Source organism: Podarcis melisellensis (genome assembly GCF_964234715.1).
Source record: "Podarcis melisellensis genome assembly, chromosome: 18".
NCBI classification, from domain to species: Eukaryota; Metazoa; Chordata; class Lepidosauria; order Squamata; family Lacertidae; genus Podarcis; species Podarcis melisellensis.
In genome coordinates, this window is record NC_138536.1 from 12,282,585 (window position 1) to 12,353,132 (window position 70,548).

The 70,548-nt window shown below is 48.8% G+C and overlaps 2 protein-coding genes and 1 long non-coding RNA gene across 4 annotated transcripts in view; 2 read left to right on the forward strand and 1 right to left on the reverse strand.

The window, feature by feature from the left end:
- S1PR4 (sphingosine-1-phosphate receptor 4) overlaps positions 1-3,783 on the forward strand; it is a 5,402-nt gene extending 1,619 nt beyond the window's left edge. Inside the window, exon 2 of the mRNA XM_081895735.1 lies at positions 1,432-3,783. Within this exon, the coding sequence (XP_081751861.1) occupies positions 1,799-3,031 (1,233 nt within the window). The 5' untranslated portion in view covers positions 1,432-1,798 and the 3' untranslated portion in view covers positions 3,032-3,783. The remainder of the gene's footprint in view (positions 1-1,431) is intronic.
- Positions 3,784-10,441: 6,658 nt separating this feature from the next.
- On the forward strand, positions 10,442-15,252 carry LOC309361036. Its single transcript, XR_014164320.1, has 3 exons — positions 10,442-10,473; positions 12,135-12,217; positions 15,158-15,252. It is a non-coding gene; the product is annotated as an uncharacterized lncRNA (long non-coding RNA).
- Positions 15,253-24,768: 9,516 nt separating this feature from the next.
- On the reverse strand, positions 24,769-58,498 carry SHD (Src homology 2 domain containing transforming protein D). Of its 2 annotated transcripts, XM_081895720.1 has the most exons (8): positions 57,914-58,498; positions 55,803-56,326; positions 45,167-45,299; positions 41,533-41,760; positions 39,466-39,549; positions 36,632-36,809; positions 31,506-31,625; positions 24,769-27,970 (listed from the first exon to the last, which is right to left on the reverse strand). In XM_081895720.1, exons 2-8 carry the CDS (start codon positions 56,166-56,168, stop codon positions 27,784-27,786), a joined length of 1,296 nt encoding a protein of 431 aa, XP_081751846.1. In that variant the 5' UTR covers positions 56,169-56,326; positions 57,914-58,498; the 3' UTR covers positions 24,769-27,783. The 2 variants fall into 2 exon arrangements, with proteins under 2 accessions (XP_081751846.1, XP_081751847.1); XM_081895721.1 differs by lacking the exon at positions 39,466-39,549 and having other exon boundaries at positions 57,914-58,495.
- Between the last annotated feature and the right edge of the window lie 12,050 nt (positions 58,499-70,548).

Consider the following 70,548-nt stretch of genomic DNA (forward strand, 5'->3'; position numbering starts at 1 on the left):
CACATCCACCTGCGATGCGTTACTTTGCTTAATGCCTTTTCTTCTTCATTTCAACACTTTGATCCGAGAACTGGGGTGACGCACGGGGTTTTTTTTCCTTCCCGGCACCTAGAGCCTCAATTAAGACTTGCAAAAGTTGCAATGCGCAAATCGTAAAAGAACATTGCAACGCAAGCCTCTGCAGATGTTGAGAAACAGGACATGACTTCTTTTTTAACAAATAAAATCCTGCAATTTCTCCAAGGAGCTTAGGCCGGCGTATAGAACATGCACGTGCCGGGATTCCTTCCCTTTGCTTTTATCTTCACAACAACCCTGTGGGGCAGGCCAGGCCAAGGGTGCTACTGGCCCACGGTCACCCAGCAAGCTTTGAGCCCATGGCCCCCTCCAATTATTCTGAAATGAATAATACTATTCACCGTGAAGAATACGGTGCCTAGACATTCCTCTGTGGCGACCGGAACCCAGGAGCGGAAAGAGGCACGTGCCTCCACAGTTCTCTGTTCTGGGTGTTTGTGAGGGCAGGTTAAGGACGCAGGAAGCTGCCTCCTTCCGTCTGGTCTCTCATGCACACTCAATCACACTCTCTATCCGTGGGTGGGGCTTTCTTTTAATTAAACAATTTGGACATTAAAAAAATAGACCAGGCTGCCTTTCAGTCTGAATTTACCATTTAAGCAACTGCATTTAGCAAATAACTGCAGCACCAAGAGAACAATGTAAGGCAGGAACAATAATGCGAGTGGCATCTGCAGAGAAATGTTGCAGCGCGTGGCATCTGCTTACACACCACAGGTGGTACTTGACCGCCTTTCACTTAGTCTGCCCATTAATGAATATGACCATGTTAGTTCTATTCATTTCAATAGGTATACTCTGAGCAAGACTTAGCTGAACGGATCTACTTAAAGCAACAAAAGCCATGTAAGCCTACATCAAGGAAATAAGTAAAAAAAATGAATATTGTATACCGTTTTATGCAAGCCACTTTGAGATTTATTTGATTAATAGATAGATCTTGCTCCATAAATCAATAAAATATCAAAATGCATGGGGAACTAAAGGTCAGGTGAGCAGTTGTTGCTTCTCCACAGCTGTTTTTTTTTTTTTGGTATGCACTCCTTTCAGCAAAGCAATATCCTTTCTCCCACACCCCTTCTGCAGCAGCAAAGGAACTTGCGGTTCCTCAATACTTATTCCTCTTCATCCAGTGTCATGCACTGATTGACGGATGAGTAAGAACAGAAAACGTGTTGTGCTCTGCTCTGAAATGATGCCACCGGAACACCCCCCCCAAAAAAAGGCAATACCAGGAACTGCTGAAAAGAGGGAGCACATCCTTAAAAAACAGGAAACATGCCCTCAGGTGACCTCTTTCTCTTTTCAACAACCTCTCCTAATTGACTCTCCTTTCTTCTCTTAATTTTGCAGAAATTTGGCCAAGATGTTACTCTGGACCGGCCACGGACCACGGGTGGGGCTCTGGTGAAATTCTGGCAGCCATAGTGAGGTCACCCCTGCTTGCTTCCCAACTGGGTGCAGAGACTGAGTGAGCTGCTGGTTCTTCTCATGTTTGAGATCTTGTTTGGCAACCATCAGCTCAAGAAGACGCACAGACTTCTGCCTTTCACCAGCACCACACCTTGTGTCCATTATTGTGAGATCCTAAGCAGTGGACATCGCTTTGCCTCCATCAAAGGCCAAGAGTGCTCCTGTGTTGTCTCAAACAAGTCTTCCCAAGAACAGGCCCAGTTTTGTTTCTGTACTGATCCATCAAGCAATCTAGAAGATCACTGACATGGAGCTCTTCAACTCCACCTCCTCGCCCTCTTTTTGGACAGCCCTCCCCACGTCTGTCCCAGACCCCCGACTTGCTTCAGCCCATCGCCCAGAACTCTGTTACCCAACAACGGACACAAACCACATCAACATCATCCTGTACCATTACAACTTCACAGGGAGGATGCAGAATCGCCGTCCCCAGGAAGACCAGATGAGCGTCCTGAAGATGGTCATTATTGCTGCCAGCTGCCTCATCATTCTGGAGAACCTGGTGGTGCTGCTGGCCATCATCCGCAAAGTGCGCACCCGCCGGTGGGTCTACTCTTGCCTGGCCAGCATCACCCTCAGCGACCTCTTAGCCGGCACGGCCTACTTGATCAACCTCTGGTTGTCGGGGAGCCGGACCTTCCAGCTGTCGCCCACCATGTGGTTCCTCCGCGAGGGGGTCCTCTTTGTTGCCCTGGCAGCCTCCACCTTCAGCCTGCTGGTGACAGCTGTGGAGCGCTACAGCGCCATGGTGAAGCCCATCGCCGAGAAGGCGTCCAGCAAGACCACCCGCCTGAGGGCCCTCTTCGCCTTCTGCTGGAGCCTGGCCATCCTCATTGGCCTCCTCCCCTTGCTGGGCTGGAACTGCATCTGCCATGTCTCCCGCTGCTCCACGCTCCTGCCTCTCTATGACAAGAACTACATCCTCTTCACTGTGATCGTCTTCAGCATCATCCTGGTGGGCGTCGTGGGCCTCTACGCCTCCATCTACTGCTGGGTGCAGAAAAGCGCCCAGCAGACCTTTTCTCGGGGCAGCCGGAAGAGGTCTCTGCGGCTGCTGAAGACGGTGCTGGTGATCCTCTGCACCTTCCTCATCTGCTGGACCCCTCTCTTCATCCTCCTCCTGATAGATACCTTTTGGGGGAACACAGCCTGGGCTCCCCCTAAACTCTTTGGCTGGATCTTGACCTTGGCAGTCACCAACTCATTCATCAATCCCATCGTCTACGCCTTGGGGAGCAAGGAGGTGAGGAGGGCTGTCGTGGAGCTTCTCTGCTGCTGCTGCATCTGGGCTGGGGTGCGCGGCCCCCAAAACTGTCTCGTTGCCAGCGATATCCATGCCAGCTCTTCCACAGGCTCCTTGAGAGGGCGTGGCAGCTTCCGTAGCCCAGTAGCCTTCAGCAGGAGAACCAGGGAACCTCTCTCCAGCAATTCAAGTGTGCTGAGCAATGACACTTCAGGGCTGCACCACACCCAGGACTAGACTCTCCACTCTTCCAGACCATGAGGAGGAGAACCCTCAGAACTTGTCTAAAAGATTCTGTTGTGCATGTCTTCAGGTGGCTCAGAGGAAGACCAGAAACCTCAAAGACGACTGTAGCAATATCAGGGACTATCCCCCCCCCCACACCAATCTTCCTAACCCCAGCAGGACCTGGCAGGAAGAGGGAGAGGTCGCTAGGTGTTGCAAGTCACAAGCCAACCGGTAAAGCTGCCACCACCTCCTTTCCTGGGCCACCCTCAAATGGGGCTCCAGGAGGAGAACCCTCCTTCGATATTTACCAGGTTGCCCAGCCCTGTGTCACTATACCGTGACGCAGACAGAAATTCATCAGGTAGGTGTCCTAAATGGCCAGGCACCAGTTTAGCTTCTCCGGGCAAAAGTCCTTTTCCAAGTTTATTGAAAAGGCCACTCAAAAAGTTGGCACAGTTCTTGAAAGTTTATAAACAGAAAATAAAATGTTATAAAATATAGCTAACTAAAAACCATTCTCATGCCATAACAGCTCAGAGCACAGCAAATAGTCAAAGTCCCTTTACTGGTCAAAACACCAGGGCAAGATGTTCTGCAATTTGCATCTGAATTCCCCAAACCCTTTATCCTTGAAAATCCCACGAGGAGGATCATTTCTTTAGGTTAATTACCAATTTGCCAGTGGCTGTATGATGAGACTATATCTCCTGATTGTCAAGAGACCAGCACAGCTGAACTTTGTTTATGCTCAGGGACCTTGAGATCAAGGTCCTCCTTCCAAGTACCAGCCTCTTGAGTTGCAAATTACTGGCTAGCCTCCTGCACCTTTTCACCCCCAATCCACATTCAAGCCCCAGCTGCCCGGATCTGCAAATCAGATAACATCTCAACCTGCCCAGAGTCAGGATGCAATTTAACTCACACTTCTAGAGACAGGGAGTTTTATACTTAAAAAGACCAGACATCCATTCCCCACAAGGCCACAGTTTTAACTCTCCCACAATGCCTCACTCCGGCACAAACCAGTGTTTAACATACCAAGCTTTCCCAACTTCACTACAACGACAGTGCCATTCCTGTTGCTGCAATGTATCCCCTGGATGTGTATTTTGTCTCACTGTTGTATATTTTTTAAAATACATATATGGAAGTCTGAACAAGAAAACTATTTGATTCAGATTTTTCCACCAAGGGTGGAATTTTTAACACCTTTGGATTGATGTGTGAATTGCTAATTCTTCTTTGCAATCAGCCAATCAGAAATGGGCTATTTCCATTTTTACCCTACCCATTGAAATTAAAGGACTTAGTATACTTATACTTTACTTGTTGTTGCTTAGTCGTTTAGTCGTGTCCGACTCTTCGTGACCCCCTGGACCAGAGCATGCCAGGCACTCCTGTCTTCCACTGCCTCCCGCAGTTTGGTCAAACATACTTTACTTAAAGGTAAAGGTAAAGGTACCCCTGCCCGTACGGGCCAGTCTTGACAGACTCTGGGGTTGTGCGCCCATCTCACTTAAGAGGCCAGGGGCCAGCGCTGTCCGGAGACACTTCCGGGTCACATGGCCAGTGTGACATCGCTGCTCTGGCGAGCCAGAGCCGCACACGGAAACGCCGTTTACCTTCCCGCTGGTAAGCGGTCCCTATTTATCTACTTGCACCCAGAGGTGCTTTCGAACTGCTAGGTTGGCAGGCGCTGGGACCGAGCAGCGGGAGCGCACCCCGCCGAGGGGATTCGAACCGCCGACCTTTCGATCTGCAAGCCCTAGGCGCTGAGGCTTTTACCCACAGCGCCACCCGCGTCCCTATACTTTACTTACTTATACTTAATTTAAATGGGTCTACTCTGAGTATACCTTGGTAGCATACAAACCCTATGATATGATGGGGTTTGTGGGGTGGACTGACAGGGCCCCTTGAATATTATTGCAATCGGCCACCAGGCAGCATGAACCTCCTGAGCTATTTTATAGACAAGCTTAGCCAACACAGAAGATAGTTAAACTGCAGGGGCAAGAAACCCCTCTAGGGCCCTCTAGGGGGCACTGCTGAGCTGCATTGGAATGCAGAGGTTGTTAGCCACTGATTGTGCCCACTGTGGGCAAACCATGGTGGTCAGCAATGCTGCAGCTGCTGAGGCCCCTCACCCTCCGGACAGGGGGGCTGAACAAGGGGGGAACAAAAGCAGCCTTAAAAGCATGATTTGTCTCTATGCTTGGTTGCTTAAACCATCTCTTGGGTTCTGAATTACGACTAACATTACATTTTAGGGCTGTAGCTCCGTGGCAAAGTTCCTCTTTTCCAATAAACAGATCCCAGGTTCAACCCCAGACAGGCAGAGTTGGAAGGGATCCTGAGTATCATCTAGTCCAAGCTCCTGCAATGTAGGAACAGGCAGCTGCCCTATACAGGTGCCAGACCTTGGCATTCTCAGCACCAGCTCTAACCGACTGAGCTACTCAGGCCAGGGCTGGGGAAGACCCTCACCTGAAACCTGGGAGAGGAGGAGGCCAGAAGGAGCACGCTGGCTGGGTTTGTTATAAGGCAGCTTTCTAAGGCTTGGCGGGGTGCTTTGCACTGAGCCCCAGAATTTAGGATGAAGACTTCCCCACCACCCAAAAAATAAATGAACTGGATAAAGATCTAACACGATGCTGCTCACATCTAATGGAGGCTGGAGCACCCAAACTGTGCAACGTGACGCTTTGCTCTCCAACTCAAGGAAGGCAACAGGCATTGCAGCACAGGAGCTTAGCATGACAGTTCCTACTCACGTGTAGCATTTACACACATACCAGCAGCACACCCAAAGAGGGCTCCGATCCAGGATTCTTTTTCTGCAGGCAAGGAGGAATCCTCCCCTTCGAAGAAATGCCATTGATCGGGGGGGGGGGATTCTGCGAGTGGATGGGGGGGCAATTTTCACAGGTCCCCACAGACTTGGAAGGACCCTGGAGGGTCAATCTAACCCCCTGCAATGCACATGTGGTCCCTGGTCCAATGTGAAACCATACCATACCTGCTTAGCTTTGCAAATGTGTGAGTAGTTTAATTGCTGCACCAGTGTCAGAGCTGGAATCAGACACAGGTCAGCAGGAAAGATGCAAGGCTCAGTTGTCAGTGAAGTTCAAGGAAACAGCGCACAACTCTTGCCCCATGGAGCTGTTGCCAGGAGTGAAGGTCCCTCTCTAAGGCTTCTCCTCTCCCAGATGTTTCCCAAGCAGTCTCAAACTGCACCTGCGCACCTCTGGCCTCTGTTTTGCCCTCCACATTATTCTGAGCATTCTAGGAGACCAGGGCAGAGGGGAGCTTGGCGCACCAAGACGGGGAGACACCCTGGTTCTTCAGCAGCCTCTTGACCCCTCCCTCCTCTGCGTCAGCCTCAGAGTCTGAACTGCTCCCTGTCACAGACTCCTCCTGCTCACTAAACCCTGTTGCTCCTCCCCTCTGACCTCTCCTTGGTGTCCCACTGCCAGTCCTCTGGGTCTGAGCCTTCTTCTGGGGTTTTCCGGGGGGGGGATGGGTGCACCTCCTACCACTCCTCTCTGTCCAGCCGGTCCATGGCATTAGAGTTCCTCATATCTGGAGCAGATATGAGTGGGGAGCTGCAAGAGGAAGGGGGCGTTTGACAAAATTCACTTCTCCCGGCTCTCCTTTAAGACTCAGAAAATGGAGACAGGCTCCCTGTAAGGAAGGAACAGGGAGCAATTACAACCCCGGGGGGGGGGGCAAGTGCATGCTTGGGCTTTGGGTGAGACCCAGAGGCAGCAAGTTTGGCTGCAGGGGTGCCAATTTGAATAAAATATTGGGCCAACCCAGGTAAGCCCTGTCCCACATAATGGATCACAAGATAAGGCGTATACACACCATTGGAATGGCACGGAATCAGCCTGTGTGCATCTTTGCTTACTTGCAAGCCCCCCTTTGGCCACAGGGGGCGCTTTACACTCGCCCATGCAGGAAAGCATCCTGCGCTCACACTTGGCTCATGCTCAGAATCACCTGGGCACAGAAAAGGCACTTCTCTCGTTTGCGGGGAGAGCTGGCTGCCCACTTCCCAGGTCTGTCTTGCGAAGCAGGCAAATCCATCTTTCCAAACAAACTAGAGCAGACAGAGTTAAATAATTGTAGAGCTGGAAGGGACCACGAGGGTCATCTAGCCCAACCCCCTGGGATGCAGGGATCGTTTGCCCCACGTGGGGCTCAGACCCATGAATCTCATGCTCTACTGATGAATGCAACTGCCAGGCTCAAGCTAACAGGCTGATTATAGTCAGCTGAGGCGGAGGAGTCATCATGGCTAACACGGCTGTCCCATTCCCAGATGAGGCATGGAGGCAGTGTGGTGTAGTGGTTAGAGTGTTGGAAAGACTAGGTTCAAATTCCCACTCAGCCCTGAAGTTCCCTGGGTGACCTTGGACCAGTCACCAGCTCTCAGCCTGACCCACCTCACAGGGTTGTTGTGGGGACTGAATTGGGAGCAGGGAGGGCCATGAGCTCCTTGGAGGAAAAGGTGGGATATACATGCATTATATAATAAACAGGGAGATCCTGGGAGGGTGTCAGGGATGGACTGCAGGCAGCTGTGGGGAGTGGGGAGGGCAATAGCTCAACAGCAGAACATCTGTCTTGCATGCAGGAGGTCCCAGTTCCATTCCTGACATCCATGGATAGGGCAGGGCGGGATCCTGTTTGTAAATCCTGAAAAGCTGCTGCCAGTCCATGTTGACAACACTGAACTTGATGGGCCAATGGTCGCCAGTTGTCTAGCTCAGTAGAAAGCAGCCTCCTATGTCAGGCCAGGAAGTGCCAATTGGGTCAGAATTTGCAAAAACTGAATTTTTTAAGCTCTTTCAAATGACACTATTTTCAAAGGGCTTTCGTGATGATTTTGACGCCTCCTAAGTCAGCCTGGGGGTTCCTGGGTGTCGTATAAATACCACGGGCAAACCATCAGCCAGCAGTGTGATGCAGCAGCAGACAAGCCAATGCCATTCTAGGCTGCATCCACAGAAGAAGAAGAAGAGGAAGAGTTTGGATTTGATATCCCGCCTTTCACTCCCCTTCAGGAGTCTCAAAGCGGCTGACATTCTCCTTTCCCTTCCTCCCCCACAACAAACACTCTGTGAGGTGAGTGAGGCTGAGAGACCTCAGAGAAGTGTGACTGGCCCAAGGTCACCCAGCAGCTGCATGTGGAGGAGCGGAGACGCGAACCCGGTTACCCAGATTACAAGACTGCCGCTCTTAACCACTACACCACACAGAATTAGTTTCCTGCTGTAATAGTACTTCTGCCTTGGTCAGACCACACCTGGAATACCATGTCCAGTGCTGGGTGCCACAATTTAAGGTGGATATTGACAAACTGGAACAAGGTGACCAGGACGGTCAAGGGTGTGGAAAGCAAGCCTTATGAGGAATGGTTGAAGGAGTTGGGTATGTTTAGCCTGGAAAAGAGGAGGCTGAGGGGAAATATGATAGCCATCTTCAGATATCAAAAGTGCTGCCACAAGCAAGCATGTTTTCTCCTGCTCTGGAGGGCAGGACCTGCATCAATGGCTTCAAGTTAAAGAAAATTCCGATTAAACATCAGGAAAAACTTTCTGGCAGGGAGAGCTGTTAGACTGTGGAACAGACTCCCACAAGAGGTGGCAGAATCTCCTTCCTTGGAGGTTTTTACGCAGAGGTTGGATGGTGTCTGTCAGGAATGCTTTAGCTGAAATTCCTGCATTGCAGGGGGTTGGACTAGATGACCCTGGGGGTCCCCCTACAATTCTATGATTAATAAACAAACCTGGGTCTCCAGGTCTCTGTGGTTCAGATGCCATTTCCGCAGTGCCTGTCTGTGTTTCCATTGCCTGTGGTGCAGGGGTTTTTCATGCCAAAGGACGTTCCACGCCAAGGTCGCCCAAGTCTCCTTCTGCAAGCCAGAGGGGAGCTCTTGCTTCTCTGTGTAACCAGAAGAGACAGGGGCTGCCTTCAGGCTTCATTTATCTTGATTAGAGGACCATTTGGCGTTCATTTTTCAAACCTCTCGAATCGATTGCAGAGCTGGTTGAGGGGCTGGCGAGAGGACCGGCATCTGAGCTGCAGAGAAAGCTGTTGGCCGAGTGTAGTGCTTGGAGCAAATCAGTTCAGTTTTTCAGTGAATTGCTTCAAAAATAAGATTTAGGGCAACAGATTATGCTAGTAGGACTGCAAGAAGTTCTGTAAGGAGGACTATTTGAAATACTGCAAGAAAAACTATGAGGAGAATTATTAGTTAATGATAATTAAGAGTAATAGAGAAATGCAGAATAAGTGATAAAGAACGGAAAATCATCAGAGGTGTTGACGGAAGTCTAAAATATTGTAAAAGATAAGAAGTTATATGATTGTTGGAAATGATATGTTTAAAAAACTAATAAAAATGTATATATAAAAAAGATTTAGGGCAGAAAAATGAAAGGACTTATTCAAGCAGTGCATAGTTAAACTACGGAACTCACTCCTACAAGAGGCAGAGATGGCTTTAAAAGAGGATTAGACAAATTCAGAGAAGGCTGTCAATGGCTCCCAGCCTCCACAATTGGAGGCAGCGATGCTGGAAACCACAGGAGGGGAGAGTGTTGCTCTTTAGGACCTGCTTGTCGGTTTCTCACTGGGCCATCTGGGGTGATGGGTATGGGATGATGGCTCATGTTAGAGCATGAGATTCTTCATCTCAGGATTGTGGGTTCGAGCAAAAGACGCCTGCATTGCAGGGGGTTGGACTAGATGACCCTGGGGGTCCCTTCCAGTTCTATGATTCTATGACTACATTGATTGATTCCATTTCTATGCTGCTTTTCATTCAGAGGAACCTCAAGCATCTTACAAGCAGTGAATAACAGTAGCATCATAAAACATACCAGAACAATGCAATGCAGCATAACTTATATAAAATAATTAACAAATCATCAATAAAACTATCACAACCTATAAATCACTATTAACAAAACGACAACCAAAACTAAGCTGAATGTCACAATTACAGCAAAAGTCATATTAACATTAAGAAAATAACAGCTTTTTAAAAAGCCCTGTTAAGGTCATGCGCACTGTCTCCATGCCCCCGTGACTCACAATCTGCACAATCTGATCAAGAGTCATGGGCCTAATAAGTCATTAAGCGTCTTTTCCTGCCTTGTCTTCATGTCTCAAAGGCTTCTGAATCCCAGTTGCTTGAGGCTCTGGGGCTTGGATCCTGTTTTTAGGGCTTCCCATTGGGGTATCTGGTTGGCTGGGCTAGAGGGGCCCCAGCCCGGATCCAGCAGCCTGGCTCTTCTGAACTACACCTGAATGTAGCTCCCAGGGTTGCCCAATTAACTGAACATGAATTAAGTTGGTTTCAGTTTGAGCTTTGAACAATTCCAAGTTTGACTTCAGGCTCACTCTCTTGAAGGGGTCTCCTAAACCCAGACGAGTCGGAGGTTTGTGGCAATTCTCGAGTGGCCATATGCAAGAGGCGGCACTCTGCACATGCTCAGGGTGCACTGCTTTTAATTTGCTGCCGCTGCTCCAGGGGAGAGCCTGGGAAGAAAAGTTCTCCAGCCAGCCACAGGAGGTCCACAGCAGTCCTGCTTCCGTCTCCTTGTATTTCAATCAATTTCTGATTCCTTGTGCTGAAAACCCGCCAGCTGCGTTTGGGGGCTGGTGGGATGAGCGGTATGACAAGCTGGTGCTTTGAGCTGCAGAATGAAAGAAGCTTTTTTCCGTGGTGCCCCCCTCCCCTTTTCTGTGCCAACTCCCCCCCCCCCATTTCTCTTGCCTGCCAGTGGTTCTAAAACACTAATTGGATGCTTAATGGTGGTAATTAATGGGGAAACTTCATTATGAGCTTGTGTGACATCTAGCTTCAGGGTTTGGGGGGAGGGCTGTGAGGTCAGAGGAGCGGAGGTTTGCAGGCAGGGAGACAGACAAGGAGAGAAACTGAAACTCAAATGACAAAGGGATTTGCAGACTTTGCTGTTATCTCTGATGAACAGGGAATGCAGTGTTCCCTGCACTGGGGGTCTTCTGGCTTTTCATAAATGCCATTTGTTACATCTGGGCTGCAACACTCCGACTCCAGAGAGAGGGTCTCACGGGCGCCGGGGGAGAGTAAGTAGCAGCTTACCCTCTCTGCTGTCAGAGATAGAGAGAGATCCGGTGCTGTCTTGCTGCAGAGATCCCACCGCCCTGGCCCAAGTGAAGTTGGCAAACCCAGAAAAGGACTGAGAAGTGATAGGGATCAGAGCATCTGTTTGTGTGCAGAAGGTCACAGGTTCAATCTCCAGCATGAGCCCTCTTCTGAAACCCTGGAGAGATGCTGCCAGTCCGTGTAGACAGTACTGAGCTAGATGGAACAATGATCTGATGGGATATATGGCAACTTCCTATTTTTTATTATTATTATTATTATTATTATTATTATTATTATTATTATCCCGCCCATCTGGCTGGGTTCCCTAGCCACTCTGGGCGGCTTCCCACAAAACATTAAAATACAATAGTCTGTTAAACATTAAATGCTTTCCTAAACAGGTCTGCCTTCAGATGTCTTCTAAAAGTCTGGTACTTGTTGTTCTCTTTGACATCTGATGGGAGGGCGTTCCACAGGGCGGGCGCCACCACTGAGAAGGCCCTCTGCCTGGTTCCCTGTAGCTTTGCTTCTCACAGGGAGGGAACCGCCAGAAGGCCCTTGGAGCTGGACCTCCATGTCCGGGCAGAACGATGGGGGTGGAGACGCTCCTTCAGGTATTAGCAATTCACCCCTTCCCCAACCTCACTGAGGTGGTCCAAGCTTGGCTGCAGGAGTTGCTGGAAGGAGGTGTGCAAGGCACCACCCAAGTGCCTCAGAGACTTGTGGGTCTGTGTAGGGGTCACTCCTGAGCCTTTCCTTGTCCTGCAAGGCAGTGGAGGTTGAGGACCAGAGTTTTCCTCCTGGCTGATGGGTTCCCTTCCCAGGTGGATGAGCCTCACCTACCCCTCATTGCCCTCCACGGCACATGCAGAAACCCCCTTCTTGACTCTTGGACCCCCTCTTGGTCTCCCTTTAAATAGGTTGTTTAATTCACAGCTATAAGGACTAGAATCTTACTATATTTTTAAGGGAGCAGCCAGACCTCCAGGGTTGACCTGAAGTCTCTAGGTTTGCCTGGCTCCCCCCGGGTGATGGTGGACTTGAATCTCCAGGTGGGTGAGAGAGTGCCTTCAAAAAAATTTCTTATTCATCTTTGCAGGATCCAGCTGCAAATTATTTCACAGACTCTCAGGGGCCCTCCTCCCCTCTGGCCTTCAGTGGCAGAGGAAGGGGTGTGCGGTAGGGGGCAGGGCGCCTCGGGTGTCACCACTGGGGGGTTACAAAATGCCAGGCGGCACTCACCGTGGGGCCTGCAGGGCACCTGAGCCACATGTCTCTCCTGGGAGAGGACTTCCGGGTCGGCGCCATCGCCGAATGGCGGGCTCCCTCCGAGCTCCGGAGGGAGCCTGCTCGGCAGGGGCTGGGTCCTACCGCACCGGCGATGCGGGGACCCTTAAAAACCACGGCCACGGAGGCCGTGGACATGGAGACTCGGCTGGCACCGTCAGCGCCCTCTCGATTCGTGAAGGAGCCTTTTTAAAGGCTACGGATCGGGTGCCGGGGAGGAGCGTGGTGCTTTGAGTCCTCTGCTATCCCTGCCGAGCGCAGCCGCATGCCATCCGGCGGAGAGCGCTGACTTCTTCTATTGAAAATTTGGACCCAAAAGAAGAACCCGTGAGTAATTGGAATATGGACGAAAAAGAGGGATAAATTTTTAGAATTTGGAGCGAACGGGGGAGGTGGAAAAAAGGAAGTCAGCCCCCCCCCAAATTGTAGAAGAGCCAAAACAAAGGACTGGATAACTAAGATCGAGAGGAACCTTATCTTGCCGAACTAGCAACTTCGCGAGGGAAATTTATAAGATTGAGCTGGAGGAGAAAAGTGGAATTCGTAATTAAAAAGCAACCCCCCCGGAATCCCTGGAGCGATTCGTGAAAATGCCTGGAGAAGAATAACGGAGGTTTTGGCAGCTGTCAAAGAGCTGTCAAAACGGAAGAATGAAATTGAGACTTTGTTATGAGGGCTTTGCCGGTTACATTTGTTATAAATTGGAGATAAATTGTTTCAAATAAGGATTTATAAGTTATTTGGACTGGCGGATGTGATCTGGAAGGGAACTTTGTTATTGTAATCCACCTAGAGGAGCTGAGGGACATTGCATGTGTTTTCGACGGGAAACTTGAACAGTTGGATAGAACTTTTAATCTCCTGGGAAACTGCAGAAATGGAACATTATTTTGTCTACAGAGGCCTACACTTCACTGGAAACAATGGATTATGTTTTGCTCCTGAATAACAAGCCTCTGTAGAGACACTAGAAGCCTTTGGAAAAAGAACATTTCTGTGAGGGAACAGGGAAGTAAAAAGGAGGAGAGTGATTGACAAGAACAAGGAAACAACAAGAACTGGACAGAGCTGGAGTGGGAACATTTGGGATATCCAGATTTGACAAGCTTATGGATATAAAATTGGAGTTTATACTCCTGGATATAAAAATCTGGATAGAAGAAATGGGCCCCCTTTGATAGACTCCTTCTATGATTGGACATCTGTAATTTAAAAAAAAAAAAAGACCGGTAAAGAACCAGAGGGATGTGGGTTTAGTGAAATGTGGGTTCATCAGGAAGACATTAGAAGTGGAGGGATAGGAGGAACGCAACAGGGAAAGAGGGGAGGGAAATTTGGAATCCAAAGGTTGTAAAATTATTGTTTGTTTTTATTCTATTTTCATCTGTACTATATTTGAAAGGGGGGAACTCGTGGAAGGGAAGAGGTCGACCTTAGGGGATGGAAATTTGGATAAATTGAGTTATTGATGATGAGTGTATTTTGGGAATAAGAATTTGTTGAATATTATTGCTTTTTTGGAAGATTTGGAACACAAGAGGGGGTGGGGAGGGGAAGTCCTGGATATTGGAAAAAGTTTATGAATTGGATTTTATTTGTTTTAATTTGGAAAACCTTAATAAAAATTATTTAAAAAAAACAAAAAACATGTCTCTCCTGGGAGAGAGGCGGTGGCTTAGGTGCATGCAGGCTCTGCGCTGTCCAAATGGTCCCCCTGCTGTCTCCCCCTCAGCTGTAGGGCGGCTGAGGAGGAGGAGAAGGCAGGCAGACTCCTCAGAGGCCCCACGGAGTGTCCTGCCCCGGCTGGCCCCGCCCCACGGGTGGCTGGCCCCACCCACCACCCCAGGCACCCAATTGGCTTGCTCTGCCGCAGCTTTCCTCCTCCCAATTAACCTCCATCTCTCGGGCTTTGTGGCAGGAGGGAGTGCAGAGGAAGAAAAAGATTTGGGATGGGCTCAGGAGGAGGAGAGGGTTGCAAGCGCCCATCTCTGGTGGAGCACCCTCCAGTGACATCACCAGGGGCCACATCTAGGTCTCAGGTTTGGGCCCTAAAACTTCAAAGTCTGAGGTGCTCCTGACTTGGCAGCCCTAGAGCTTGAGAACATGTTATCCATGCAGAAAATCCCACGTTCAAGTCCCGACAGCATCTCCTGTCAGAGCTGGCAGAGAGAATGGCCTGAAACCCCAGATACCTGCCGCCAGTCAGTGTGGGCAATACTAAGCCCGATGGCCCAATGGCCTGGCTTGGCACAAGGGAGCTCCTGTCTTTCTCAAGGTCTTGGTTTGGGAGGGCGCTCAGCTGTCAGAGCCGACTGAGGCCCAACTAAGCCTGGAAGTAAAATGGCGGTGGTTTTTTGCTTTAAGAAAGCACCTTGCAGAACAAAGGCAAGTATGGTGAAGTTCTGCCCTGCTGGGCTCAAGGCGTTTAGAGGGCAGCGCAATCCGCAGCTCCACCAGGCTCTGCCTCCACTGCTATTCCATCAGGCTGTGCAGTGGGAGAAATGAGAAGGAGGCGGCTCATGCCACCAGATCTGCCAAAAGACCAGCTCCATCAGGCACCTCCTGACCCCAAACTGTTTCTAAGACAGCTGGTCGTTGTTAGAACTATTTAGGAATTGTGGTCTGAATTTGCTTTTTTCCTCTTCCCTCCCCGTCTCCTTTTCCTTGAGTCTCTCTCTCTCTCTCTCTCTCTCTCTCTCTCTCAGATTGTAAGCCTGAAAGTAGGGATACAATTGACATAAACTGCTGAAGAGGAAAGTGCAAATGCTCTAAATAAAACGAGGCATCTCTCTCCAAAGAATACCCCCCCATAGATATGCATAGTCTCAGGATTTCCAGCTCCCAAACTTCCAGAATGGTTCTCCCAAGCTGAGTGCCCCTGCTGTGCACCTGTGAGCTGCCCCTGCCTTCTTGCTGCTTTTGCCCTTTTGGAGCCACCTGAGCTTCTGGTTCCCACCACACCTTGTGGCCGTAAGTTTCATATGTTAATCTGAGGTTGTGTAAAGGAGGTCATTTGGGGACGGGGCGCTGCAGTCATCGCCAGAACCAACTGCTGATTAATATCAATGGGTGAACCTCCTCCTTGAGTTCAAGGGTTGCGTAAGTACATAGAAAAAGCTGTGCTGGATCCGGCCAATGGCCCATCTAGTCCAGCATCCTGTTCTCACAAGGGCAAACCAGATGCTTCATTGGGAGCCCCCAAGCAGGATTTGAGCCCCAGAGCAGGACTCTCCCCTCCCCCCCCCCCGCTAGCAGCCAAGAGGACCAAAGATTGAGCCAATCCTCTTTTTAAGCCATCCAAGTTGGGGCCATCACACTGTCTATGCACTGTGGGAAGAAGGGTTTTATTTTATCTGCCTTGAGCCTTCCAACATTCAGGTCCTTGGATGCCCAAGAAACCCCTTTCTATGTTCATTTTCCCCATGCTGTGCATAGTTTTATAAACTTGTATCGTGTTGCCTCTGTTGTAAACAAAAATATGCCCCTTTCCCCCTTATGGGGTATCCAAGAGCCCATATAGAGTCCTTACATAGGTTCCCTGTTGGTAGGAGAAAATAACAGAGGCCAACCAGAGAATATTGAGAAGCAAAGCAGCTAGTAAGCCTGTTCTCTATTGATCTGTTGCAACAGGGTGCTCCCCTCACACGCAGGAGAGGAAGAGGACCTCCAAAATGGTGTGCAAGGCCTTATAAAGACTTTTGAAATTCCCATCCTGTAGATCTAGACCACCCCCAGAAACATTATGCATTCATCACAGAAGGGGTGTAACCTAAGACCACCCCTCAGATACATCACAGAAAAGGTGGTCTTAAAACAGAAATTTCAATATTGTTTTTCTCCTCTCCTTGTTTATATCCCGTCTGGCAGGTTCCTTGATTGGATTTCTTGGGGAGCCTGGCCAGTCCTCTGTAGTGATAAATACTTAGTCAAACACAGACATACCCTTAATACAGGATTTGTGAAGGAAAAGACAATGGGGAGGCTTTTCCAGTTTGACCTTGCAGAGAAAACATTTGCTCAGTTTAGGAATAAAAAAATGGTTCCAGGTTGGCCTTCCTGTGATGATCTATGTACCTGTGGTTATGAATATTACCATATATCTAAGACCATAAAATTCCTATCACACCTCTTTCACACCATTTCCATAAAGTCCCAACTGCTGCAACCTTTCCTCCTAAGGGAGTGGCTCCCCGCCCCCCCCGTCACCCTTTCCTGACCCCTTTCCAGCATGAAATATCCCTTTTGAGGTGAGGCCACCAGAACTTTCCATTCCTTTCCTAATTGTATGGAATTTGCCTTTTCCACAGCTGCCACGAGAGAAGGTGGTCAGGCTCCTCCTTCTGCACCTTTGCGGAGCATCTTGCTCTCCCACAATTTATCTGCATAAATGCACACTCTCCCCGCCTGGGTTCTGTAAAGGGTTCCCTCTCAGAGGCTTGATGAGCTTTGGAACAAATTAAGCAGCGCACACTCAGTTGCAAAAATTGTTTCCAGACCCGACCAGCCATCAAAGACTCTAAAGGGCCGTTTCCTTCAGAACGAAACGTATATATCTGCTTCAAACGCCACTTTCATGACAATTTTGATTAGACCAGCTGCTCAATAGCAGATTGAGTCCCAGGAGGGGTCGGGTGGCGTTTTGTGTTTCTGACAATGCCAACCCCCCCCCCTCCTGCATCAGATATTACAGCCCCACCCCTTTGATTTGCTAACAGATCGGAATGGAAAAGTTGGGGCGGTGGAGGAGGGGTCCCTTCTCCCCCCCCCTTAAAAAATGAAATCTGAACAAAAGGGGACTTTGGCTTCCCAGTTAATGAATTGCTTTCAAAGGCCCCCTGCAGAGACATTTCCGCAGTCTCCCCCAGAGGCTCCAAACAGATGCCAGTTTTTGCATGATTAATTCTTTTCGCTCTTCTCTCTCTCCAACAAATCTCTCTGCCATCCCATCCTCCTTCCCCCCACCTCCTGCTGGGCTCTGGCACCATCTTCTCCACCGAAGGAGGTGGCACTTTTAAGGCGGGCCTGAGCAGAACCCTCCGCGATGGGAATTGGCAAGCCGAGAGCAGGCTCTCACCAGCCCAGTCGGCTCACATCACATCCTTTTCTCTTTTGAAAAGCAATGAAGAAGTGTTGGAGGGGGCAGAGAAGTCTCCGCTTCCATTCCAGGGGTCCTTTGCACTGAACTCCCAAACACCTTATGAAGAAACAAAAAAATTTCCTTCCAGTAGCACCTTAAAGACCAACTGAAGAAGTGATCTGAAGAAGTGTGCATGCACACGAAAGCTCATACCAAGAACTAACTTAGTTGGTCTTTAAGGTGCTACTGGAAGGAATTTTTTTTGTTTTGACTATGGCAGACCAACACGGCTACCTATCTGTAACCTTATGAAGAATTCACCTTGGGATTGCTGAGGTTTGCACATTGTCAGAGGCAAGAGTGCTTCTGAACAGGAGGGCAGAGTTCCTTCATGCCCTCACAGGCACACCCCCTGCTCAGCTTAAGTATTCAAAGTACTAAACTTCTAAGATTATACTGTGTCCAGTTTTGGGTGCCACAATAAAAGGATGTTGAGGTTTATAAGCAGAGTTTGGATGGCTGTCTGCCGTGGATACTTTAGTTGAGATTCTTGCATTGCAGGGGGTTGTGGTCCCTTCCAACTCTCTGATTCTACGATCCTATGATGCTAAGAATCCTTGGACCCACGTACTTACGGGACCGCCCAGAGGGATGATGGGAGTTGGAGTCCATCGGTATCTTCTGTTATGCCCCGCGGAGGACCTTAAGGTCCACAAATAACAACACTTTGGAGGTCTCAAGCCTCAAGGAGGTTAGATTGGACTCAACTAGGGCCAGGGCCTTTTTAGCACTGGCCCCGACTTGGTGGAACGCTCTGTCCCAAGAGACCAGGGCCCTGCGGGACTTGACATCTTTCCACAGGGCCTGCAAGACAGAGCTGTTCCACCAGGCCTTTGGCCAGGGCACAGCCTGACCCTTATTTTTCCCTCCCCTTATTGTTTTGATCTATGGGCTAATTTTAAAATGAGGCTGCATTTTAAATTGCATTTTAACCTGTATTTTAAATTTGTTTTGTTTTTCCCCTCCCCCCATTATGTTTTTACTGTGATTTTATTGGTGTTAGGCGCCCTGAGTCTGGCTCTGGCCGGCGAGGGCAGGGTATAAATAAATTGTTGTTGTTATAGAGCTATAATAATCAGGGGTGCATTTCAACAATCAGTGTAGATCTCCCTGGTTTTTTCCCCTTTTGATTTGATCTACTATTTTCTGTGTACACAGACGGGCAAATTATTTGGTCAGCAAATTATTTGGACCATTGTGAGGAGGCCTTCCGTCTCCACAAGTGCCAAAAAGCGTTCCTGTGCTCACTGGGCCTCACACTTGTGGGCATACCATTTCTTCTAGTAAAGAGTTAACTTAACTTACTCCGTGTGATTTATTGCTGTCCCGCTGCTGACATCCAGCCTCTCTTTCTGTTCTTACATGCTCAGAGGCACTTTTCACTAGCAGCACAGGACTCTCTCCAGGCTGCAACACACCCCAAATATTTTCACCTGGGTGAAATGTGTCCTTGGTGGAGGACAGAGCTGTGGGTGGGTGCAGAAACTAGGCTGCGGCAGAAATGAAACCACACAGTCATTTTTCTGCCCCCTTTTGCTTCTGATCCTGCCCATTTGTCCCCCGGAAGACCATTCATATTTTGCTTTAAAAAAAATTACCCCCCCAAACAAACCTCTCTTTAACTTTGTCTTTTATCGCCGGTTGTAGTATTGTTTGCATTTTCTATCCGGACCCCATAAACCACTGAGAGGTTTTTAACGATCAAGCAGGATATTTAAAAATAAGAAAATGCACAGCAAAAATATATATATATATATATAAATCTCAGAGCTGGCCTCGTTGCAACACTGTGATTGGTTTGAACGGTAAATCTACATCTGACCATAATTGCTATTTTAAAAAAAACCAAGTGACACAGATTTGGCCCCACGTGCAAAGGGATTTTAAAAAGGCCAGATGGTGTTCTTGGGTTGCTTGCTGGTTAACTTGCTTTTTGGATCAGAAATTTAGGCGCCATTGTTTTCCACCTTTCCGTTTTCATCGCTTATTATAATTGTTCCCTCTGCTCCGTATGCGATTGCTGGGTGAAATAAGCAAATAAATAAATTTGCAAAGATGAGAAGAAATTCTAGGTACCCGAATGAGAGAGAGAGAGAGAGAGAGAGAGAGAGAGAGAGAGAGAGAGAGAGCGCAGAGAAAGTAGGAGGTGATTGGAGAGGATTCTGCGAAGGATGGGAGGAAAGGGAGGGGAGGGGGAAGAGCCCTAGGAGACCCCCCTGCAAGGCTTGTGAGCCGAAAAAGGCTAATTGTTACAGACAGATGAGCCCCCCCAGCCTATCAATAATTCAGCCCAGAGAAGTGCTGGAGCATGTTGGATTAATAATGGATCAGGCAGCTGGGCCCCTCGGCCGCCTCCTCGCAGGCCGGGCGCTGGGCCTGAGCCCCCTGTCCTGGCACTGGGGCCTGCGGGTGCCTTTTCAGCTCCAATTAGCCGACCTGAGGCGACCGGATGGAGGTCACGGGGGGGGCACCTTGGGGGGGCTGAGGGAGGTGAGCAGGTGTGGGGGGGCGCAGGGGGCTAACAGATGCCTCCTTGATGGCAGCAGCAGGAGGAGGAAGAGGTGGTGGTTGTTCTGCAGCCCCCGCTTCCCTGCCTCCTGAATTGGGCAGGGGGGAAATCTTTGTGGGAAGCCCTTCACCCCAAAGCCCACCATAACGAGGGAAGGGAAAGGATGCAGGACACTCGCTGCATCCCTGTCCTCAGGCTTAGATCCGAAAAGGCACAGCGCTAAAGGAAAACGGAGGAGGAGGGAAGAGGAAATAAGCAAACTTGGGGGCCGGTTCTTAGCTCAGAGTGCTGCTAGGGAACTCAGGAGTCAAGCAGCACTAGATTTAGGGCAGGGGGGTTTCTTCTGCACGGGGCACCAAGCTGAGGGGGTGCAAAATAACACCACCACCTATATTTATACTCAAAGATAGGTCCTTGTCAGGAAAAAAGGTGACTGCACCAAAAGGAATTAATGTGAAAATAATAAATATTGAGGGGCGGGGGCACCAAATTTTGTCCTCGCTCAGGGCACCATATTACCAAGGTCTGCCCCCCCCCCGAGTCAAAAACCTGCTGCCCAAGTTTAATTATTTTCTCCTCCCTCCTCCTCTGCCCTCCTTTTGTGCCATGTCTTTTTAAAGATTTAAATCGGAGGGCCAGGACCATCTTCCTTTCGCTCTCACCAAGGCTTAAAGTAAATAAAATTGGCTTTTGCAACGCTGCTCCTTGCCGCCTTCACCTGCCTTGCAGGGTATTGTGGGGAATAAATGAGGCGGATGGGGGCAAACCCTGCCCCCTCCCCGCCCAGGAGCTCCTTGGAGAGGAAAAGGCCGGAAAATCAATATGATTGATTGATTGATTGATTGATTGATCGATCAGCAATATCATGGAGGAGAGTATTTGATCACGTGGGGTTTAGCTCTCTGCAAGAAACCTGGCACAATGGGTAAAAGTAGGTTTGTGCGTCTTCAGGTCTCACCCAATTCCTGTGAGTGTTCTTTGTCTTAACTGTTTTTAATTCTGAATTTTAAATCAACACAACCTGCCCTGGGACCTGCTACTAGTAAGTAATTATTCAATTAATCATTACTGTTATGATTACTATTTGGTGTTCTTGTCGATACTATTATTTTTATTTAAGATATACAATACAACCAAGCACGTTCCTCTTCCTCCAGCTAGAATTTTGGGCTTTACCTCTTTGGTTTATTATTGCGTTTGTAACTCATCTTTTTCTCCAGGGAGCTCAAAGGTTCTTGCTCTCTCGTAATCCTCACAGTACCAACAACCGCAATTTTATGTTGTGCACCGCCCTGAGATCTACAGGTGCAGGGCAGTGTACTAATTTAATAATAATAATAATAATAATAATAATAATAATAATAATAATAGCAACAGTAGTAACTACGAGAGTAACAACAACAACAGCCCTATGGTGTATGTTTGGCTGAGCTTCACCCATGAGCTTCATTGCGGCCAAGTGGGGCTCTGAACCTCGGTCTCCCAGGTCCCAGTCCAACGCTCCACCCACTGCACCACGCTGCCTCTCCCCTGGGTTTCCTCCCGCAGCCCCGACCTGCACACCCACCCACAGTTCTGCCTTACAGTCCAGGCATCCAGACCAGGAAAAGGCCTGAGTCAGGCTGCCTGGACTTATGGAAAGTGTATTTCTTGCCCTAGCAGATCAATGGGGCTGCCTCTGGCGCTTCTCCCTCGCTGCCCCTCACTTAGCCAAGTCTCAAGAGAGACGTAAACTTGGCCTGCCCTTTTCTTCTGCTGACTCTCCCCGTCTCCGTCTGATGCCTGCAGCTGGTTACCGTTTATTTCATATTTTAAGAGGCATTTCTTCTTACCCTCCGTTCTAGGGCAGAGAGCTGTGTTTAGTGCTGGGGGTGGGCAGAATGCACTCTGCACATGCCTAATGGCCCTCTCGCCAGTGTGACTAGGACCTGGGAGGGAACAGGGTTCAAATCCTGCCCAGCTTGCAGGGTTGTTGTGGGGATTAAGTGAGGAGGGAGAATGAATGTATGTTTAGTATGATGGCTAAACAGCCAACATAGTAAAATTCAGCATAATTTTTACAAAAACATTAAAACGGTGAAGTTTAACAATCAATATACTAACTATAGATTTAAAATATGTATCCGAGGAAATATAAAGTCCATTAAAAGTTTTTTAAAAATAGAAGAATTTGACTGTGAGCTGTGTCGGAGTATGACTCTTTGGGGATGAGCAGGGTCACATTTTCTTTCTTTGACATTTCTGGTGGCCTGGGGATTCCGGTCAGACAGGAGGTCACTTAAACACTATTCCTCCGTCCTCTCGGGAACTTTTCGTACAAGCGGTGTCATGAGAGGGGCTCTGGTATCTGGTGAGGAGGGAGAGAACCCTGAACACCACCTTGAGCTTCACGGTGAAAAAATTGGGATATAAAGATATATAAAATACAGTCCTAATACAGAGCCATTGTGGGACTGACCCTGCCTCTCAGCCTCACCTCCCTCGCAGGGTTGTTGTGAGGGTTAAAGGAGAACCAGCGTATCCCACCTTGAGACAAAGATGGGGAATAAATGCAATAAATAAAATAAACAATACCGCACTATTGTATGTTGCGAATGCTGGAACCCATGTGGAGTCCAAAAGGTTATAGCAATGTCGCCGGGATGCCTTTCTGATCACCTTTGCTTTGGGGATGAAATGAGGAAGGAGAGAACTGCCTCACATGTTACCTTGAGCTCCTCAGAGAAAAGGGTGAGGCAGAGATTTTTAAACAGATGTCTGCTGGCCGCCTGTCTGCGGGTTGGGCTAGATGACCCTTGGGGAACTCTTTCAACTCACAATTCTGTGATTCTCTAAATGCAATAACGAAGACTAGGCCTTGGTCTGTCCAGTGACAGCGTCTTTCTCCCAACCTAGAGGCTAGTAGGAAGTGGCAGGATTTTGTTGCTTGCCGGGGGGGGGGGGGACACACCACATTTTGCAAAACGGGTTTTGGGGCGAAGGGTGGGGTGAGGTGAAAGGAAAGGCTGGGTGCCCAGGCAGCCCCCCCATAACTCCCCACATAAGCAAGAAGGCCGCTTTTGCAGTTGCAGCCACCGAAGGGCCATCCAGGGGACATAATTCTGATCTCTGCCTCTTTTCACCTTGAAGTGACAGGAAGCCTTCTTGGCGCAATGCTCTGGTTTCTATGGAGACGAGGGTCCTCCAGGCGATGGGATGGAGCCCGGCTGAATTGCAGGGGGGGCGGGGGGAGAGACGTGGAGGTGAGGCAAACAGCTGGTCTTGGGTCAAAGTGGGGTGCGCTTGGCACAGCTGGCACATTATCCTCCTTTTTGTTTTGCCAACTGCGGTCAGGGATTTGTTCCAGGAACGCAGCACCTGTTTCAGATGCCGAAAGGGAGCCGCAGACTGCGTAGAAATTATTGTACATGCATTCACTACCCCCCCCCCCCCCGCTGCACCAACTGCAGTTAAATCTGTGGTTCCTGAAGCTGGGATGAACTGACTATATTGTCGTTTTTGCTTTGCACTGGTGTACCTTTTATTTTTATAGTAGTGGTGTACCTTTTATTTTTATAATGCTGAATTTATTCTGTGTTTGCTAAATCGTTGGTTTTTGTTGTTTGTAGATTTGCTGGCAGGCTCTTCATTTTGTACATTTGTATTTCCAGAGCTCCCAACTTGGATGTTTTGAATGTTTGCTGTGAGCCTCTTTGGGCTCAGCATAAAACATAAAAAGCCAGAGCCAGAGACATCAAAATGACTGTTTCTTTTTAAGAATTGGCTCAGAATATTGGTCCACTTGGCTCTGAATAGAACTTTCCCAGAAGGACCAAGGCATGATGGGAATATCCCCACCTCACTCTAAAATCCCCAGCATCTGGTATGCAGGCAGAGGATTGACTCTAAAAAAACTCACCACACATTTAAAGCACATCCAATGCACTTGTCATCTCTCCCAAATAATCTGGGGAACTGTGGTTTTGTTACAGGCTCTGAGAATTACAGCTCTGTGAGGTCTAAACTACAGCTCCTGGGATGCTTTAGGGGACGTCATGTGCTTTAAATGTGCACTGGGTCTGCCCAGGGTCACTGAAGCACCAGATATCAACGCCACATGGAGCATGAATGTACAGTATGCCGCTGGGTTTGTTTGCTTGCTTGCTTTAATTTTACAACTGGTAGTTACTTTAAACTGCAGTTTACTGAGGGCACTGAGAGTTGTTAGGGAACTGCAATTCCCAGTGTGGTTTAACAGCCAGTCTCTCTTCCCAGGGAGCTCTGGGAACTGTAGCTCTGGGAAGAGGCCTCCTAACCATTTTCAACACTCTTAGAAAACTCTGGTTCCCAGGATTCTTTGAGCGAAGCCCGACTGTTTAAAGTGCTTTCAATGTACAGTGCAGATGTACAGTCTCAGTGCACAAACTGCTGAGCTATCTACAGTATGCCTCACCCCAGGGCAACTATTTGTGCACCCCCTCAGTCCTGCCTGCTCTGGCTGGCAGCAGCTCCCCAGGGGCTCAAGCAGAGAGGAGGGCTTCCACCCCCCTGCCAACAGATCCTTGTTAGCTGGAAAGACCAGAGGCTCACCTGGGGACCCTCTGCATGGAAAGTTGCCGTCCCCACCCTGGGCTCCATTCCCCTCCTCACAGGGAAAGAGGCCCTCTCAGTGAAGAAGGGTCAGACAGGGCCGTGCGGGTGGAGGGGTTTAATGCAAAGGCAACACCATCGTGGCGAAGAGGAAGGGAGGAAATATATTGCACCAGAACACAGGACAAACAGAGGGAACAGGCCCCCTCCCACACGAGATGCCCAAGGAAACATGGAACAAAGATGGCAGAAATAGCTTGGGAGGGAGGGAGATGACAAGCGCCCCAGCCTGGGACGGGAGAAGCCTCAGTCCTGGGCCACAAACAGCTCTTGTGCTGCCTGCATGGCCAACGTCCAAAGCAGCAGCCCCCACGTCTCCCCTGCACCATGAGGAAGACGAAAGGCGTCATGGAAAGCTTCCTTCTCTTTCCTGCTCCATTTAGCCTGGAGTAGCAACAATTACAAGGCAATCCAATCAGCATCTTACTCTATTTGGAGCAAAAGCGATCAAAGGGTCTTGTGGCACCTGGGCGGCTAACAAATGCACCATGGCAGAAGCTTTCGTGGAGTCAAGCCCACTTTGTCAGATGCCCTTCTGCCTTCTCCGTGAGCAAGACGGCAAAAGGGCAAATGACCCGGGATCTGGCAGCAGGAATGGCAACAGCTAGTGCTTTTACTCTAGGGGAAAAGTTGGTACTGCCAGCACAAATAGGCAGAAAAAAGAACTGGCAAGATCCATCAAGCAGAGAGGACTCTGAAACTGCCCTCAAGGTTGCCCATTATATAGAACAAAGGAACATCAAAGGAACCATATAGCATGCCATGACTTTGAGTTAAATAAAAATGTTGATTAGTATTTTGTGTTAATTAGCAAATGGTGTCCATTATCTTACCAATGCCACACTACCTGTGCTATCAGTGACTGTTTCTTGGGGATGTTTCCTTGCCCAACTCACAAGGAATTAGAAACACACACACACACCTTGAGAACAGAGCATTTTAGAGCTGGTTATGTGATCAAACTCTTGCCAGCTTCCTTGAAAATTTCCAAATGATGACCACTGCAGTCTGGGATGGCTGCTACAACAGGTCCCATAAACAGACAGAGCCTGTGTTTGCAGTCAGCCTCAGGTGGAAGGCATCACTCCCCATCTGCTAGCCTGCCCCTTATATAGAGACCCAAGAGATCACTTTCTGCAGAGAAAGAAAAAAGGGCATTTTCAAGAAAGAAGGGCATTTTCACTGGCCAAGTTTAATTCAAATCCATCCCACCTTCTTTGGGGAAGGTTCTCAGGCAGGGTGGAAGGAGAAAGACCTTGCCCATGTGAAGACCACCTGGTGGAAACCCTCACACACCTGGTTCTCAATTGTAAACTATATGCTGATCTCCGTCAGCAATTTCTAGATCAACTCTGCATCCCCAAATGGAAGCCAGAGTTGGAGGTCATACATTTTCTATTACTGGGGAATGATCAGGAGCTCACCAAATTTAGTGGCTAAATATCTCTGGTTTTTTGTCGTTGAAATACTCTGCAGACGCCTGATCTCCCTGGAGACCTGGAGATGTGACGATAGACTGCTCTGCCTCCTTTCTTTTAGCAAATGTTTTGTGCCACTGGGGAAGTGGTAATTCTATATTGATTCGTTTTGGATGTTTGGATGTGATGCCAATAAAAGGTCTGATGATGTTCATGACTTTCTGAAAGCTTTCTTCACAAAAGCAAGCGGACACACCCAGGCAGACATGGTCTGGTTTCTTCTGAGTGACAATACTAGCCTCATAACACAGGGAGCACCCCTCTATGTAGAGACTGTGGGGGGTTGGGTCAGGAAAAGGAGATGTAAAGGCTATAAATTATGGTGATTCAGAGGTTTAATTTGAACACAAGCTGGATTTGAGTTTGTTCGTATCTCTGGTAACCTGTCTCTTAAATTATGGGTGCTGGCTTATATTATGGGCGCGTGATCCGTATTCTTTTATTGGTACTCTTGCTGTAGGTTTGTCATGGCCTTTGGCAAGAACAATAAACTTATATTGAATTGAATTGAATTTCCGCCTTTATCTGCCTGCCAAGTAAGATTCCCCTTAATGCATCTGACAAAGAGAAAGCTTTGTGCCATGATAAATTTGTCAGCCGCCTAAGGTGCCACCAGACTCTGTGTTTTGCTTTTGCTGAAAGAGCTTGTTACAGAGAGAGGATGGAGCGACTCTGGTCCTTGAGGGAGATCCTGAACCAACAGACAGAAAGAGGCTCCTTCTCAAAAAGGTTTTGAAGCAGAGGCCGACCTGCCAGGGCTGCTGCAGCCACCCATTTCCTGCCTTGCTGGGGGCTGGGTGAGACGGCTTCTGATGTCCTTCCCAAATCAATCAATCCATGTGATCCACTGGGAGTGCCAACAACAACTGGCCACACTAAACGTTACAGGGTAAGAGGGCATTGCTTTTTGGGTGGGACAATCGGAAATATTGCAGGAGTCTGAGCCTGCTGCCAGGTGGAGGCAAATAACAAGCCCTGGGTGCAGGAACCGCCCCCCCCCCCCAATTCTGGCTGCTTTGAGTAATTCAGAAAAACATGAGCTGTGGTTCCTGTGTTGCAGGAGTCCAACTCTACAACTGTGTGAGTCTACAATTGTGTGATTCTACAGCGAGGAGCCTCTGGATAGCAAGATACATTCTGAGATCTCAGGAGGCTCATTCTCCCCTCCCCATGAAGGCAGGATCAGCAGGGTGGACTTTGCTGTGAGGCTGAAACGGGAAACAAAACGGAGAGCAGGCTCTGGGGGCAGCCTCTTCGCTCAGAACCCAGCAAATTGAGACAGAGATAAGCAAGGCCAGTGGTGTCAGGGTACCCAGCAAGTGTGGGGAAGGGCAGGTCACCCCAGGACACCCTTCCCCACTGCTGGAGACGTCGCGGTTGTGGAAGGAGGGCAGGTGGCCGGGTGGTAGACTGCCCATGGTTCTTGCTTAGGAGCAGGAGGGCTCAAAGGGGTGCCTCTCCTCCCGATCTTCTGCACTCCAGACATTCAACATGCCAAGTCTCTTTGGATCAAATGAAAAAGAAAGAATAAAAGAGCAGCCCCTTTGCTCCCACAGCAGCCAGCGGCCAGAGTCCTTTTCACAGAGTCTGAACGGCAACTGGATACAGCAAGGAGAGGTGCTCAGCACCTTTGACGGGCAGCTCTTGAGCCGTGTAGAAATGGATGACTTCGGGGACGCTGTCAAAGGGGGCACTGTTCTGGCCCAAGACATACTTGCTCTCCTTCGTCCGGGTGAATTTCATGTGCATGAAGCCTTGGCTGCTCCTGCCAGAGAGAGGGAGAGGGAGAGGGAGAGGGAGAGGGAGAGGGAGGGAGAGAGAGAGAGAGAGAGAGAGAGAGAGAGAGAGAGAGAGAGAGGGGGGGGGATCAGAGTCCGCATCCCACACTCTGTGCTCACAGCACCCAGCAGCTGAGGATCTTGGGTTTAATTTCACAGGGGGTGTTGGAGGAGGTGCTGGTCCTCATGGCTTTGGAAGCTAAGTCCTGCTTTCATTCCCATAGGAAGCTGCTTTGCTAGACCACTCCCCCCCCCCATGTCTATCTGAAAATACCCTCCAAGTGTCCTGATTTTCCAGAGACAGTCTTGGAACTACAGGAGCCATCCCAGTTTCTGATTTGATCCAGAATGTCCCGCTTTTCCTTTTTCCTCCCTTCCATGTCTTGGAGAACAATTAAAAGTGGTGTGTTTGTGCGCACGCGCAAAAACTAGAGTCCTGTTTAGAAGGAAAATAAGGCACCTACACCAAATGAAAGAAATGGCGAAGTTGGCACACAAGGCCTTTCCTATAATTCTGAAGGAAAATGTCACCAATCCACTTTAAATTCTTAAATGGCAACGCGTCAGCAACCAACCATTTATTAGGAAACATGCGGCGTGTTTATCCCTTTATTATAAATTGTCTATCAGAGGTAAGTCCCACTCCATTCAATGGAGCTTACTCCAAGGTAACAGGGTTAAGACTGGGCAGCCGTACACTGCGGTCCAAAGTCCAAACTCATTCGCACCAAATTCAAAAGGATTTACTCTCCTATTCTATTTTTATCCTAACTTTTTCCCTGACAGGGACTCAAATCAGCTTACCACTAAAAAATTATTTAATTCCATTTATCTGTAGAAGCACAATTCCTTCCCTCGCACATTTTTCCTTTCCCTGCAAGGTTGGTTCAGCAGAGAGGCTGCCCTTGCCTCAAGGTGACCATGTGTGCATATGACGTCTATGCGCGTGGCGAGATGAAACACCGGAGAAGCTTCCTGGTGTAGAATAGGATTGTCCCTATTTTCATCTGAGAAATATTGGAGGGTGGGCACTGACAGGCAAAGGCTCACTGGGATTTTAGCCTGCCCAACTCAGAGATGTCAGGACCAAACTCCTTTACATAAAAAGCACCTGCTCAACAGACTTCCCTATAAAGGAGACCCCAGGTCTCGAGTCTTGGGCTGCAAAAGACAAAACTGGAGGACGTGAATGTTCCCTAACAGAAGGCAGAGGGTGCTGGTGGAAAAGAGCAGATTGCAAGAGTCTGAATTTCAGGAACAGGGCGAATGACATTTCTGCAGCAAGCCGTCCACAGATCATGAGGTGGGGAGGGAATTGGTGCTGGAGGGAGAGAGGCCGTTTTAATGTTACGGGTTTGACAGAGCAGGGAAGGAGATGAAAAGCCGCGTCCACCGCAGTTGACATGGCTGGGTGTGATCAAAGCGCCAAAGGACTCGGGAGGAGAAGGGGGTCGGGGAAGCCTGGAACACCAAGCTCTGACTTTCTGCCGCAGATTATAACTCATCTGTCACTTTGCTTTTCCTCTTCCCCTTCCATTGCAGGCAAGGGATAAATCTTGATGGATTAAGACGCTGCATAATCACGTCAGAGGAAGGGGGTGGGAAGCCTGGCAGAGGGGCTGACCTGGGTCCTGGGTCTGCCCAGAATGAAGCCCAGCTTTAGAGATGCACTGAGATTTCAACCTTCTCCTTTACTTACTATTTTTGCATTTGTATATCCCTTCCTCTTCCTCCAAGGAGCTCAAGGTCAGGTGCCTCATTTAATCTCCACAACGACCCTTGAGAGAAAACAGCGACTGGCCCCCAAAGTCGCCTGGCCAGCTTGGTAGCCAAGTGGAGATTTGTACCCTGGCCTCTCCCAGGCCCTCCCTCTAACCACTGCACTGCACATCGATTTAAAAAGCAAGCATCAAAAAGCATTTAAAGAACATGGATCTTAAGAGAAAGGGTGGCCTCTTCAGTATCAACCAAAGCCACACACACGGAAGAGCCAGGCTGGTGCGCTCCCTCTTGGTGCACGCCGAGCCCATGCGCTTGCACGTGGAGGCCCCAAGCGATGAGTGCTTCATCGTGTTCATGCACAGATCAGAGGGACAGATGTTCTTTGCTCTCTGAACAGCAGGGCTGGCTATCAAATATTTATCCCAGTTCCAGGGAGAGGGGAGGAAAAAGGCTCCCTCGCTCTCCGCTGGGTGGCTTCGGAGCATCCCATAATAGCAGGGCAGCCCCTTTTTGCCCTCTTCACCTTGCGTGTCCCAAGATCACTGGCCTAGTGGGGCGGACATAAAAGTGTCGCCTCTGGACAGACAGCGCCTGTGGTTTTGGTGTATGAATTTCAGGGATTAAATGTCTGGTGTCTTTTCATTTCTTGAACATTTTGGTTGCTTTTACTAATAATAATAATAATAATAATAATAATAATAATAATAATGATTTTTAAAATTATCCCACCCATCTGGATGGGTTTCCTCAGCCACTCTGCACAGCTTACAACATATAAAACACAACAAAACATCAAACATTTAAAAACAAGATATCCTATACAAGCAACAAACAAACCAATAAATCATTAAAACCAACATCATCATCATCATCAACAGTTTGTAGTTATACCCAAATTAAAGTAACTGCCACCCCCAAGTAAACATTTAACCAACACCAGCCCAAGAAAAATGAAACAGAGGAATCAAAATCAGAACTGTCTATAACATTTTGCAACATTTTAGCCAGTTGCCCCACCCAAGCGCTGGTCCAGCCAGGTCCCAGTGGCCTCTCAGGAGCCCCTCTGAGCTGTCCAGGGGGAGTCTGGGCCCCCCAGGCCAGGTGGAAACAGGCCTTGCAGCAGAGAGCAGGCCTTTCTTCCAGCACTCAGGCAGCAGAAAATAGATTCGTTGCTTTAGTCTTTTTGCAAACTGCTTCAAGGTTTATTATTATTATTATTATTATTATTATTATTATTATTATTATTTAGATCAAACAGCATATAATTTTTGTAAACCCAATAGCTTGCATGTTTCTAGTTTATCGCAGCTTTTAATTTTCAGGATGTTTTAGTTGCTTTGTTTGCACACCCTGCCATTTTAGGAGGCAAAACTCCATTTTTCATATTTCTTTCTTTTTTTTTAATCAGACAACATTTAGCTTGTTAAGTCTATGTTTGATGAAAAAGTGCATAAACTGCTTTTGAAAAACCAAAGTATCTCCATTGTGCCTTCTGCAAATGTCAGGAAATGCTAAATCATCAGCACAAGAAAAATAATATTAATATATAATGTACCTGCAAGTACTTGGCAGTCATTCTTTAAGGATTTTGATGTGATTTTACATACCTCTTACCAAGCAAAGCTAAATTAGATCAATTTAACCAGCATATATTTCAGATCCCCAAGTTGTGTTGCAACTTTTTTTTGCAAATCTCATTTTTGGAATTTGAAAGCTGGAAAAGTCAACATGCCCAACTCCTGGAATATTCCTTAAGATCCCAGTTTGGAAAGTGCAGACAGGGAAGAAGATGCCGCTTACCTGAGCGAGAGAGAGTAGTCGTTGCGGCTGGTCTCGCTGTTCCGGACCAGGTAGCTGCCTTCCTTGCAGAGGGTCAGGAGGGATTCTGCATCGGCTCGGCTGATGGTGCCGTGAAACCACCTGGGAGGGGGAGCCCAGCAGCGTCACGGCTTGCAAATCCTCATCCCTTTGCCCAGACCCCCTTCCTCTACCTTTGCTTCTCTTAGCATCCTTTCCAGGGCCAGCTCACCCGTGTGGCAACGTGAGGCAACCGCCTTGGGCGGCAGGACTCCCAGGGGCAGCGGAGCCAGCCTCCAACAGATGCATTGCTTGCTGCTGCTGCTACTGCAGGGGGACCATTGGGGGCTGGATCCTTCTCAGCAACACCCCCACAGTGGTCTCCAGGCAGATAAGAGCCACTGTTGGTCTCCTCTCATCTTTAGGTAAGTAATAGCTGCCCTCCGGGGTCTCCACTCCCACGGCCTTTGATTCACACTTTAACTATCAGGTAAGGTTGACCTGATTCCCCCATGTTCCTGATGGAGATCTTCATTCACCCCGTCTTCCCTGGCGCAGGGAGCATCCTCGCCAAAATATCTTGGGCAGGCCCAGATTCCTCCGTTGGGAGGGACCTTGGAGGTCAGTGGCCTCAGCCAGTGGCAGATGGTCTGTTTGGGAAAACGGGGTACCACCCCACCACCCCAAGACTGGCTCTGCCTCATTATTTTTTATTATTTTATTAAACTTGTATACCACCCTTTATCCACTGTCTCGGGGCAGTTCACAACATAAAAATACAAGATGAAAACACAAAATACGTAACCCACCCCACCCCATAATTCCCTCTCCCCCCACAAACAGGTTTAAAAAGATATTGGCTGTTAATCAGCCCAAGGCCTGGCTGAAGAGGAACGTTTTTGCCTAGCACCCAAAGATAGGTAGTGAAGGCCCCAGGCGAGCCTCCATGGGGAGAGCATCCCACAAGCAGGGAGCCACTGCAGAAAAGGCCCTCTTTCTTGGGTTGCCGCCCTCTTGACCTCTCATGGAGGAGGCACACAAAGGATGACCAGAGGATGATCCAGGGTCCAGCAGAGGCAGTTTTAGAGTAGAGCGACTAGATCAGCCACACTGGGTGCTGTGCCTCAGGGGTTGCTGCAACAATGCTGTAGAATAGGGCATGGGGAGCGAGGGGGGCACATTTTAGTGTCACACAGGACAACGCTGGAACTTGAGAGCCCAAAGTCTGCCACTGGGTCTGGGTAGGTTCATATGGGGAGAGGTGGTCCTTGATGCTTCACAGGTCCAGACCAGCACTTTGAATTGGGCCTGCCTAGAAACTAATGCGCAGCAGTGCAGCCTGGCACTTGATGCTCCAACCATCTTGCCCTGGAGAGCAGCCTGGCTGCTGGATTCTGTGCCGACCTCCCTGTCCTTTAATGCTTGGACTGATACTCTCGAGTTGCATCCTCTTTCCAGCTCCCTCCTCCTCACAGTCTCTCTCAGGTGTCAGTATGAGAAAACCTTTCCCCCCTCTCTCCTAAGGCAAGAACTTGCAGACATGCAGTGAGATGGGATGTTAGAAGATTCAGGACAGAGACAGCAAAGTCCTTCTTCAGGCAGCATATTGTTTAATGATGGACCTCCACCCCGAAGGAGGCAGATGGGCACCACCTTGGGCCGCTTTAAATGAGGATTGGAAAAAGCCATTGCAGGGGTTGGACTGGATGACCCTTGGGGTCCCGCCCAACTCTATGATTCTAAGACGAGAGGTCGCCTTGATTCTCTCCTCTGAGGACAAAGCAGCCAGCAGCCTGGCTGCCGTGTTCTTCTCTGGAACAGTTGGCTTAGAACTAGAATCCCTTTTTTATCCAAGTTGGGCACTTCCTACAATAAACAGTGTGATTGTGTTCTTACTCTATAACATGGGTAGGCAAACTAAGGCCCAGGGACCGGATCCGGACCAATCGCCTTCTAAATCCAGCCCGTGGATGGTCCAGGAATGTGTCCTTTTATTTAAAACGCATCTCTGGGTTATTTGTGGGGCATAGGAATTTGTTCATTTTTTATTTTATTTTCAAAGTATAATCTGGCCCCCCACATGGTCTGAGGGACAGTGGACCGCCCCCTGCTGAAAAAGTCTGCTGAGCCCTGCTCTACAAGCATCTCTCTCTCTGTGAGATTGCAAGAGAAGTGTCACTCTCTGGACAGTTAGCAAAATGAAAGAAGGGCGTCCAGGTAATTGCTAGTGGAGTTTACAGACACGAGGCTCCTAACAGAATCATAGAATTGCAGAGTTGGAGGGGACACAGAGGGTCATCTAGTCCAACCCCCTGCAATGCACGAATCCTGCCCACAACCATCCCTGGGGGGGGGGGCTCAAACCACCATCCTCCTGGCCAGATGCCCTGGTCCTTTGTGCCCCTAATTAAGGCACATGGGGGACGTGATTGGAGGTTTCAGCCCCACCTTCCGTTTCCCCACGGCTGTAGGAGGACAATTTACTGGAGCAGTACATTTTCAATAATTTGGTCAATAGCGGCTAACAAGAAAAATTACCCAGACAAAAATAAATTAAAACATCAACAATATCTAAGAAACATGACAAGAAAGGCAATGATGATAATTCTTTATGATTAGTCAATAGCACTCAGAGGATAATAATGTCCCATTCAGACGGACGGAAATTGTGCGCAAGGGAGACAGGGACTTCTTTTACATCCCACAACCTTGATCTTCAAAGCTAGTTTTGCAGAGCCTGAGAGATTTAACTGAACCCAGCGTGATTATTTTATTTTTTCCTTACTCTTGTTGAGCAACATCAGACACCCCTCCCCCGCCCCAAATGAAATATCCCAAACTGCTTTTGGAACGGCAAAAAGCCACAGAATTAAGTGTAGCCTGGAGAATTCCACTCCCTAAAAAACAGATTTAAAAATAAAGTTCCTAGTCCATAAGGATGTATGCAGCTGGGTGCCCGGGGGGGGGGGCAGGGGATGCTTGAGGAAATTCCAAAAGAGATCCTCCCCCTACAGAGCTTTTCCAAGTCTTTTGGCCTGTAATTCTCTTGCTCAAAGGCCTCTTCTTGCAGAGGCCAATCAGTGCCTTGACTTTGCTGGGGCCCTTTCCTTTTGGGAAAGCTTGTTTTATCAGACAGGCTTGGGTCAAATGAAACAGCATGAATTATGCAAATCAAGCCACTGGGCATCACTTTGCATAATCCTTGCAAGGCACAGGGGTGTCCATCAGTCCGACTGCATTGCTGAACAACAGCAGCAAAGACCTCCCACCACCAGGCCTATGGGATAATCCCCTCCACATGTGTAGAGTTGCACTCTGATTATTCAACGCATCCTGCTCTGTGCCTTGTTTCTGACAGTAATCCTCCTTGGATAACATACTTGGGTCCATTAATTCCAATGGGTCTGCTTGGAGGAGGATTCCGTTTGAGACAATCTTCTAACTCACAAGGTGGAACAAGCCCTCCTGGATCAGGCCAGCCTCCTGCTCTCCCCATGGCCAGCCAGATGCCCCCAACTCTCCCTCCCTGGAGCGCAGCCCCATTGCTGCCTCTGCCTGCGGAGGAAGAGCACATTGCCCCCTCCAGCCATGGAGAGCCCCCTTCTCCACAAACTTCTTTTGAAGCCATTTAGGTTAAGGTGACCAGATTTTTTTCAGTGATTCCAGGGACACTTTTCAACTTCCTGCCAAATAGATGGAGTTTATCAGGGGACTGATTTGTACATCTGGGGACTGTCCCCGGGAACGTCTGGTAACCTTGATTTTGGTTGGTGGCCCCCATGGGGGAAGGACTTTCCTTTGCCCTGAATCTGCCCACGTTCAGCTTCATTGGATGTTTACAAGTTATGGGGGAGGAGGATCCTGGGAACAGGAATTTACCTCTCCCCCCGTTTCCAGGATTTTTTTGGAGGGAGCCAAGTGTTTTCCATGCATTTGCATGGAGTCAGACCCCCTTGAAGCCAAGAAACCAGAGTTCTGACCCCCCATGGGATGATTTTCGGGGGGGGAGGAGTTAGATGAAGACCACCTCAGGACCACCCACCGCTGAGTGAACTACCTTCGACCTGAACAATTTAGGTCAAGGGTACCTCAGTCAGTAGAGCATGAGACCCTTAATCTCAGGGTCGTGGGTTTGAGCCCCACGTTGGGCAAAATATTCCTGCATTGCTGGGGGTTGGGCTAGATGGTCGTTGGGGTCCCTTCCAACTCTACAGTTCTCTGATTCTGTGATCATGAGTTCATCTGCAGGAGCACTGTTGGCCGTTCCCGTTCAATTGGCAAGGCTCAACTGACAACACAATAAACCGAGTCTTTCTTCTCATTGGCTCAGTCCTCTGGAACTCACTGCCACTAGAGTTTCTGTTCCACCAGGTCTACTTAGGAATGCATCTATCCATCACAGTTTGTTAATTTCTGGTTTTAACATTTCTGCTTGGTTTTCGTTGCATAATATGAGGCACAATGATTGCAAGTCACTCTATCTTTTTTGCATAGCAATATTACACTTACTTGCATGCAGACACACATGTGTATGTGTTTATGGCAATCCCCCATCTATGCGCATTTAAGATGTGCATGACTGCACACATGCAGACCACACCAAACCTGGAAGTGACCCAAAAACGTCACCAAAAGGGTTGTAATGGGGTGAGGTGGAAAGGGGTGTTTGCAGGCTTCCCCAATGGTGTTTCAAATATACGTGCCTCAGAACATAACCCCCACTTAAAGGGGGGGGGTTGCCTGTACACACACACACACACACACACACACACACACACACACCATCATGCAGGAAGGCTCCCAATGAACTTTTGATATGTTGCTATTTAAATAATTGCAGTAACTAAAAATTAAACAAAAAAGCAGTATACACAGCCAAAATCTCCCTTACGTAGCATAAATGACTCACAGAATCATAGAAGTGGAGAGTTGGATGAAGCCCCCAAGGGTCATCTAGCCCAACCCCCTTGCTTCCCCTTATACCTGGCACTCCCCTCCAAGGTCCCACAGATCTCCCACAGTCCTTTGCTCCCTGCAACTCTCCTTGCACAAAGAAAGAACATTTGTGCTGACCCACATATGCATTTTTACGCGGGTGTCGTGGCTTGCTGGCACCTCCCATCACTTACGCCTGATTTTCCAAGGGCAGCGAGGGGTCGATGCGCTCCGCAGCAGGAAGGCTGTGCTCAGGGCTCTGCGACCGGACAAACTTGGAGCTCCCTGTCAGGTGTGGGCGCCAATGTTCTTTGTGCGTGGAAGAGGCAGCGGCGAGGGACGTCCATTCCCAGTCTGGGGTCTCAAACTGCACTGTGTGGGGAGTGGAAAGGACCCGTTAGACTGGAGGGTTCAGCTGCTGCCCAATGGATGGTTTTTTTTAAAAAAATAAAAATCCCCCCCAGGTGTAAACAGATAAATCTTCAAACTTGTTTTATTGATTTTACACAAAGCAAAAACATAAGCATTGAATTGTTGTCCAGTATCACAACTTGCATTGCACTGCATGCATTGCACTGCCTGGAGCAGCGCATGAGACTCTTGATCTCAGGGTGGTGGGTTTTGCCTTGGGCAAAAGATTCCTGCACTGCAGGAAGTTGGGCTAGACAGCCCTCATGTCCCTTCCGACTCTGTAGGAATTAAGCAAATGTTATGGAGAAAGTGTGATGTGGTGGTTGAATACAGACACAGGATTTCTTTTCATCACACTGCAGACTGTTTATTAGCTTACCAATGCCAGGATACCTGTGCTATCCGTGATTCTTTCGTGTGAATGATTTCCAGACGACAGATCAAGGTCAAAAGCATACCAACTTAACATCAGAAGAGGCTGCTGGATCAGGCCCAGGGCCCATCTAGCCCAGCTTCACAGTGGCACTCTCCCCTCCTGTGGCTTTCAGTGGAGGCACAAAGAATTTGTCGGTTCCTTTTTTAAAGCCATCTAGGCTGTAATCCTCTCATTGGGCTCTGAAGCCTTTCAGGCCTCCCCGTAGTCAGTGCAGTATTTGTTCAGGAAAGGCCTTCAAATAGCGCGGCACTGTTTTCATTTTCTGTATTTTAACTGATCTCTTATATTGCTCTAATTCTATTCTAGTTGAATTACTTTTCAATGACGATCTCTTAAATGTATTTAGCTGTTTGCATTTACAATGGATGCTCGGGTTGTGAACGTGATCCATGCGAGAGGCACGTTCGCAACCTGCAGTGTTCTCAACCCGCAGCGCCGCGTCTGCGCACGTGCGGGTTGCGATTCGGCGCTTCTGCGCATGTGCAAAGCGTGATTTAGCGCTTCTGCGCATGCGCAAGTGCCGAAACCCAGAAGTAACCCGTTCCGGTACTTCCAGGTTCAGCACGGTGCGCAACCCAAAAATGCGCAACCTGAAGTGTCTGTAACCCAAGGTATGACTGTACTATTTATTTTTTCCCAGCGCTTGATTGTAAAAACAAAACACACTGAAGTTCGCAAAAGAAAACGATAAGATCGAGGAAATTTCACAACCCTGCTTTGAAGCATACAAAAGTTAAAAAGCCCTAAAACAGATTAAAATCATGTCAACTTTCTAAGCGTCTGGGAAGGCGTGTCTGTTTTTAGAAGGCACCTGCCTGATCTCAATGGGCAGGGAGTTCCAAAGGGCAGGCCCTGCCACCCGCCAGGATGGAGCAGAGATTGTGGGCACCTGGAATGGTGCCAATTCCATTTTATCTGCGGCATTTTGTGTAGGCTGCCTTGAGTCCCAGTCTGAGGAAAAGGCAGAATAGCGGCTTCCATAAAAACCAAAAATACAGTAAAATATCACACGTTAAAAACTTCCCTGAACAGGGCTGCCTTAAGATGTCTTCTGAATGTCAGGTAGTTGTTTATCGCTTTGACATTATAATAGAAGAAGAATAACCCTAATTTATCACTGTTTTTAATCCTTCGGTCATATTTTTTGAATTAGTACAGAGCCTGACCTTCTTCACAATGCTAATCTTGGGGTGGGCTTGTGACAGGATGTGGAAAATGCAGGTGGGGGGCCAGTAGCACATGGGACACGCCATGCATCCATGTGCAAACCAGCTGTCATGAATGTGGCAAGCGCAGGAACAGCAGGGAAGAGGGATGGAAGAGAGATGAATCAGAAGAAGAACAAGAGGGAAGACCCTGGAGACAAGGAAACAGACACAGAATGCAGAAAAGCGAGGAGGGGGCATTCATTGGCCCTTTGGAAGCATAGGGACTAGGGCCTTTCAGGGTACCTCCAGGCTGGTGTGGTTGAGGACAGGTGTATTCTCTGGCATGTTCTCGTCTCATAGGAGCCAGTGTGGCCTAGTGGTTAGAATGTCAGACTAGGACCCGGGAGAGACCAGGGTTCAAATCCCCCCTCAGCCATTAAGCTCATTGGGGGCCAATCCCTGCCTCTCGGCCTAACCCACAGGGTCGCTGTGAGGATTAAATGAGGAAGAGAACCACGTGCCCCACTTTGAGCTCCTTTGGGGGAAAGAAGGTGGGTCAGAAGTGCAATCATATAAAATAAATAAGCCAGAGATACTGCAGGAGTGACGGGTTTATTCTGCGTCAGTTGTTGTTCTATGATGCTTCCCCGGTGCAACAAAAGTGGGGCAAAAAAAGAGAGAGAAAGCAGAGGATTTTCGGTCCCCTTGTGAGAAGGCAGCCAGGGGCGCCGTGTCCTTGTTGCCAACACCCTTTTCACAGGTGAAGGCTCCATGCCTTTTCATACCTGAGTGGAAGGCAGAAATTCAGCAGGTGCAGCTTGTCTGCTGGGGAAGCTGCACCCGTTGAACATTTGCCTGCCCTGTGGAATCTTCTGTCTATGTAACAGACAGCAACCCCAGTGCCACTCTAAGCTGGAGTCAAAAATAAACACAGCGCCAGCCAGAGAAGGCAAGAGAGGTGTGCAGGGGGAAAGATGTTTCCAACCCAGGGGAGAGAGGCTGAGGTGGGTAAGAGGTTATAAAAAGACATCACCTTCTGGATCTAGGGATTCCTCTGTGCCCATGAGTTGTCCTACCGGAGGTGGCCAGGGCAAGACTTTATTCTCCTTAATGTCTACTGCAATGGGAGAGTGCATCATGGAGGAGAGGAGAGGAGAGGAGAGGAGAGGAGAGGAGAGGAGAGGAGAGAGAGAGAGAGAGAGAGAGAGAGAGAGAGAGAGAGAGAGAAGGGAGGTGGTCAGGAGGAAGGCCAGGCGAAGGGAGGAGAGATGATGGGAAGAGAGAAGGAAAGGAAGGGCATAAAAAGGGAGGAGTGCAAGTGAGCAGACAGAGAGAAGAGGAAGAGGAGGAGGAGCATGGAGAGAAGAGAAGACCAGGGGAAGGGAGAAGAGGAAAGGAATGCAAGAAGGAAAGGAGGAGAGAGAAGAAATTATGGGGAGAGGAGCATAAGGGGGAAGAGGAGAGAGGGCAAGGAAAGATGAGAAGAAATAGAAGAACAGAATAACAGAGAATAAGAAGGAGCAGAGGAATTCATGGAGACAGGAGGAGAAATTTGGTGGAAAGGTGAGAAAAGAAAGCAGGAGGAGAGGGAAGAGAAGCAGAAAAACATGGTGAGGAGGGAGAGAAGTGTTGAGATGAGAAAGAGGAAGGGAGGAAAGAGACAAAACAGACATGATAAAAAAGAAAAGATCTAATGACGGACAGACAAGGGGAGACAGGCAATTGCCCCCTCAGCCCCCTCCCTTCACAACAGCCATTCTCTGAGTCTTGCCCCCCACTGTTTCCTCAGCTCTTTTTAATGAAATAAGTGCTTTATTTCTGCTTGACACTGCAGAGGACTGGAGGATGCATAATATTTTTAAAATATATAATAATGTTCTTTTTAAAGCTAAAATATTGATGGAGTATCTTATTTTCATTTTTTTTTTAACCTGTTCCTCTTAAGCTGGCAAAACAAAAGAAAAGCCAAAGAAGTTCCTTACAGTTCAGCAATTTGGAGCTCCATTCATAACAAAAGTTTTAAAACTTTTAGAATGCAATTTACATTTTTTGGGCCCCCAAGAGAGTGTGGCCCTAAGCTAGAGCTTGTTTGGCTGGTACGTAAATCCAGCCCTGCTCCCACCCCTCTGGCTCCCCTTCTCTTAGGGAAACCTGCTGGAGGGGGATTGGGTCTGCTCAGTGATACCCTTGAGTCGGGCTCTCCAAAGGTCCTGATTCTCCAGGGACAGACCCAGAATTACAAAAGCCATCCTGGCTTCTGATTTGATCCCAGAATGTCCCTATTTCCTGCTGCTGTTTGGGGAGGAGGATGAGCCAACGCTTATCCCAAGTGACGGGGGGGGGGGCAACTGTGGGGGAGCATCCTGTTGCCTCTCCACGCTCCCCCCCCCCCCCGCATGGTTCCATGACCAGCTTCTGCCCTTGGGCAGCTCGTAGGGGCTGCTGGAAAGTGGTGAGGAGGAGTAAAGGGGGAGCAGAACGGAGTGCGAGGAACCTTGATTTTTTAATAATACAGTGGCACCTCTGGATGCAAACGGGATCCGTTCCAGAGCCCCCTTCTCATCATGAGCAGAATGCAACCTGCGTCTGTGCGTGCACGGGTCGCGATTCGCCAGTTCTGCGCATGCGGGTGACGCCATTTTAAGCGTCTGCGCATGCGTGAGCGACAAAACACAGAAGTAACCCATTCCGCTACTTCTGGGTCACCACATGATGTATCCCAAAAGAACATTACCTGAACCGAATGTAACAATGTGATAGTAATTTTATTATTTGTACCCCACCCATCTGTGCACTCTGAGCAACCTCCAACATATATAAAACCATAATAAAGCGTCTAATGTTGCCTCTTTCTAAAATGTATTTATTGGTGTGCATTTTGTTTTTTGTAAATCTGCAAAGAATAAAAATAAAATCGGGATGAAGCACCGCCTCAGGACGGCGGAGGGTGTGTGTGCGCTGTGTCATTGGTGAAATGGCTCTCGCCATTCTTCTGGTAGGAAATGCTCTGCGGAGGAGGGAAATGAAAAATGGGGGGGTGTCAAGGAGGGCTAGTTTGGGGGGATGCCCCTATTTCCACAGTTGGAGGGTGTGCTCTCACCTGCGAAGGCCCGAGAGATGTGGTTCTTCTTCCACTCCCATGGCTGGTCATACTCGTCGGCCGGCCTCTCGTCGTCCTGGGGCAGCCGGCTCTCTCGGGGCTTGCTGGGGGGCCTGCCCTCCGCGTCAGACTCTGGCTCCTTTTCCTCATAGGGGGTGTCGTACAGCTGCAGCCCAATCCGGGATTTCTTCACCCTTTGCTCATCCCGGTCGCTTTTCCGCTGGAAATCTGGAAGCCGAGACACACAGGATGCAACGAGAATGGAAACAACCACAATAAGATGGCAGTCAGCCAAGTCCTGCTCAGAGTAGATCCATTGAGATGCATGGTTGAACATGACTAATGTGGGTCCATTCACTTCAATGGGTTTACTCTGAGTAGAACTTCGCTGCCTACAACCCAATAATAGCAAGACTGGACAAAAGATTCCTGCATTGCTTCAGGGGTTGGACTAAATGACCCTCGTGGTCCCTTCCAAATCTACAATTCTGTATTTCCAACTGCATCATGCTCAGAGTAGACCCACTGAAATGAATGCACATGACTAACATGGGTCCATTGATTTTTGGTCAGGATGCACACAGCCCTAAAACTGTTCCACGCAGCTACATTTCTTTTTGATCCCAGCTAAACAAGCCAATAATGTAACTTGAGGGAGGGGTATTTCCCCCCCTCCACCTATTCTCAGCTCCCCCGCCAGCCGTGCCCATCCTCACATGGTGGATGGACTCTTCTGCAAGAAGTTGCCAACTTTTTAAATTCCCTTTTCAAATATGATGATGATGATGATGATATTCCCCTTGCTCCTGAGCTTTCTGTCTCTGTAACCCCCTCGCTATTTCAAGGATCTTTCTGTGCCAATGAGGACTAGGAACTTGCACTGGCCAGGTGGCCAATGGAGGTCACATCCCCCACTCCTACACAAGAGCAGCAAGGACGTCAACCTGCTTAAGGCAGATCCTGTCCCAGCCTCATGCTTCCCAAACCAAGTACCATGAACCACGTCCTCCACGGCTGACTATTGGTGGTCTTCTCCCTCTCGCATTAACAGCACAACGCTCTGCATGTCTGCTCAGGAACAACTAGGCGTCATGGATGGCCTGGATGCAGAGGAATGGCGGGAGGAACCAGCTGGGGACACCCCAAGGGAAGAAGGCTCAGAGCCCAGGGAGTGGCGGTGAGACGACAGTGAGTGGTCAGAGGGAGAAGATTGGGAAGAGCAGGTGGCGGAAGCTGAAGAGCCAACAGGCCTTAGTGAGCAGGGAGAATCGGTGGCAGAGAGCAGTCCAGAATCAGAGGCAGAAGCTGAAGCAGGAGAGGCCAGGAGGCAGAGATGACTCCGGCTGCTGAAGAAGCTGGGGGTTTTCTGCTGTATCCCCTCCCCCCCTCATCTCCCAGAGCATGAAGACATATGAAGAGGGCAGAGCAGTGGAAGACAAGATGACGGAACCTTAGGCTGCTGGGGGAGGAGGAAACTTAAAGAGTGGTAGGGAGATGGGGAGTCCTTGCAACTGCTTCATTGGGGCAAGACCTACTGGGACTGAACTTAGAGTTGCCATATTTCAAAAAGTAAAAACCAGGGCACTCCAAAAGTTTTTAAGTTTTTGTTGTTGCTGTTGTTGTTTTACAAAAACACACACAAAAACCATGGTTTTTGAAATCTCAGTAAAGTCTGGACATATGGCAGCCATACTGAACTGTTTTGTTTCTTTGAATGAAGAGTTGACTTCTCTGATATCGGGTACTTTGTTGTTTTATTGCTGACCCAGGCCTGCCTCCAGCTCCTGACACCAGGACTGCCAGGTCAGGAGCATCGCGGAACCTAACTTGAGACGTAGGGACGGCCTGGGGTGGTGTAATGGGGCAGTCCCTGGTGACGCTTCCTCTGCCCTTCTTCTGCCCTGGAGACAGAGGTTAATTGGGAGAGAGGAGGAGGGCAGACACCCCCACCCCGCACACTTTCCCCAGAGAATCTAATCCAGAGCCTCTCCCAGACCCTGAGATTCCACGTGAGGCAGGCCCCACGCCAGGTAAGTGTGCACTCTCATAACCTTCTTGTCAGGAGCAGGCCAGCAGGAAATCAAGCTGTGCAAGCTGGAGCTACCGTATTTTTCGCACCACAGGACGCACTTTTCCCCATCCAAAAATGAAGGGGAAATGTGTGTGTGTCCTATGGTGCGAATGCAGGCTTTTGCTGAAGCCTGGAGAGTGAGAGGGGTCGGTGCGCACCGACCCCTCACGCTCTCCAGGCTTCACACACCTCTGGGCTCCCGCTGCTTGCGGAGAGTTGCCAGCATGCCGAAGCCTGCGCGCGCTGAGCTCAGCGCGCCCAGGCTTCGAGGACCTCTCCGCAAGCAGCGGGAGCGCTCCCACGGCCTACAGAGAGCTGCCTGTTTGGGGGCTGGGGTCGGGGGAAGCTCGAGCTTCCCCCGCCCCAGCCCCGCGCCTTGGGGGGGAAATAATTTCCCCCCCTTTATTTCCCCCCCCAAAAACGGTGCGCCCTATGGTCTGGTGCGCCCTATGGTGCGAAAAATACGGTAACTCTTTATTAGCAGGATCTGCACAGGAGTGTCAGCAGCTAATCCCCAGCAGCTCTTGCCCCCATGAAGCAGCTGCAGAGACTGACAGCCCCCCTCCCCCACAGCTGCCTAAGTCCCCTTCTCTCTAGGGCTTTCCCCAAGCTAATGAAAGTGGCCCCCGCCTGCCACCTGCCACTGCTCCCCGCTGTTTATGTCTCTCCTGGTTCTGGGGGTCGGTGGGGAGAGGAGCTTGTCCCAGCAGAATGGAGACTGTGCAACAGCCAGACTCACCTCTGCTACCTGGCCTCTCTCTGCCAAAGACTCTCTGCTGACTGAGCCCCGTTACCTCTTCAGTTTCTGACACCTCCTGGGGTTTTCTCCCTCTCACCACTCCCTCTGACCACGTAGGGAGACCATTGATCCCCTGCTGGTGAGGCTCACTGACCTCCCGGAAAAGCAAAAAATTGACCTTTTCCTGTTAGGCAAAGATCAAAAGATGACCCAGATGATTGCCAGATTCTGTGTACAGATCTGTAGGTGCAGACCATCCCCCAACCCAAACTAGTTCGTTAAGAAAATCCCCAAACTGGGTTCCATGGGTGACTCAGGGTCATCTCTCTGTGGTAGCTTATCTTAAAGTTTTAAGTGTCTATACGCTTATCGCATTTATAAATCTCAAATTTATTGTTGTACATTGTTTTAAATGTTTGCTTTCCTTCTGGGATTGTTCCCCCAAGTGTGTTTTATAAGGTGGTCTCCGACCGTAATATCTATCTATCTATCTATCTATCTATCTATCTATCTATATCTTCCTCTGCACTCCCTCCCACCACAAAGCCCTTGAGGTGGAGGGGAAGGGGGAGGGCGGAGGGCGGCAGGTGCCCCAGATAGTCTGCAGCCGGGCTGAAGCTTGCAAGCTCCTTGCACGACCACCATGCACATCACCATCATCTTAAAGGGGCTCTTGTTCACCTGGAAATTAAACCCTTCCTCTGCAAACCTGGAGACATCAGGTCAGCCCTGAAGCTCTGGCAGCCCTGGGAATGACTCCCACTGGTCCCAGTGGGGCTTCCTTCCAGGAAAGGGGACCCAGCACTGCAGCTTAAATGACTCACCAACAACCACCTTCTGGGCATCGTAAGGTTCCATGTAGCCGTTGTTCTCAGACTCGGCCTCCTCCTCCTCCTCCTCCTCTTTTGGCTCCCGGTGGGCGTCAAAGGGATCTGAGTATTCACTCTCTCCAGGGGCCTACGGAGAAGGAAACATGGATGGCACAGACCACCTGGCTTCTTAGACCAAAGGTTCCCAACCTTTCTTTGGTCTAGTAACCTCGTCACCCAAAAAAAGTTTGCAAAATGCTGCTGATGTGGGAAGTGACATAGGAGGCCACTTCACAGGCACGGGCCAATCGGTGCAACCTCTGGTGCGAGGGAAGGTCCCGGTGCAAAAAGTGGGTGGAGGAACAATGTAAATCTTCCTTTTGTACCATAGGCTGGTTTCTACACACACCTCAAGCTTGTTTTCTGCAGCTCCGGAGGGCCGGTCTCGAACCAACAGATTCAAATCACAAGAAAGGAATTTCTGACTAAACACTAGGAAGAACTTCAGAGCCATTTGGCAGTGGAATGGACTCCCTCGCGGTGGATGCTCCTTCACTGGAGGCTTTTAAGCAGAGGTGGGGGCCCAGGGATCTTCAGCTAGGATTCCTGCATTCCAGGGGGTTGGAACCTTCCAACTCTACACTTCTATAAGTGTAAGTTTATAAAATTAGGCATGGCATGGGAAAAGTGGATAAATAAACTTTTCTATTTATTATTTACTGACTTTATATAGTGCCCTATACCCTCAGGTCTCAGGGCGGTTCTGTGTCTCTCATAACACGAGAACTCCTGGACATCCAACGAAGCAGAAGGAAGATTCAGGACAGACAACAGGAAGAACTTCTTCATGCAGCACCGTTAATCTATGGAACTCACTCCCACAGGAGGCAGCGGTGGCCATGATCTTCGGTGCCTTTGAAAAAGAATTGGATAAATTCATGGCAGACAGGGCCGTCGCCAAGTGCTCTTGCACCCGCGTCCTGCTTGAGGGCTCCCAAAGCCATCTAGTCGGCCACTGCAAGGACAGGATGCTGGGCTAGATGGGCCCTTCCTGTGTTCTGATGTTGGTGGCGAGTGGTTTGCCCTACAGCCACGCTTGTGGCAAAAATGGCATTGGGCAGGATCTCCCCACAGTTACTGGGGACAGCGGCTGTTGAGCTCCCCTCCCGCTTGCGCATTGGTCACTGTGAGAGCAGAATGCTCCCACCCATTGGGCCTGATCCAGCACGGCTCTTCTCATGTCCTTGAATGCAGCCAGTTTGGCTTTACAGATGAATAATTTCTCCCCTGCTGGGATGAGCGGTTTTTGCAGATTCCAGGAACAGGGTTGCTCCTTCTCCTTCTCCCTGGAGGGCTCCCCCCCTCTCCCCCTCCTGCAACGATGATGCACTCTTCTCCTTTTGTCCTAATTGCTGTTGTCCCCACCACTGCATTAGATGCGCTCAAACAGCCCGCAGAGAGGTAATGTTTTGAGAAGCAGCAGGGAAGCAAATGAGACAGGCGTATGGAAATAAGCTCTCAGCCTCTCCTCAAAGCAATTACCCTGTTCCTACCCTTTCGTGCGTGCCAATTGAGTGGCGCATAAAGGTGCTCGACTGACGGGAGAATTGTGGGGAGGGGAGAAAGGAAACATCCCCTCCATGCCTGCCACAGAGGATGATGTGCAATGTTTGGACTGCAAAATGACAGGGGTTATCCTTTGCCACTCGCTTCTCCTTGTGAGAGCCCCGGAGCAAACATAGGAACATTAGATCCTGCCTGATACTGAGTCAGACCATTGGTCTGTCTTGCTCAGTCTCGTCTACGCTCACCGACTCTCCAGGGATTCGGGGGGGGGGGACATTCCCTGTTTGGAGATGGGGGGTTTGAACAGGGGACCTTCTGGGTGCAAAACACATGCTGTGCCACTGAGGTTTGGCATCTCCCAAAGCGATATTCAAGGGGCAAGACACTGTTTGGCAGGCAGGCAGGCAAGGTGTTCAAAGATTTGGTCCCGCACTGACCTTAAGGAGATTTGCCAGGAATCGTCATCATCCGATGATTGTCAAATGATTTAGTCATTGTTTAGGTCACCATGACATAAATAAAACAATGTTCTGAAGGAGACCTTTAGTTTTAGACAATGCACACCCGAGTCTCAACAGACAGCATCTGGGAAGAGGACTTCCATCCCATGGGAGGTGGGAAAGTGTGACGTGTGCCTTCCAAAAGAACCTAAGAATAGCGTTTCCATTTCAGAAGCATACCAGAACCTGAGCTTTCAGGGCCCAAACCCGAGCCTGGTGATGTCACACCCATAACGAACGAATGCACACCCATAATGCTCTCTTCCTTTTGAGCCCAGCCCAGCTATTTTTTCTTCCTCTGCGTGCCCTCCAACCACTAAGCCTTGGAGACGGAGGTTAATTGGGAGAGGAGAGGAGCGGGGAGGGGGAGGGGACACCCCAAGGGTCTATGCAATAATCTGCAGCATCATGCACAGTCTTCTTGATACCTTTTTTAAAAAGCATTCTCATCCACCTGGAAATTCAGGCCCTGCACCTGCCACTAGGAGTGGGCCTGTCAACCTGGAGACTTCTGGCCATCCCTGGAGGTCTAGTAACCCTACCTAGGGAGGTAAGAGGAGCCTGTCTAGGGCAGCACCTCATTTCTGCCAGTGGCCTTTGAGAAACTCATAAGCAAAGCATGAGTGTCAAGTAAGGACATAGAAACACAAGAGCCTGCTGGGTTAGGGCAATGGCCCATCTGGTCCAGCAGCCTGTTCTCACAGGGGCAGCCAGAGTCCTCATGCAGGACCGAAGCGTGAGAGCAACACTCTCCCCTCCTGCAACTGGGATTCAGAACTGATGCTGCTTCTGACTGTGGAGGGAGAGCTCAGTCACTGTGGCCAGTAGCTGCTGACACCCTTCTCCCACCCCCAGCCCCCTCCCACTCATGGTCTCCATTCACTGGTCTTCAGAGATGTATGTGGCCTCTGACACTAGAGGAAAGAAGAAGAAGAAGAAGAAGAAGAAGAAGAAGAAGAAGAAGAAGAAGAAGAAGAAGAAGAAGAAGAGGAGGAGGAGGAGGAGTTTGGATTTGATATCCCGCTTTATCACTCCCCTTCAGGAGTCCCAAAGCGGCTCACATTCTCCTTTCCCTTCCTCCCCACAACAAATACTCTGGGAGGTGAGTGAGGCTGAGAGACTTCAGAGAAGTGTGACTGGCCCAAGGTCACCCAGCAGCTGCAGGTGGAGGAGCGGAGACGCAAACCCGGTTCCCCAAATTAGGAGTCCACCGCTCTTAACCACTACACCACACTGGTAAAAAGGTAACGGTAAAAGACTCCTGGACAGTTAAGTCGAGTCAAAGGCGACTATGGAGTTGCACCGCTCATCTCGCTTCAGGCCAAGGGAGCCGCCGTTTGTCCACAGACAGCTTTCTGGGTCATGTGGCCAGCATGACTAAACCGCTTCTGGTGCATGGAGGACCATGAGGAGTGCCAGAGAGCACGGAAACGTCGTTTACCTTCCTGCCGCAGTGGTACCTATTTATCTACTTGCACCGGCATGCTTTTAAACTGCTATGTTGGCAGGAGCTGGGGCACAGCAAGGGGAGCTCACCCCATCGCAGGGATTTGAACCACCCACCTTCTGATCAGCAAGCCCAAGAGGCTCAGTGGTTTAGACCACAGCGCCACCCGCGTCCTGGCACTAGACGTACTACATGTCCATCACTACCTTCCTCCTCCAAGAATTCCTCTAAGCCCCTCTCAAAGCCATCCAGGCTGGTGGCCATATATCTTGCGGAAGAGAATTCTACCGTCTGTCTGTGCACTGGGTGAAGAAGTCATTTCGCCCTGAAACTTCAATGCATGACCCCACTGGGTCCTAGTAGGATAAGAAAGGGAGATAAATGCCTCTTTATTCACCTTCATGGTGTCCTGAATGATTTTACCTGCCTCTTTCTGCCCCTCCTTCCTCACCTCTTTTCCAAACTGAAAAGGCCCTCGTGTTGCCCCTCTTCCCACTGGGGAGTCCCTCCCCCCCCTGCATCATTGTGGCCGCCCTTTTCTGAACCTTTTCCAGCTCTGCAATCTCTTTTTTGAGGAGAAAAAGGCCAGAACTGAAGACACAGTATTCCAAATGCAGCAGCGCCACAGATTTGTATTAAGGGAATTAGGATATTGGCAGTTTTATTTTCGATCCCCTTCCTAAGGAGCGAGGCATCCGACATCCCTGGATTTGTAAGGACTTAACCTTCCTGTCTCTGCTGTAGATTTTGCTCCCTCCTTTCCCCCAAAATGTATTGGGCTCTTTTATTTTCTTTTTCTTACAGTCCACATTTCATCTTATATAATGTTTGCTTTTGGGGCTGCCGGATTATGTGAATTGCCTTTGTGTTAAAATTATTTACAAATAGAAAAGACAATAAAAAGAAGTTTTAGAAAACAAACACTGCTGCCAGGTTCATTGGAGCGCCTTTTAAAAACTGATCAATAGATTTTGAAGCAGTTAAATTAATCAGCTAAACGCTGCAGTCCTAATTTCCTTGCTACACCACAGCTTCTAAAATAGGAGCTGCCATTGCCATAGGGAGAAGAGTAGATCGCAGCCTAAAGGAGCTAGATTGATTTTCTTCCTTAGAGGACTGGAAAAGTAAGGTCTTGTGGCACTTACCCAACCTCCTGTCTCGGGGGGGGGGGGGGAGAAACAGGTTCAGCAGGCTTATGTGTTGTTTCCCAAAACCTCCACAACCTGTTTCCCCCAAAGAATACTGGAACTGTGGTTTGTCAAGGGTGCTGGGAACTGCAGCTCTCGGAGGGGTAAACTACAGTTCCCAGGATCCACATGTGGTGTGGATGCAGACCAGGTATGGAGACTCTCCAGATGTTGCCGGACTGAGCCCCAATTCCCATGAGCCCCAACACACCTGGAAGGAAGAAGTCAGACATCTGGAAGGCCACAAGTTTCTCCATCCCTGCTTTAGAGTAAGAATTCGCAGAATACTCCATGTCTTTTTAGAAAAGGTGAAAGGCTGCGTGGACAGAGAAGGCCTTGCAAACTCACTCCTCTCTCTTTTGGACCATGTTGCAGATTTTCTTTCCTCAGTGACCACTCGAATCACCAAGTCAGGAGCATCCAGGACCCTACGATTTCAGGGCCAAAACCTGGGACTTTGGCGAGACTGCTGGCGGCGTCATGGAGGAAGGTCCACACACACTTTGCAACCCTCTCCTCCTCTGGAGCCCAGTTCTTTTCCTGTGCTCACTCCCACTACTAAGCTCCGGAGACGGAGGCTCATTATGACTCCTCCTACCCCCATGAGAGAGTTTCCCCCACGAGAGAGCTTTCCAAACTTTTCATGTTGGTGACACACTTTTGAGATTTGCATCATTTCGTGACACAGCCATTCAGTTTCACCAGTAAACTGGAGGTTAAACCAACCCCTTTCTAGCCCCTGGAGGAGTGCAGGGAGCATTTGTGCAACACACCTAACACACTGCAGCCAACACACTAAGGTGTTGCAACACACAGTTTGGAAAGCTCAGGTCTAGGCAATAATTTGCAGCCAGTTCCTATTGGGCTGAAGATTGCAAACTGCACATACATCCTTCTTGAGGATGATAATGATGATAATCTCACCCATGTGGAGATTCAGACCACTAACTTGGGGTGGCCAGGCAAAACTGGAGCCTCCAGGTCAGTCCTGAAGGTCTAGCCACCCCTCTCCCCTCCCCAGCTCACGATGTGCTTGCCTGCCTTTGCTAACAATAATGGGTTCAATGCCATTTATATGCATTATATCTAACGAAGGAACTGTTGTGAGTGAAGGGCCCAAGGCCTCCACTGACATTTTAATTAAAAGTGGAGGGCAGGGCCAGTAATGTTCCTTGCAAGTTAAGAAGCCGGTGTTTGAGAAGGTGATCAAAGCGGGCGCCAATCCTGGCCCAACTGCGCTGGCTGCCAATTAGTTTCCGGGCCCAATTTGAAGTGCTGGTTTGAACCTCAAGGACCGCCTCTCCCCATATGAACTGATCCTGCCATCATCCTCCGAGGCCCTTTTCCAGGTGCCTCCTCCACAAATTGTCTGGAGAGAACAGGGCCTTTTCCACAATGGCTCCCCATTTGTGGAATGATCTCCCCAAGGAGGTTCGCCTTTGGCTGATTGACAACTGATGCCCTTTTGAATGTGATGTGGAAGGGGGAATTATTGGTTTGTTTTGGTTCATATTTTCCTTATATATTTTGTGTTTTTTCATATTGTAATTTTACGTTGTGGACCACCCTGAGATCTGCAGGTACAGTGGACACTCAGGTTGCGAACGTAATCCGTGTGGGAGGCACGTTTGCAACCCGCAGTGCCGCGTCTGCGCACCCAAGGGTCGTGATTCAGCGCTTCTGTGCATAGCGCGATTTAGTACTTCTGCGCATGCGTGAGACCAAAACCTGGAAGTAACCTGTTCTGGTACTTCCAGGTTCAGTGCGGTGCACAACCCGAAAACACACAACCTGAAGCGTCTGTAACCCGAGGTATGAGTGTACAGTGGTACCTCGGGTTAAGTACTTAATTCATTCTGGAGGTCCGTACTTAACCTGAAACCGTGCTTAACTTGAAGCACCACTTTAGCTAATGGGGCCTCCTGCTGCTGCTGCACCGCCAGAGCACGATTTCAGTTCTCATCCTGATGCAAAGTTCTTAACCCGAAGTACTATTTCTAGGTTAGCTTGTGTGCTTCCTCCTCATGGAATCATAGACATACAGAACTGGAAGGCACCCTGAGAGTCCTCCACTCCAACCCCCACAACGCAGGAATGTCAACGGAAGCATCCATGACCGATGGCCACCCAACCTCTGCCTGGAAACCTCCAGCAACGGAGAGTCCACCACCTTTGAAGGTTGTCTCTTCCACTGCCAGGCGGCTGCCACCATCAGGAAGTCCTTCTGAATGGTCGCTCAGAATCTCCTTTCGGGCCCCAGCCTCTGGAGCAGCAGAAAATAAGCTTGCTCCATCTTCCTGTGACAGCCCTTTAGATGGGTCTACTCTGAGTCAAATTTAATTAGCTGCAGACCGTGAGGCTAATGAGGACACAAAGTCCACAGGGGGAAGGTACAAAGAGGAGCCTGTGATCTTCTTCCTAGGGTGCAAAATTATTTGTCAAACACCTGCCTCTGCCTATCTGAGAGATATAAAGAGGGGAAATCCCTCCAGGGCAATTAACACCTCCTGTGAATCACTGCTGTTCAAAAAGGAAAGGAAGAAAAAACCCACAGCAGCTTAGCTGAAAATGTTCACTTGGCAGAAAAGAGAGAGAGAAACCAGAACTTTGCTTTAATTGTCTATTTTCCCTGCCTCACACATTGCCATGCGCACATCTCTCCTGGGATCACTGGACGTGGTCAAGAGCATCGCCTCAGACTTCACCAGGAAAAAGTGCACCTCGCTGCATTTCTGGCAAGGAAGCTCATTGCATGCCTGCAGCCCCACTCAGAGCAATTCCCAACAGCAGAGCTCTGGAAGGATCTCACACAGAGCCAGCTGGGAGGAGTGGCTAGAGAGCTGGCCAGGCTGGGAGAGATCTGGGTTCAAATCCCCTAACTTGGTCATATGGCCGACTTTGGGCCACAGTCACCCTCTCCCAGTCTAGGGTTTCTTATGAGGATAGAAAGAGGGAGAGAGCCATTCCCGCCATCCTTGGAGGGCGGAGAGTGGGACACAAATGTGACAAATTAACAACAAAATAAATAATATATATGGATCTGAATGACTGATATGATAAAATCTGGCATATAGCCTTGCTGAGGGAACTCTCTCATCAGCCGCATGTGACAAGGGGGAAACAGAAAGAGACCATTTGTGGCCATTCAGTCTCTATTCAGTCATTCATTTATGAGAAAAGGCAAGTAAGAGGGGACTTAACAGAAGTTTAGCCGTGGGGAAGAGAAAACTGAGAGGTGACATGCGAGCCATCTTCAAGTATCTGAAGGGCATAGAACATGGGTCAGCAAACTAAGGCCCGGGGCCAAATGTGGCCCAATTGCCTTCTGGATCCGGCCCACAGACGGTCCGGGATTCACCGCGTGGATTGGCATGGATCTGATTCTGATCGTTCGGGCTGTGCCATTTCCCCCCCACACACCCCGTGGCGGCGCCTCTTCCCTCCCTCCTCCTGGCTTCTCCCTGCCCTGCCTAGAGGAGGAAGGGGGCTGGGCTTTGTTGGTGCCTCATCCCTCCTCTGCCACCTCCGCCAGTCCCTGCTGCTTGCAAGACACAGGAGGCACGGCTGGCTGAGCGCCCCTCTCGAGCCGCCACCATTTAAAGCAGCCCCTCTCAGGAGCCCCTCACTGTCCCTCATTCACCCCCCCAAAAAAATATAGTCCAGCCCCCCCCCACAAGGTCTGAGGGACAGTGGACCGGCCCCCTGCTGAAAAAAATTGCCAACCCCTGGCATAGAAGATGAAGCAATTTTTCTTCGGGGGGGGGGGGAGGAGGATGCAAACCCAGGGATTCAAATGACGAAGAAAGAGATTCCAACTCAACATCAGGAAGAATTTCCTGCTGGTAAGAGCCATTTGACAGTTGACAGACACCATCAGAAGGTAGTGGACTTTTCTTTGCTGGAGGTTTTAAAGCAGAGTTCAGATGCCCCTTGGGGGTCCCACCCCATTTCTATTATTCTAAGAGGCATCATCTGGCAGCAGTAGTGTTTTTGGCTGCTCTGTAACCACAGTTAGGAAGGTCTCCCAAGGAAATGGCATATTCCCTCCTGCTGAATCTTTAGCACAGCAAAGATATCTTTCCTATTCCAAAAAGTAAAAACCAAAAAGGAAAATGGCCCACCTGTTTCAAGCGGAGGCTACTTTTCTTCTAGATAATGACAGGATTTTTTATCACGCACTTATCCCTCAACCTTGAATCAGCTGCAAACCTACGGAACTTTTTATGGCTTCGAAGCCAAAAGGGATGCTAGGAATTGTAGCTTCCTGTGAAGGCCCAGAGCTTGCAGAGATGCTTGAAGCCATGGCATAAACCAGCTTCCTCTGCTCCTGTTTAAACCAACCCCGGGTTTAAAGCCATGAGGACTAGGCTCTTACTTTCAGGGGAAGGCCCATCTCTCAGTGGCACACTTTGCAAGCAAAAGGTTCCGGACTGGCAGAAAGTGGTCTACACAAGGTTCACATGTCTTTGCTATAAACCACAGATCAGCACAGCACCTGGCAGAAGCAAGATTTGAACCCAGCTCCTCCTGATTTGCAGCTGCGATGCTACACCACCTTTTCAGTTCAAGCTTTTCTTGAGGACTAGAATCCTAAACAAGTCACCAGCATAACAGCATAACATAACAGCATAACATCAGATTGGCTGCCTCAGCTCTTGATGATTGGAGCATCTGCGTTGTTGACCTGCACGTCTAAATAACCTGCCGTGGATCAAATTTCACAGACACAACTTTTTCACATCTCCTAAAATACTTTTTTTCTGTTTAAAAAATAAGTTGACTCGTACATGTATACAAGGATCCGTCATTAATTTGCCCTGGGTCACCACTGCATATTTTATTGTCCAGTAGATTTTTACTGATGCTTTGCACACAGACAACCCAAGGATCCTGGAAACTATAGTTTAGCAGTGTTTGAAATTAGCCAGGCGCCAGGTGCAAAATGCTGGCTTTCAACCACTTCTGACCAAGTGAAGATGCCCAGGTGCCAGGATGGCACCTGACCTCTATCCCATCTGGGGATCCCTGGATCGGGACTGTTTTCACACACTTATACCCAACCTTGTAGAATTCTATCCATTATATTTTATTTGCACAATCGGAATGAATTTCAGGAACCAAAATGCTTTTTCTGTGCAGCCTGAGCAGGAGCAGGGAAGAAAGTTATAGTGAATTGTTGTCACTTGTCTGCCCTGCTCAGAGCTGAGAAGCCTATTCCTGCGTTATGAATGGTCCGTGTCACCATTAAGAAAAAGAGGTTGGAATAGGCCAATAGATATGTGAACTGGATAAAGTGAGTTTTCTTCTTTCAGTTCCCAAAGCTCTTATCCTACCTCAAGGTTGTCATCTGCACTAGCCAGATGTTTAACTGAGAATCAATCACAGTAAGTCCATCATTTGAAAAATAAGATTTTAGAGTTGTCTTGACCCCCAGTGGCAACCTGATGTTCGATTTTGCTTACTGAAACCTAGCTTATATATCTGAGTTTTTTTACACTGGTTAAGGGAATTGTAGCTTGGGGTAAACTACAGTTCCCAGGTTTTTATGGTTTTTTTTTAATTGACCACCACCTTGGGGAACTGCAAGGAAGGCGGTATAAAAATGCTTCCATACATGAAACAGTTAAGTGCCAATCATCAAACGCCTGGTAACCAAGTAAGATTACTTGTCTGTGTTTGAATGAATGCTTCAAAGCCACCCTTTGAATTGGAAAAGTTAACTTTGTAGATTTCAGTCCACCCTTTGGCATTCCCATAAACACACCATTTCTTACACCAAATCAGTTCCGTAGTTATGAGGACTAGAAACTTAGTATTTTGCGGGGTGGGGGAGGGGAGGGAGAGAGAGAGAGACTTGCAAAAATTAGGATGTGCAAGATTGCATTTAAGAACCGTGCTGCAAAATGGCACAGATCTTGGGGGTTGCTTGCAAAAGGGGCCTTTTCACATACCTGATCTGGCTGGGTTGTCACCTCCTCAGCCGCCAAGAGGGCTTTGCTCCTGTTCAGGTCAGAAGCTTCCACTTTGATGAGCCTGTGCTTGGGGGAGCCATACTTCCCTTCCAAACTGATTCCTCCAGCAGCAGCAGCAGCAGCAGCAGCAGCAGCAGCAGCAGCAGCAGCAACCCCTTTGTTTGGGGACCCTTCTGAGTCTGGATCCGGTTTCCCGTTGCCATCTTCGTAGGGATCCTCAAAATCCAAGCTCTTCTGAGCTCGGTAGGCTTTCAAGATCTCACTTTCGGTGTAATCTGGTTTGGGGGGCTGTGGGGGAGACCTCCTGCTCCCAAAACTCAAGTAATCCTTAAACCACTTGGCCATTTGTCCCCCTTACCCAACGACAAAGCCGCTGATCCCTCTTGGCAGAAGATGCCAAGCCTGGAAGGAGAAAGGAGTCCCCAACGGCCCCCAGCTAATCCTTCATGGGTCAACGTGATTCATAATCCCAATCAGGAGTCGTCCGCCTTGTCAGCACCTGCCTTTAAGAGATGGGAGAGGAAAAGAGCAGCAGTTCTGGGGTTATTACAATCTGAAATATACCCAGTTGAAAAAGACATTCTGGCTTTCTGTAATCCTGTGTTCTCTGTAATCCGAGCGTGTCTGATGGTGTTGTGAGGGCGGGGGGGGGGGGGGACTGAAAGCAACCTCAACCCACATGCCATCAGCTCAGGGAGGAATTACTCCTGTCCTGGGGGGAAATAAGATATCTGGAGCATAACTGAGGTTAGTGGCTTAAGAGGCTGACCTACAAACCAGGAGACTGTGTGTTCATTGCAGATTTGGGCAGGTCATTATCTCACCACCTCCCCCACTCCTAAATATGACCTACATCACTGGGTTGTTGTGGGGATATGACTGACATAAATCACTCTGGACAACCCGGGGGGGGGGTGTGCTCCAAAATGTGGCCCAGGTGCCAGACCTCATCTCTGCCCAGGTCTGGCCTGCCTTAAGCAAACTCTCAACCTCCTGCTTGGAAACATGAGGACCATCAGACTTGCTGAATGTTGTTGTAAGGATCGCCAAAATAAATACACAGAACCTGATGCATGCAAGTGACTCTGAACTAGAAGTTTTGTGATGCACTATCCAATGATTCTGATGGATCTCACCTCTGGGCTTTTAGGTATCAATGCCCAAATGGAGGCAGAGGAGACACACTAAATGGTTCTTTAGTAGGGAAATTAATCACTAGGCACCCCCCACCCCCCCACCCCAGAGACTCACATTCTCAAGCTTTGCAAAATATAAAGTTACATCTCTATGCTGCCTGTCTCAGCCAAAGTTTTTTTTCCTCTCCTCAAAAATGTCCAAAGAATGAGTTTTATATTTGGGGAAGGGGCTTTGAGGGGGGGAGCGTTGAGATGCATTCAGTTCTAACTGAAAATACTGTATATCAGACCAACCACAACACACACACAAACCAGCCTTCCAAACACCACAGTTCGTAATGGACACACCAGAAGAGAAACTCCAGTGAGCTCACTGGGGCTTACTCCCGAGTAAGCATGCAAGAGAAGCAGGCTGGTAGCAATCATCCTAGAACTGAGGGCGGCTTACTTCAGAGAAGATCTGCTAGATTGAGGACCCCCCCCCATAAGACGAGCACCTCCACAGACAGCCTCGTTTGGGTCTAAAGGGGTCTAAATCCCCCAAAGAGATTTAGGATTGTAGCCAAGAAAATTTTACTCAGAGTAGACCCACTGAAAGTAATGGGCCTAAATTAGGCACGTGCCTTAATTTTAAAGGGGAGACTCTGAGCAGGACCTTATTTACGAGGCAGGATTCTAGTCGCGTCTACTCAGAGGTGAGCCCAGTTGAACTCAGGGCTTTTACTCTCAAGTAAACTGTAGCCTTAATAAAAAAAATCATTTTCTTAAAAAAAAGCCCTAAAAGGGGTTTAGGATACTAAGGTCTTACTAAGGTCGTTCTGACCTACTCAGAATCAAGTCCCACTGATTTCAATGGGGTTTACTCCCAAGTAAGGATCTGTAGGATTGTAGCCTTAATTTTTAAGTATTTGTTCAGAATGAATGGGGGGAAAGAGAGAGAAATAAGACATTTACCAGTTTCTTTTGATCCGAGGGGAAATTCAGCCAAAGGTGATTTTCTGGGGTGAAAACATATTTACAATTCGAAAAAACAGACGCCGCACCATTTAAGAACTCGTCCAAACGCCCTTCCAGGATCAGCCCGTCCTATTCCTGCGGTCCAGGCACCTCCTCCAAGTCCATTCACACAAAGTTGAGGAGTTATTCTTATTATTTTAAAAATAAATTTGCAGAAGAGATCAAAACGACCGTCTTCTTTCCCCTTCTTTGTCCGTACCGGCTCTCCTAGTTTTATACCACCCCCCCCCCAAAAAAAATGCAAACAAAAACCTTCCTTTCCTGATTTATCTCCCCTGCTAGCAATATTCGTCGGGGGGCGAAGAGAACACAGAGTGAGAAAATGAAGACGGATCCAATCAGCTCCTAATCCGGACAGACCCTCCTGCAAATCAAAAGCAACCTTGTCCCACCACTCTGCGGAGAGGCAGGCCAAGGCACACGCCATCCCATAATTTTGCTACTCTGTGGCTGGTGGTGCTTCCATTGATCTCTTGCAAAGAGAGCCCAAAACAAAACACACAAAGCGCGCGCGCGCGAGAGAGAGAGAGAGAGAGAGAGAGAGAGAGAGAGAGAGCGAGCAGGGATCTTTCTTGGAAGGGAGGAAGAATAGATGGGGAGGAAGGAGGGGAAAGAAAAAGAAATTAAAAAATGCTCCTCAGCCAGCCAACCCCCTTCGCAGGCTCCCCGCCCCCCCACCCCTTTTCCGAGGGAGATCTGCAAAAGCTGGTCTGGAAAAGGAGAAACTTTCGGCTGAGCGAGCTGTGGTTCAATATTTCCAGATGCCATTTTTTAAAGGGAGGGGGGAGCCTTACTCCGCTGGGGATTATCCAGGTGTGCGGGGGGGGTCCTCGGCTGGGGATTATGCAGAGATGCTCTGCATCCCCCTCAACCAGCCCTAAAATAACAACAAGCAAAGGCACACACCGTATTTACCTTTTTCTTAGTAAACCTTCCTGCTCTCTCTTTCTCTGTCTGTGTGTGTGTGTATGGGGTGTGTGTGTATCTAAATATGATGATGATGATGATGATGATGATGATGATGATGAAAACACACACACAAACTTCTTTTTCACTTTTTTGGTTTTGCTGCTTTGGGTTTATATTGGGAAATATCGCTAAAAAAATGAAAGATCTGGGGATGATTCAGAGATATTTCCCGCTTGTTTGTGTGTGTGTAAATATGTTGTTGTTGTTATTATTATTAATCGAAGACACACACGAGCCCAGTCCAAGCTACCAGATGTAAACAGCAGCAGCTCAGATCTCAAAGCAGCAGAGAAAAAGGAATGAAGGGAAAAGAAGAAAAGGAGGGATCTTTTCTCTTTCCTCCCATTTTTCTCTCTTTCTTGGGAAATTGCAGGCTTCAAAGGGGGGGGGGTAACAGGTTGCTGGTATTTTTTTGGTGGTTTTTTTGGAAAACGATTTGGAAAGGCAGAGGGAGGAGAAGGGGAAAGAAAGGGGGAATCTGGGGAGGGCGATTGCTCTCTCTGCAGCGGAGGAGGAGAGGAGCATCTTTTGCACGACGCGACATAGCAGCGCTTAACTCGAAGGAGTTTTATTTTTCCTTAGCCCCCCCCCCTTGCGTGTTTTCATTGAAGCCTGGGTTGCGGGGGGAGGAGGAGAGTGAAGGTTGCAGAGTCCTTCAGCTTCGGTGGGTTTAGCTGGGGGGGGGGGAGAGAAGCCATCATCCAGCCGCCCCCCCGGTTCCTTTGCAGTTATTTTTTATTTCGAGGGTGGGTGGGTGGAAATTAGTTTTTTTAAATAAACGTAATGAACATTTGCTTTGGGGGGCTGTATTTCTGTCTTCCGGCTCCTAGTCTCAACATGGCTTGCAAAAAATAGAAAAGTCGGGGGGGGGGGAGTCAAACTCGCAAGGAGAACAAAGGGTAAAACGTGTGAATGGGGCAATGAAAACTTGTGCGTAAAACGTGCCTGCTTATTTCACTGGCCTCCCTTTTCAGAGAGAGGGATCGAGGCCTCTGTGTGTAAGAGAGAGAGAGAGAGAGAGAGAGAGAGAGAGAGAGAGAGAGAGAGAGAGAGAGAGAAGGGGGGAGGAAAAAGAGAATCTTTGTGTTTCTCTCTGTGTGAAAGAGTGAGAGAGAAAGGTGTGCGTGGAAGAGTTTGCTGAGAGACTGTGTCTTTCTGTCCGTGATGGGGGCAGAGGGAGCTTCCCATACACCTGCAGGACCCCATTCAGAAGGGGCAGAAGAGGGGCAATTAGCATTTTGGCATCTTACCCTAGTCAATTTCACCAGAATGAAACTTTCCCCCTTTTTATTCTACAAGGTGAGGAGAGTGAAGGGAAAAACCTTTCAGCCACTTCTCCGCCCTACAATTAATTTTGCGGGGGGGGGGGGAGAAAGAGACCTGCCTCTCTCCCACCAAGAAGCCATTTCCAAATTGGGGCTGGGGGCTGGGTTTGAAACTGGTGAAAATGATGGGAGGGGGAAACCAATGGAGATTAAGCAGATTTTTGAAGGGTAAGGAAGACCGCACACTCCTTCATTAAGTAACTGGGTTTATGTGGTTCTGTTTAAAATAAGTAAAATAAGAAATTCTTTTGATTTACTGGAGGTTTTTTGTGCACACAACACCCCCCAAAAAGGGACTCTAAAATATTTGAATAAGTTGTTGTTGACAGAGAAGATCCACCTCTGTTTCGGAGTGAATGAACCTGGGTTTGTATATGAAATTTCCAAAAGAAAGAAAGGGAGACTTCATCCTAGAAGAGATGGGGAGAGAGACTAGATTAAGGCATCACAATTGTGGGTGTGACACACACATAGCAATGATGCCTCAATCCATTCTCACAACCCGCCCCCACTTTCCCTTTAAATAACAAAGAAGGAGGAACATCATATTTCCCAGTAATCTGACCCAACCATTTCTGGCTCTTGAATGTCGCCCGCCTGTTCCTCTTAGGGATGGTGGGCGAAATTGATTGGGAAAGAGGAGGGGGAGGGGAGCTGGTATTGATCGGACTGCGAGGCCCATTCACCCCCCCCCCACTCTCCCCTTAACACTAAACCCCCAGAGAACGGCTCTCCTCTTCCCCTCCCCACTTTGCCTTTAACCATACAGTACTTAATGGGCATTTTGTAGTTTCGATTTCACTCCCCCACTCCCTTGGGGCAGCTGGGGGGGCTGATATTGACCATCAGATGGGAAAGAGGGTGTGTGTGTGTGTGTGTGTGTGTGTGTCCGCACCGACAGAGGGGAGAGGGGGAGGTCAGAGCTGAGAGATCTTCCAGCCTCATCTTTCGGAGGGGACCCCCCCCCCACAGCCTGCCTCTGCCTCTGGTTAGACAGAGGTTAGACAGAGGTTGCTCCAGGGATCTCCGCCTTGTAGTTTTTACAACCTTGCTAGGATTTAGAGATAGGTAGATGGATAGACAGGTGAGAGAGATGAACAGATAGATAAGACAGACAGAACAGAAAATAGATAGATGAAAGTTAGATAGATGATAGATGATAGATGATAGATAGATGATAGATAGATAGATAGATAGATAGATGATAGATAAGAGTGAGAAATGGATTGGAGAGAGAGAGAGAGAGAGAGAGAGAGAGAGAGAGATGGTTCATTGTCCAAAAAAAGCAGAGATATGGGGAAATAAAAAAGGAGGACACCTGCAGGCAAATGGAGACGGAGAGAGGTGTGTCGGATTGTTTGTTTCAGGCAAGAATTGGGGGGGGGGTGGATGAATGGAATTAAAACGTCTGCACCAAGGATCCAGATACCTTCACTGGCTGTGTATGAGAGAGAGTGATCATCAGAAGATAATACCTAATTCCAAGGTAGCCCAGGGCCTTTTGCCTTGGGAGGGAGACACAGGCCCCCCCCCCCGCTGCTTCCTTCTTGGCTGTGCTCTTGCCTCCACAGCTGGAGGGAAGGGGGCTCTTGCCCTGGGGTCCTCTTAGAGGGTTTCCCAGTGGGGCATTTCAGTAGCACTGAGAGAGAGAGAGGCGGATGCTAGACTGGATAAGGCCCCCCCTTTGGCTGACCCAGAAGGCTCTACTTATATTCTTAGGTGTCCTCCCTCCCTTCTCCACAAAACAGGCGGACCAGCAGTAAGAAAAAGGCTCTCATTACAGAGTTTGGGTTTGTTTTTTTAACCCCTTACCCATAGGGTTGAGCAGATCTGGCAATCTCTATTTCTCAGTTTTTCATTCCCCCTCTCCATAGATGTAGCCAGGATTTTTGTTAGGGATCAGGCCTTTGCTAGTGGGGACAGGCCTTTTGTTGGGGGGTGGGGGCAGAACCTCAGTTAGCCATGTATTTTTTTATTGAGGGGCAGCCCATGTGTCCTCCCCCCAATCTTTTAAGATCGGCTCTCCTCACTTCCACATCAGCTGGCAATTTTTAAAATAAAAGTCCTCGTGAAAGGTCATCAGAATCTTAGTGCCTATTTCTCAGAAAACACACATTTGTGTAGGCACTTCCCCCTAATATACTACACACACACACACACACACACACACATATATATTGCAAAGTAGTTGCCCCAAATATAAGACACTTTCACCTGTTATCTGCGCTAATACCTGAGGATGCCAGGACTGAACCAGGGACCTTTTGCTCCACCGCTGAGCTTACAGCCCTGACCTGCTGTGGTCCTTCCCTGTTTCGGACCCCGAACCTGCCTCTGGCCCACAAAGACTGACAGTCTCCACCCTCCTGGTCCCCAACAGACCACGGCTTGGTAGACTCTCGGCACCACACCACACACTGGACTACAACTCCCATCATCCCTACCGGTTGGCCATGCTTGTTGGAGCAGGCAAGTTGGAGCCCCCATCCCTGATGTATAGAGATGCTCACAGACCTATCTCCATTATGGCCAGGCCTACTGCTAGGTAACATTTGAGCCTCCACCAATCTTTGTTGTGCAGCTACAAACAACAGCGGCCATCATCTCTGGCCAAGGGTAGGCAACCTAAGGCCCGGGGGCCGGATCCAGCCCAATCGCCTTCTCAATCCAGCCTGTGGACAGTCCGGGAATCAGCGTGTTTTTACATGAGTAGAATGTGTCCTTTTATTTAAAATGTATCTCTGGGTTATTTGTGGGGCATAGGAATTTGTTCATCCCTCCCCAAATATAGTCTGGCCCCCCACAAGCTCTGAGAGACAGTGGACCGGCCTCCTGCTGAAAAAGTTTGCTGACCCCTGTCCCTGGCCATTGGCCATGCCTGCTGAGGCTGATGGGAGTTGGAGTCCAGTAACAAAGGGAGGGCCAAAGATCCCCAGTACCTGATTTGAGAACTTAATGTATATGGTTGGTTCAGGTTTGTTGGTTTGTTTGTTTTTAAAAGATTAAAATTTCTCTCTGGGCTGCAGCTGCAGGTGGGAAGATGGTCAGAAAAGTCACCTGTGTCGGCATCTGTCTCTCGAGAGACAATGCAGTGCGCCTCTGCGGTTGCAGTCAAACCGCTGTGCTAGCAGCACCCAAGTGCCCTCCCCGGGAGGCAAGCCTGGACAGTGTGCATGGAGGTCATGGGTCACCCAGATGACAAGACCCCCCTCCCAGCCTCACTGATGGGGTCCAAAGGAAAACACCACCCAACTGCCTTAGGGACTGGTGTAGGGTTGACTCCTGAGCCTTTTCTTCTCCCGAAGATGTTCTACAAGGCAGCGGAGGTTTAGGACCAGAGTTTTCCTTCTCTGAGATGGGCTTGCTTCCCAGGTGGACGAGCCCCGTCCGCCCTCTCTGGGCAGGCAAGTGAAATTGATTGTGCCAGAAATTACTTGCGAAGCTGGTTCAGTCAATTCCACACTCTCCTCGTTAAATTGCATGGGGAAGATTTCATACAGAATTAGAAAAATGTACAGAATGTTGGGGTGGTCATTTGCATGGGCAACAATGAGGCGAAATGGAGTGAGTTGTGTGTGGAGCAGCATTGTGGGCCGTGGCACGTGCTTCAGGTGCCCAACTTGGCCCAGGCTCCAATGGAGCCATCATCACAAACCAGGGCACCTCTGGCTCCTGATGCCCAGAAGAAAATGGAGGAAGCGAGAGAGGGAGGAAAGGGCGTTGAAAGGCAGAGTCAAGAGGGTTAAATCACTCCAAAATGCCTGAGAGTTGTTTAAAAGCACAATATTAGGAAATCAATGGGGTGGATACCAAGAGGACACCAGTGTGGTTGATAAGCAGCATCAAATAAGCTATGGAAGGCAAGAAGGCTTTCTTCCAAAAAACCAAAGTCTTGCCCAAATGAAGATAAGAAAAAGGAACACAAACTTCGTTTTTGTGTTTTTTAAAGCAAGCCAAGAATCCCTTCCAGCATATTGATTCTATGAAATCCAGCTCTGAGCTGAAGTTTTTGCATGTGTGTGTGTTTGTAATTTTGAGTGTGGCAACAAGAGCTTCTGCTGAGAAGGAAAACACACTCTCTCTACCACCACCACGAGACAGCAGTCTTGATTCCATGTCATCTCTCGTGACATATAGCGCAATGATGCTCATAACAGGAGAAAGTGGCAAATGGTGATTTATGAAGAGACATCAATGCCTGAAGCAAGGTGTCCCCAGCCAAGCAAAGGGGGGAAAGCGAGACGGGGGGGGGTATCGTTAAGGCAACAACACCCCTCGTTTCCCAAGCGGATGTTTCCTATTCCAGGCGAAAGCATCTTCTGCAAATAAAGCCTGAAAGTCTCTTTAGTTTTCCCATTTGTATAAATAGCGACCAGGCGGGAGGGCTGGCAGAGATCTATAAAATAATAATTTAATAAATGCTGCAGAGAGAAAGCAAGGAAAGAATCCACTAGTTTCTTCCCAGGATATTCTGCAAATGGGCAAAAGGAAGTGCCTTCATTGTGGTACACAGGATTAATCTATGGAACTCACTGCCACAGTGTTTTGTATTTATATATTCTTTTTAAATAAATATCAGCATAGGTAAGTTTTTTAAAACCCACTGCAGTGTAATGACAGCGTTACAATTTTATGTATGTAGGAAGATAAGCATAGGGTTGGGTTTTTATTATTATTATTATTATTATTATTATTATTATTATTATTATTATTTATACCCCGCCCATCTGGCTTGAGACCTGGGAATGGAATTTCCTGGCTCAGGGTCACTATCCATCACCTGGGGCACATAATCTGGAACTTCTCACTTCATCTGGAACGTCGCCCATGCAAGTTTCATTTCAGTGGGGTTTTTGGCAGTCCATGACCCCCCAAAATCCTTTCCTGGAAGCAGGGAGCAATCAGGGTGCAATAGCTTTCAATTCGGGTTGAAAACCAGAACCCCATAGATAAAGAGGGGAGGAGGAAACAGCTTCTAAAACCCTTGTGTGTGTTTTGGGTAATGTGCTCTTCGACAAGGGTGAAATCTTTGACATTATGGGATGCTGCCCCCCCCCACCTTCCCAGATGATCAAGGAATTGCTTTTAAACACACACACACAGTGATATTGCATTTTGGGATATTCCAGCTTTGGGCTTCCTGTATGTTGTAAATGCAAATGGAATCAAATTTCTTCCTCCCATCCTATCTGGAAGAATCCATAATAAACTGCAATAAGATGTTTCCTTTTTCCCACTGCACCCAGTGTCTTGAACTGCATTACTCCCTTTCTTTGTCAAAGATGTACTTTTATTTTATTTTATTACTAATCAAATAAAGCTTCGCTCGTTTAGCATCCACAAAACAAAACCTTTCACCAGGCACATTTCCCACCAAAAATAAACAATTAAATTGAAACAAGAGATGCTGGCTTCTTTCAGTGTTTCCAAACTGAATAAATCTTGATTTCCCCGTCCTTCTGGGGCCTTCTCCTCTTCTAAAGCAGAGGTTTCATCTTCTTTAAAAAATCACAAACCTTTTGTTGTTATTCTTAATCCAGAATATTCCCCAACCCCCTCCAGATTCCCCCTGAGCTGTCTCGGATGCTGTTTGCCTCAGCCACGACCCCTGTGTCGGTCGCCTTTGTACTTCACGTTCATAAAAGAATCCTGTTGCCTGTCATACAGCCGACCCCAGGAACGTAATATATTCCTTTCCCCCTTCTTTTTTTAGAAGCTGTGAACAAAGAATTGCACAGCCTCTTCTCACCCAGCGCCCCAGCCCAGCCCCCTTTCTGAAGGGAATAACCATAAAAGCAGCTAATTGTTCTATTTATGAGCGCTGCTGGAAAGACATGAAGTGGGGTTTGGGGACAGAGAGAGAACAGGAGGAGGATGGGGAGAGAAAGGACCTTCCGCACCCTTCTTGACAGGACTCAGCGAATAGAAATGCCAGGTCTCTCTGCAAATACGCACCAACTTCCAACGCAATAATTTTGAAGAGGGCTCTAATTACAATTTGTACGCCGAGAATGTTAATCGCTCGCCTAACGGGAAAATCAAGAAGCATCTTTTCATCTCCCTTAAACGTGAGAGGTTAACATCTCCGCATTGCATCCCTTCCGCCTCTGTTCCTCTTAAGTTGACAAGAGCCCCTGCTTACAGAGGGTTTTTTTTTTAAAAAAAGAAAACACTGCGAAGGTTAATTAGTTTGGAGTTTTTTTATTATTATTTCTGTGTTCAGGAGAAAACTCAGCTTGTTAATTAGAGGTCTGGTGCCTTGCCTTGGGAGAGCAGGACCCGATTCCTCATAAATACCTCCTGCTGTGTCGATGCGCCACAGCTCAATAGCATTGACTCTGGGTCGATGCAGCTGCAAATCCAGCCCAGCTATTGAGCAGGTGGGAGATGATATTGGAGGTTGCCAGCAAAGTGCCTTCCATCGCAAGGGCAGACGGCCAGAGGCTCCTGGCAGCCTGGCAAGGGGGAGCTGGCTGCTTTTCTCGACAAGGAGGTTGCCGCCTGGGCCTGAGCACCTCTGCAGACCTTCCAAGTGCCCCCATTTTCCAGGGACAGTCCTAGAATTACAGAAGCCATCCCGGTTTCTGATTTGATCCCAGAATGTCCTCCTTTTCCTTTTCCTTCCACATCTTGAAGAACAATTACAAGTAGGGTGTATAGGTGCAAAAACACCTGGACTGATTTGTCTGGACTGATTTGGACTGATTTGGACATTAACGCAGCAGCAAGAAGATGATCAGAATTCCCCTTCGGATCTTGAAATATGGGTCCCCCCCCCAACAAAATTCAAAATTTGGCTTTGTAATTCGGAATTTATGTGATGTGATTTAATTTGATGCGATTGGCCAGTTAATAAAAAATATTTTTTAAAACAGATATAGGTGCAAAAACAGAGTCTTGTTTGTACTGAAAATAAAATAACTGCACCAAATGAAGAAAATGGTGAAGCTGGCAAGCAAATTCCTTCCTATAATTTTGAAGGAAAAGGTCAGCAATCCGCTTTAAATTATTTCACTGCAATGCTTCATCAAGTAGCATTTTTTTTAGGAAACACATGGAATATTTATTCCTTTATTGTACAATGTACATTTTCAACAGGTCAGAAAAGGAAGCGAGAGGAAGTTGGGAAGGCGTCCAGCCGAGAGCCGGCAGACCTCCAGGGCTGGTGTGGGGTCCCCAGGTGTGCCTGAGCCTCTTCAGCCACAGGGAGAGGTCCTGGATCTCCAGGTGAGTGAGAGTTCGCTTTCGTTTTCAGGGCACCGGTGACTTCCACAGACACCTGGCTGGCCACTGTGAGAACAGGATGTTGGACAAAAGATTCCTGCATTGCAGGGGGTTGGACTAGATGACCCTTGTGGCGGAGCTGGGATTTTGCCCTGGGTGAAGCCTGTGTGGGGGTGTACACAAATGCACATGGGGGGTGTGCCAAACTGGGCATTTGACCCGGGTGAAAATGAGCCTAGTTTCGTCCCTGCTTGTGGTCCCTTTCAGTGCTACAGTTCTTTGATTCTATGACAACAACAACAACAACAACAGTTTTTATTTATACCCCGCCCTCCCTGGCCAGAGCCAGGCTCAAGGCAGCTAACACCAATAAAATCACAGTAATGGGGGGGAACCAAATTAAAATACAGGTTAATATGCAATTTAAAATGCAGCCTCATTTGAAAAGTAGCCCATAGATCAAGACCGTAAGGGGAGGGAAACATAAGGGTCAGACTGAGTCCAAAGGCCAGGCGGAACAGCTCTGTCTTGCAGGCCCTGCGGAAAGATGTCAAGTCCCACAGGGCCCTGGTCTCTTGTGACAGAGCATTCTACCAAGTCGGGGCCAGTACTGAAAAGGTCCTGGCCCTAGTTGAGACCAGTCTAACCACCTTGTGACTTGGGACCTCCAGAGTGTTGTCATTTGTGGACCTTAAGGTCCTCCGTGGGGCATACCAGAAGAGGCGGTCCCGTAGGTATGTGGGTCCTAGGCTGCAGGTGGGCCTTTGGCCTGACTCAGGAGACTCTTCACACGTCCTTCTTCTACCTCAGAATCCCGGGGGAGAGGAGGAGGAGGAGAGGGGATTCATAGAATTCCATAATGGTAGAGTTGGAAGGGACTACGAGGGTCATCTAGTCCAGCCCCCTGCAATGCAGGCATCCTTTGCCCAGTGTGGGGCTCAAACCCACAAGCCTGAGAGTAAGATTCTCATACTCTGCTAACTGAGCTATCCCACAGGCTTCTCAAAAGGCACCAGAAAGTAAGTACCCCATTGCAAGGCACTGGATGAGACAAGCCTCTGGCCATTTCCAGAGGTAAAACGAGGACCACTGTATGAAACTGAGAAAGGAAGGTTGATTTTGGGAAGAACGGGCAAAGCAGCGTAGAAAATCTGTGCCATGCCCGAGAAGAACGCATTAGTTTAGAAAGCAGAAAATACCTTTAAGCAGGAACAATGGAAATCTGTCGTGACTAATGCGAGTATTATCTTAATTGCATCCTGCATCTTGCCAGCGCCCACGCCCCCTGCTGTTTTAATTTTGCTTTTGCAATTGAAGACAAAATATTTAATAAAAGTGTATTACAACTATTCCCCACGGGGCAACCTGAGGACGAGGGTCACCAGCACTTGTGACTTAACACTGAACAGCAGACACAGAATGAAATATATTTTCAAAATGGTGGAAGAAGGCACTTAAAAATTTTGGATGTTGCTGCTGGAGAAAAGGTGGGATATGAATGCAATAAGAAGATAAAATGAATGAGTGAGTGAATCCCTGGTAATAGAGAAGTAAGCTTTCCATCGCATCCATAACTCCTGTCTATTTAGACTTTAAGTCCTGCTGGATCCCCGGTTGAGTACTGACAGAGTGACGGCTTCAGTCAAGGTCTCCTTGACCCCCAGTGGAAGCTGAGCAAAATGCCTTTTGCAAGCTTAAAATCCTGCAGGTGATTTTTTTGTTAATGCCAAGTGCTAATGTGCCAAGTGGAATATCCCCTCCTCTTGATTTCTGGCCCTGTTTTAAAAGGAGACCCAAATCAAACAGTGTCTGTAACAGGGAATAGAAAGAGAAACTAATGAGAATAATATGCATTTGAATATCCTTGCAAACAAAATCCACCTGGGCTTCTGATTTCAAATGCACACCTGTCAGTGGTCCTTGGCTGCCCGTTTCCTTTGCTGAACTTGGCCCCCATCTCAAGCCCCCCCCCCATCCCTGAAAGCATCACAGGCCCTCCTGCTCGCCGCTCTCCTTCCCACCGATGGCGACTGGGGAGAGATAAATTACCGCTCAAGGTAATGAAAGGAGATGAAGAAGCAAAAAGGCCTGACACATCCAATTTATTACCCCGCCACCAGCCGTTTTTAACAGGGACTAATGCAATTCCACCAGCCGCCGCGACAGGGGAAAGAGAAGCAAGAGAAAAGAAAGGGACAGGAAAATCTCCAGAACATGCAGGTTTATTACACTGCGCACTAAGTTGCCGGAAGCCCTGGCGCAGAGGGATGGAACGTTTAGCACAGCAGCAGCCAGAGCGCCAGGGTGACAGAGAGGGGCACGTGCTGAGGAACAGCCATCAGCCTCCGGCAAGACTCGGGGATGGAGGGAGACGGAAGGCCCAGCCACTGCTTTGAAGAATCCCTGGGATGCAGACAGCTTAATTTCTATTAAAATGAAGCGAATCCCTATGCTGCTGCCTCTAGGTATATGGTCCAAAATGCGCCTGGCTGGCTAGGCAGCTGGTCATGGCTTTGTTTTTGTGGGGAAAGGTTGCTGGTGGCAGCTCCATACCCTCCAACATTCCTGAGCTGAAAACTGGGACATTTCTCACTTCCCCCAACTGACCCTCTATGACCCCCTCCTCCCCCAGTGCAGAGCATTTCCTATCAGAAGGACGGCAAGAGCCACCGTCACTGCGCCAACGGGACACAGCACACACGCCTCCCACCGTCCTGAGAAAACCCCTCATTCCTGATTTGACCTTATTCTTTGGTAGATTTACAAAAATAAACACCCACCCACCAATAAATAACTTTTAGAAAGGGGCAAGATTTGATGCAGATGCACAAAGCATTTTGAAAAGAATCAAGACTCCTTGCGCTCCGCTCCCCCCTTCTTCCCCCCCACCCAGACCGGCCCTGCCCTCTGCCTGCCCCCCAAAGTTAGCATGTCACCCAGGGCTCAGGGGTGCCTCAGGGGTGGAAGCCCCTTCTCCTCGCCTGCTCTCCAGAAGCCACCACAAGCTGCCAAGAGAGGGGCTTGAAAATCAGAAGCCGGCAGAATCCGAGATCA

What these genes read in the sequence shown, in the direction of transcription:
- SHD (XM_081895720.1), bottom strand. Translation starts at nt 56,168, where the DNA reads ATGGCCAAGTGGTTTAAGGATTACTTGAGTTTTGGGAGCAGGAGGTCT. An exon ending in TGACAACCCAGCCAGATCAG is followed by an intron (nt 45,300 to 55,802) that starts GTATGTGAAAAG and finishes CCTTCTCCGTAG; the next exon opens with GCCCCTGGAGAGAGTGAATA. An exon ending in TGCCCAGAAGGTGGTTGTTG is followed by an intron (nt 41,761 to 45,166) that starts GTGAGTCATTTA and finishes CTCGGCTTCCAG; the next exon opens with ATTTCCAGCGGAAAAGCGAC.